Here is a 72,089-nt window from a genome sequence, read left to right as displayed (position 1 = left end):
CCATTTTTCAGACAAAGACTAAGCCGGACTATGAAACATAAAATAATACTCCTGAAGAGCGTGCTTCTTAATTCAAGCAGATACATGAGACCAAATGGGCAGCTCCTGTCCAGAGGCAGGATGAGAAGGCAGGAAGGGACAGGAGCTGGTTGGATGGACACGGGAAACCTGGGGTGGAAAGCAATGCTGTCACATTATAGGGATTGCAACTAGTGTTACAAAGCAACATGTATATAAATTTTTTTTATGAAAAGTTAACTTCAGCTGTAAACTTTCACCTAAAGCACAATAAAAAAAAAAGTTCTAATTTTACCTTCAATAAATAGGTGACCCTGAATAAGATTTTAATCTCTTTGAGCTCCTGTTTACTGACTTGCAAACCATGATTCTATCCCAGTTGCTCCAGAGCAATTAGCTTTACCAATGCTAGAAATTTAGATAAATGGAATCATACACTGTGTAGTTTGTATCTGGCTTGGATTAATTTTGGAATTCATCCATGTTGTTGCATATATTAGTAATTTTTTCCAATTTTATTTCTGGGTAGTTTTACATTATATCAATGTACCACAATATATTTATCCTTTCCCCTGTTGATCAATATTTGGATAGTTTTTGGTTTTAGGGTATTATGAATAAAGCTGCTATGAACATTCCCTAAGTATATTTGTGTATTGATGCTATTGTAAATAATATTATTTATAATTTTATTTTACAAATGTTTGTTGCTAGTATATGCATATATCTGTATATATATTAAAAAAACAACAATATATATATACATAATAGATATTTTTGTATTCTGAAATCCTGCCATATTTACTTATTAGGCTCTTATTAGCTCTTGTAGTCTTTTTGTAGATTCTTCAGAATTTTCTATGTAAACAATTATGTTGTCTGTAAATGAAGGCAGTTTTACTTCTTTCATTCTTACTTGCACTCTTTTTATTTCATTTTCTTGCCTTATTACATTGGTTATGACCTCTAGCACAGTATTGAATAGGAAAGGTGTTATGAATCTCAGGAAAAAATGATTCAGTCTTTCTCCATTAAGTGTGATTATTAGTTGTCTCTTTTTTATAGATAACCTTTATCAGGATTAGGCTATTTTTCTCCCTTTCTGTGCTAATTGCCCTTCTCACTCCTTCCAGAAAACAATCAAACCTTCAAAGTCAGGATACAGAGAGTACGGAGTAGAGAAACAAGTCCAGTTTTTGGTAACAGACAAATCTTGGTTCAAACTTATTTTCTCTGTTCGAACAGACAAATTTTGCTTCAAATCTATCTTCACACTGAACCTCAGTTTTCCCATTTGTAAATGGAGATGATAATACCTACATTAACAGGGTTCTTGTGAGGATGAGATGAAACAATAGAATAAAAAAAGTGTGCTTGGAACATTGAAGGTACTTGGTTTTAGCTTCTTTCTTTTCATTTTTAAACTTTTAGGATTTTAAGGTGGGTAGGACAAAGAAGGAAACCCTGGTGGCGTTTTTAGGACAAAGAAGGAAACCCTGGTGGCGTAGGGGTTAAGTGCTGCAGCTGCTAACCCAAGGGTCGGCAGTTCAAATCTGCCAGGTGCTCCTTGGAAACTCTACGGGGCAGTTCTCCTCTGTCCTATGGGGTCACTATGAGTCGGAATTGACTCGACGGCACTGGGTACTGGGTTTAGGACAAAAAAGGTTGATAAAAAAAATAGGAAATTCTGCTACATGCTACCCATGTTTTATAGAAATTTGCCAAACTGATTTTAACTATTACCAGTAATTAGGAGATACTGAGGGGAATTTCTCTGAGAAATCAGAAATGTGGCAAAGAAAATTATTCTCTATGACGGAAATAGTGAGATCAACAATGGATTAGAGCAAAGATGTACAGTCACCTGAAAGAGATATGGTAACTCTACAGCTAACGGCCCTAACTCTAACCTAGTTAAATGTATTTAAATAGCTAAAGAAAGTGCCCCTCGAGTTTAGGGGATATTGGTCAGGCAACAGGAAGAAGGGGAAAAAGAAATTATGTAGGTGGCCAATGACAGAGCCCATATAAACGTTGTCCTTCTGTTGGTTAATTTTATATGTTAACTTGGCTGGGCTTTGATGCCCAATTGCTTGGTCAAACACTAGTCTAGATGTTGCTGTGCAAGTATTTTGTAGATGTCATTAACATTTATAATAAGTTGACTTTAAAGGTTATTACCCTTGATTATGTGGGTAAACCTCATACAATCAGTTGAAGGCCTTTAGAGCAAAAACTGAAGTTTCCTAGAAAGGAAGGAATTCTGCTTCAAGGCTAACATAGAAATCCTGCCTGAGTTTTCAGCCTGCTGACCTGTCCTATGAATTTTGGACTTGTCAGGCCTTATGGCTAATTCCTTAAAACAAATAAATAAGTCACAGTCTAAAGCTCTCTCTACCTCTCTGTCTCTTTTTCTTTCTCTACACATATATACACACGCACACACACACACATCCTATTCTGTTTCTCTGGAGACTTTGATAAAATCTCTAATAAAAAGTCTTGTCAAGGGGACAGCAAGTATTATGATTGCCCTATTGGCAAGGTCACCCCCCAGGTGGGGAGGGCTATGTTAGTCTTACAGGAGGAAACTTAGTGTAATGATTTATAACATTGCTCTGTTTTAAGACCTAGGTTTAAATCTTGGCTCTGACATTACTAGAAAAGTAATCTTCAGTTTTCTAATCTGCAAAAGGGAATAATATACTAACCAACTCATAGGATGTTGTGAAGAGTAAATGACAGAGTGCATGTAAACTACTTAGTATAGTGCTTAAAACAAACAAAAACCTGTTGCCATCGACCTTGACTCATAGCAACCCTATAGGACAGAGTAGAACTGCCCGTAGGGTTTCCAAGGAGAGACTGATGGATTCAAACTGCCGACATTTTGGTTAGAAGCCTGAGCTCTTAAACACAGTGCTTTGGCACCTAGAAAATATTCAGTAAATATTAGCCTTTTTTAGTGTTGTTACAGCCTGTTTATATTAAATACTAGGATCATTCGGTCAAATATCCTGGGAGTGTTTGCCAGCTTTTCTAGAAGCTTCTGGACTTTCCCATGTTGGTCTGCCTGTATAGAGAAAATACAATGATGATTATCGTAGTGCATGTGACAGTTATACTTCTCATTGTGAATGGAAAAATTGGCATCCTGTTTTACATATAATTTTCTTAAGGCTGAATAATTTCAGTCTATTCCTGAGGTAATATCTGCAGTAATATTGGGATGACGAAAATCAGATTTCTGAATCTATATGATTCAGATTCTGATCCATGTTGAGTTTACCATGATAAACACCTCTTTTCAGGCCTTCTGGAAGTCAGCAAACTAACAGCTCCTGGATACACCTCAAAGATCCACGTGTGCCTTCAATAAGCACTACAGAAGAGGGAAGCTTGGTGGAGTCACTGTGGTCCCATCTGCCAGGTTTAAGAACTGCATTACATCAGTTGATTAGAATAAGTTCTAAGGAAGTGTTTCTCAAAGTTTAGCATGCATCAGAATCATACTAAATGGCTTATTAAACTCAGATTTCTGGACCCTACCCCCAGAATTTCTAATTAAGTAGGTCACTATAGGGTGGGTCCAATAATTTGCATTTCCAACAAATTCTCAGGAGATGCTGCTAGGCTGAAGATTACTTTTTGAGAACTACTGCTTTCAAGTGGTTCAGAATATCCATGTTTAAGAATAACCATTTTTTTTTTTTTTTATTAAGCTTCAAGTGAACATTTACCATTCCAATCAGTCTGTCACATGTAGGTTTACATACATCTTACTCCCTTCTCCCACTTGCTCTCCCCCTATTGAGTCACCCCTTACAGTCTCTCGTTTCGTGCCAATTTTACCATCTTCCCTCTCTCTCTATCTTCCCATCCCCCCTCCAGTCAAGAGTTGCCAACACACTCTCCAGTGTCCACCTGATTTAATTAGCTCACTCTTCATCAGTATCTCTCTCCCCTCCACTGACCAGTCCTTTTCATGCCTGATGATTTGTCTTCGGGGTTGGTTCCTGTCCTGTGCCATCAGAAGTTCTGGGGAGCATCGTCTCTGGGATTCCTCTAGTCGCAATCATACCATTAGGTGTGGTCTTTTAATGAGAATTTGGGGTCTGTATCCCATTGGTCTCCTGCTCCCTCAGGAGTTGTCTGTTGTGTTCCCTGACAGGGCAGACATCGATTGTGGCCGGGCACCAACTAGTTCTTCTGGTCTCAGGATAATGTAGGTCTCTGGTTCAAGTGGCCCTTTCTGTCTCTTGGGTTCTTAGTTGTCGTGTGACCTTGGTGTTCTTCCTTTGCCTTTGCTTCCGGTGGGTTGAGACCAATTAATGTATTTTAGATGGCCGCTTGTTGGCATTTAGGACCCCAGGCGCCACAATTTAAAGTGGGATGCAGAGTGTTTTCATAATAGAATTGTTTTGCCCATTGACTTAGAAGTCCCCTCAAACCATGTTCCCCAGACCCCAGCCCCTGCTTCGCTGACCTTTGAAGCTTTCATTTTATCTCGGAAACCTCTTTACTTTTAATCCAGTCCAATTAGGCTGACCTTCCTTGTTTTGAGTGTTGTCTTTACCTTCACCCAAAGCAGTTCCCATCTACAGATTGATCAATAAAAAGCCCTCTCCCTCCCTCCCTCCCTCCCCACTTTGTAACCACATAAGTATGTGTTCTTCTCCGTTTGTTCTATTTCTCAAGATCTTATAATAGTGGTCTTATACAATATTTGTCCTTTTGCAACTGACTCATTTCGCTAAGCATAATGCCTTCCAGATTCCTCCATGTTATGAAATGTTTCAGAGATTCGTCACTGTTCTTTATCGATGCGCAGTATTCCATTGTGTGAATATACCACAATTTATTTACCCATTCGTCCGTTGATGGACATCTTGGTTGCTTCCAGCTTTTTGCTATTGTAAACAGAGCTGCAATACACATGGGTGTGCATATATCTGTTTGTGTGAAGGCTCTTGTATCTCTAGGGTATATTCCGAGGAGTGGAATTTCTGGGTTGTATGGTAGTTCTATTTCTAACTGTTTAAGATAACGCCAGATGGATTTCCAAAGTGGTTGTACCATTTTACAATCCCACCAGCAGTGTATGAGAGTTCCAATCTCTCCGCAGCCTCTCCAACATTTATTATTTTGTGTTTTTTGAATTAATGCCAGTCTAGTTGGTGTGAGATGGAATCTCATCGTAGTTTTCATTTGCATTTCTCTAATGGCTAATGATCGAGAGCATTTTCTCGTGTATCTGTTGGCTGCCTGAATATCTTCTTTAGTGAAATGTGTGTTCATATCCTTTGCCCACTTCTTGATTGGGTTGTTTGTCTTTTTGTGGTTGAGTTTTGACAGAGTCATGTAGATTTTAGAGATCAGGTGCTGGTCTGAGATGTCACAGCTGAATATTCTTTCCCAGTCTGTAGGTGGTCTTTTTACTCTTTTGGTGAAGTCTTTAGATGAGCATAGGTGTTTGATATTTAGGAGCTCCCAGTTATCTGGTTTCTCTTCATCATTTTTGGTAATGTTTTGTATTCTGTTTATGCCCTGTATTAGGGCTCCTAGGGTAGATCCTATTTTTTCTTCCGTGATTTTTATCGTTTTAGTCTTTATGTTTAGGTCTTTGATCCACTTGGAGTTAGTTTTTGTGCATGGTGTGAGGTATAGGTCCTGTTTCATTCTTTTGCAAATGGATATCCAGGTATGCCAGCACCATTTGTTAAAAAGACTATTATTTCCACAATTGACTGACACTGGTCCTTTGTCAAATATCAGCTGCTCATACATGGATGGATTTATATCTGGATTCTCAATTCTGTTCCATTGGTCTATGTGCCTGTTGTTGTACCAGTACCAGGCTGTTTTGACTACTGTAGCTATATAATAGGTTCTGAAATCAGGTAGGGTGAGGCCTCCCACTTTCTTCTTCTTTTTCAGTAATGTTTTGCTTATCCAGGGGTTCTTTCCTTTCCATATGAAATTAGTGATTTGTTTCTCTATTCCCTTAAAGTATGACATTGGTATTTGGATTGGAAGTGCGTTATATGTATAAATGGCTTTTGGTAGAATAGACATTTTTACTATGTTAAGTCTTCCTATCCATGAGCAGGGTATGTTTTTCCACTTAAGTGTGTCCTTTTGAATTTCTTGTAGCACAGCTTTATAGTTTTCTTTGTATAGGTCTTTTACATGCTTGGTAAGATTTATTCCTAAGTATTTTATCTTCTTGGGGGCTACTGTGAATGGTATTGATTTGGTTATTTCCTCTTCGGTGTTCTTTTTGTTGATGTAGAGGAATCCAAGTGATTTTTGTATGTTTATTTTATATCCTGAGACTCTTCCAAACTCTTCTATTAGTTTCAGTAGTTTTCTGGAGGATTTCTTAGGGTTTTCCATGTATACGATCATGTCACCTGCAAATAGTGATAGCTTTACTTCCTCCTTACCAATTTGTCTAGCCTAATTGCCCTGGCTAGGACTTCAAGTACGATGTTGAATAAGAGCGGTGATAAAGGGCATCCTTGTCTGGTTCCTGTTCTCAAGGGAAATGCTTTCAGGTTCTCCCCATTTAGAGTGATATTGGCTGTTGGCTTTGCATATATGCCCTTTATTACGTTGAGGAATTTTCCTTCAATTCCTATTTTGGTTAGAGTTTTTATCATAAATGGGTGTTGAACTTTGTCAAATGCCTTTTCTGCATCTATTGATAAGATCATGTGGTTTTTATCTTTTGTTTTATTTATGTGATGGATTACATTAATGGTTTTTCTGATATTAAACCAGCCTTGCATACCTGGTATAAATCCCACTTGATCAGGGTGTATTATTTTTTTGATGTGTTGTTGGATTCTATTGGCTAGAATTTTGTTGAGGATTTTTGCATCTATGTTCATGAGGGATATCGGTCTAAGATTTTCTTTTTTTGTAATGTCTTTACCTGGTTTTGGTATCAGGGAGATGGTAGCTTCATAGAATGAGTTGGGTAGTATTCCGTCTTTTTCTATACTTTGAAATACCGTCAATAGTAATGGTGTTAAGTCTTCTCTGAAGGTTTGGTAGAACTCTGCAGTGAAGCCATCTTGTCCAGGACTTTTTTTTTGTTGGGAGTTTTTTGATTACCGTTTCAATCTCTTTTTTTGTTATGGGTCTATTTAGTTGTTCTACTTCTGAATGTGTTAGTTTAGGTAAGTAGTATTGTTCCAAGAATTTATCCATTTCTTCTAGGTTTTCAAATTTGTTAGAGTACAATTTTATGTAGTAATCTGATATGATTCTTTTGATTTCATTTGGTTCTGTTGTGATGTGGTCCTTCTCGTTTCTTATTCGGATTATTTGTTTCCTTTCCTGTTTTTCTTTAGTCAGTCTAGCCAATGGTTTATCAATTTTGTTAATTTTTTCAAAGAACCAGCTTTTGGCTTTGTTAATTCTTTCAATTGTTTTTCTGTTCTCTAATTCATTTAGTTCAGCTCTAATTTTTATTATTTGTTTTCTTCTGGTGCCTGATGGATTCTTTTGTTGCTCACTTTCTATTTGTTCAAGTTGTAGGGACAGTTCTCTGCTTTTGGCTCTTTCTTCTTTTTGTATGTGTGCATTTATCGATATAAATTGGCCTCTGAGCACTGCTTTTGCTGTGTCCCAGAGGTTTTGATAGGAAGTATTTTCATTCTCGTTGCTTTCTAAGAATTTCCTTATTCCCTCCTTGATGTCTTCTATAACCCAGTCTTTTTTCAGGAGGGTATTGTTCATTTTCCAAGTATTTGATTTCTTTTCCCTAGTTTTTCTGTTATTGATTTCTAGCTTCATTGCCTTGTGGTCTGAGAAGATGCTTTGTAAAATTTCGATGTTTTGGATTCTGCAAAGATTTGTTTTATGACCTAATATGTGGTCTATTCTAGAGAATGTTCCATGTGCACTAGAAAAAAAAGTATATTTTGCAGCAGTTGGGTGGAGAGTTCTGTATAAGTCAATGAGGTCAAGTTGGTTGATTGTTGTAAGTAGGTCTTCCGTGTCTCTATTGAGCCTCTTACTGGATGTCCTGTCCTTCTTCGAAAGTGGTGTGTTGAAGTCTCCTACTATATATGTGGAGGTGTCTATCTCACTTTTCAATTCTGTTAAAATTTGATTTATGTATCTTGCAGCCCTGTCATTAGGTGTGTAAATATTTAATATGGTTATGTCTTCCTGATCAATTGTCCCTTTTATCATTATATAGTGTCCTTCTTTATCCTTTGTGGTGGATTTAAGTCTAAAGTCTATTTTGTCAGAAATTAATATTGTTACTCCTCTTCTTTTTTGCTTATTGTTTGCTTGATATATTTTTTTCCATCCTTTGAGTTTTAGTTTGTTTGTGTCTCTAAGTCTAAAGTGTGTCTCTTGTAGGCAGCATATAGATGGATCGTGTTTTTTTATCCAGTCCGTGACTCTCTGTCTCTTTATTGGTGCATTTAGTCCATTTACATTCAGCGTAATTATAGATAAGTAAATTTTTAGTGCTGTCATTTTGATGCCTTTTCATGTGTGTTGTTGGCCATTTCATTTTTCCACATGCTTTTCTGTGCTGAGACGTTTTTCTTAGTAGCTTGTGAGATCCTCATTTTCATAATGTTTAACTTTGTGTTTATTGAGTCGTTACGTTTTTCTTGGCTTTTTTCTTGAGTTATGGGATTGATATTCCTTTTTGTGGTTACCTTTTTATTTACCCCTATTTTTCTAAGTAAAAACCTAACTTGTATCCTTCTATTCGCCTTGTATCACTCTCCATCTGGCAGTTCAATGCCTCCTATATTTAGTCCCTCTTTTTGATTATTTTGATCGTTTATCTATTGATTTCCATGATTTCCTGTTATGTGTATTATTTTGTTTATTTATTTATTTTTTAGAATTAGTCTTAATTTGTTTGTTTTTGTGCTTTTCCTATTTGAGTTGCGTTGATATCAGGACGTTCTGTTTTGTGACCTTGTATTGTGCTGGTACCTGATATTATTGGTCATCCGGCCAAACAATCTCCTTTAGCATTTCTTGCAGTCTTGGTTTAGTTTTTGCAAATTCTCTAAACTTGTGTTTATCTGTAAATATCTTAGTTTCTCCTTCATATTTCAGAGAGAGTTTTGCTGGATATATGATCCTTGGTTGGCAGTTTTTCTCGTTCAGTGCTCTGTATACATCGTCCCATTCCCTTCTTGCCTGCATGGTTTCTGCTGAGTAGTCTGAACTTATTCTTATTGATTCTCCCTTGAAGGAAACCTTTCTTTTCTCCCTGGCTGCTTTTAAAATTTTCTGTTTGTCTTTGGTTTTGGCAAGTTTGATGATAATAGGTCTTGGTGTTTTTCTTTTTGGATCAATCTTAAATGGGGTTCGATGAGCATCTTGAATAGATATCCTTTCGTCTTTCATGATGTCAGGGAAGTTTTCTGTCAGGAGTTCTTCAACTATTTTCTCTGTGTTTTCTGTCCCCCCTCCCTGTTCTGGGACTCCAATCACTCGCAAGTTATCCTTCTTGATAGAGTCCCACATGATTCTTAGGGTTTCTTCATTTTTTTTAATTCTTTTATCTGATTTTTTTTCAGCTATGTTGGTGTTGTTTCCCTGGTCCTCCAGAAGTCCCAGTCTATATTCTAATTGCTCGAGTCTGCTCCTCTGACTTTCTATTGCGTTGTCAAATTCTGTAATGTTATTGTTAATCTTTTGGATTTCTACATGCTGTCGCTCTATGGATTCTTGCAACTTGTTAATTTTTCCACTATGTTCTTGAATAATCTTTTTGAGTTCTTCAACAGTTTTATCAGTGTGTTCCTTGGCTTTTTCTGCAGTTATCCTAATTTCATTTGTGATATCATTAAGCATTCTGTAAATTAGTTTTTTATATTCTGTATCTGATAATTCCAGGATTGTATCTTCATTTGGGAAGGATTTTGATTCTTTTGTTTGGGGGGTTGGAGAAGCTGTCATGCATGGTGTGTTTCTTTATGTGGTTTGATATGGACTGCTGTCTCTGAGCCATCACTGGGAAACTAGATTTTCCAAGTAGTCGGCTAAAAAAAAAATGCAGTCAGATCCCTATCTGAATTCTCCCTCTGGCTCCGGGTATTCGGATGTTAATGGGGTCGCCTGGGGAGGGTGGGGGAGGGATCTGAGAGCTAGGAGTGTAGCACCACAGAATACAGAGCTGAACACCATGTTCACGCTCCGCCCCCGTTCGCCAAAATCCGGGCTGGACGGGTCCCTGGCTAGGACACTGCTTTCCTTCCTTGGAAACCAGTCACTTCCTCCTGGGGGCTTCCCCCGGTGCGCGGCACTGCTCGTGGGCACTGGGTGGGCGTTTCCCGCATGAACGGGTGGGCCCGCCCCCAGGGTCTATTCAGGCGATTATAATTGGGTCCCGAGGTCACGCCCCGCCCGTGCGCGCACCCAAATCCCAGCGGGATGACTTCCGGGTTGAGACGCTGCTTTCCCCGTTCTGGAACCAGTCACTTCCTCCCGGGGACTTCTCCTTCCGGTGTGCCACACCTCTCGCGCGAACTGGGTTGGCGTCACCTGCACGGCCAGGTGGGCCCGCCCCCTGGGTCAATTCAGGGTAATAAAAATGGACCCCGCGCTCACGCCCCGCTCGTGCGCGCGCCCAAGTCCCAGCAGGATGGCACCCCATCTGGGACGCTACTTTCCCCGCTTCAGGACCAATCACTTCCTCCCGGGGGCTTCTCCCTCCGGTGTGCCACACCTCTCCCGCAAACTGGGAGGGCGTCACTCGCACGACCAGATGGGCCCACCCCCTGGGTCAATTCAGGGTAATAAAAATGGACCCCGCGCTCACGCTCCGCTGGCGGGCGCGCGCGCCCAGATCCCAGCGGAATGGCTCCCCGTCTGGGATGCTGCTTTCCCTGCTTTGAGACCAGACACTTCCGGGGATTTCTCCCTCTGGTGTGCCGTGCCACATGCGCGGACTGGGTGTGCGTCCTCCCGCACGAATGTGTGGGCCCCGCCCTGGGGTCACTTTAGGGAAATATAGTTGACCCCCCCCGCTCGCGCCCCGTCAGCTTCTCGCCTAACTCCCGGCGGGACGGCACCCCAGCTGGGACGCTGTTCTCCCCCCTCCCGGATCAGTCACTGCCTCCCGGGTGCTTCCCCCTCCGGCTGTGCCTCTACGCCGCCCGCGCCAACCTGCTAGACTTCCTCCCGGGATGGGTTCGGGGGGGAAGGGGTGGGCCCCCTTTCTGTGCCGTCTGCCCCCCTGGGCTCTGCCCCAGATCGGGCTCCGAAAGTCACCTGCCTGGTGCGCTGGCTCCTGGTTCTGAAAACAGTCGCTGTCTGCCCGTATTTGTTCATTTTCCGTCTCTAAGTCTGTGCTTGTTGTTCAGAGTTCGTAGATTGTTATGTATGTGATCGATTCCCTTGTTTTTCCGAGTCTTTGTTGCAAGAGGGATCCGTGGTAGCGTCCACCTAGTCCGCCATCTTGGCCCCCGTCCAGAATAACCATTTTTAATGTAAAAACATTTGTTGAATGTTTGCCTCATTCAGGCACCATACTGAGTCCTAGATATATAAGAATAAGCACCTACTAGGAGAGAGATAAATAAACCAGAATGCCAATAACTGGAGAAATTAAATTGGCAAGCCAATTAAACTACTTCATTTGACTGATCTGTCCTCTGAAGGAGAATCTATGTGGAAATTCAATCATTTTGAGTAGCTTGTTTGGTAATTCTAGTATTAGAAACAAGATTTGAATAATATTAATGAACAGGGCTTTAGTAGGCAGTGAGTGTTCCTATCTCTCTATCTACCTCTCCAACTTTCAATCTGTCTCCTTCCTTGCTCAACCCCAAAAAGGAGATTTTAATATCATTAGTCAAATTAGGTCCCTTTTGTGGGCACTGTGTGATAAAAGATTGTATGTATGTGGCTTTCTTTCCTGTTCCTAACTTTCCCTTCCTTGCGTCTGGATAAAACAAAACAAGGCATACTTCCTTAAGACATATTCTGCCATCTTGATTTTGGACTAAGAGGAGAGAAAGAACTTTGTTGCTTTTTAGGCTTTAGCAAGTGACTCAACCTAGGATCTCCAGAGCTTTACGTTGGGTGTTATGGAGAACCAGCCTAGTTCATCATACATAATGTAGTACTTCATTTCATTAAGCTTTATTTGTTCAAATGCTTCAAGAGCCCTGTGGGTGATTGTCAGCTAACATTGCAGGCATTTTTGAGTGCTCTAGGCAAATGACAGTTCTACTCTGTCCTATAGGATTACTATGAGTCAGAATCGACTCGATGGCAATGGGTTTGGTTTTTTGGTCTAGACAAATGACATCTCCCAGAAAAACAGATCCATAAAAAGGCAAGATGGGTGATCACTAGGCCATATCACAAACCATGCTGAAGAAAACACTCTATCAGATTCTTACATTCTTGTGAAAATAACTCTAGACTCTGAACATTACCAGACTTCGTTTAGGGCACACTTTTCTCATGTGATCAGAGAAGGGACATTAAAATAATAGTGGGCCTTTCAATAATGGATAAAGGTTTCAGAGGAGATCAACTTAAGAGAAACAAACAAATAAAAACTCACATTGTGTTCCAAGCTTGTAGCTTGCTTTATAAAGGATGTCCTTTTCTTTAGAGTGCAAACTGAGAAATGGAGCCTTTGAGGACACCCATAAGATTCCAAAGCTTAGAATGGTATTTAATAATTTTTGTACAATGGACCCATTACTATTTTTATAACCTTAAGAAACCTCTCCCAAAACAGATACATACTGAAAAGTTTGTATGAAATGTCAGGAGCTTTGCTGAAATTTTTAGACTACTGACCCAATGTAAAACAAAACAAAATTAAAACCCCCAAATGTTAAATACCTCTCCTTGTTTGAAGGTTCTGTCTAACTCATCTGGGATGTGATTGGCTGTAAGTCATTTGTGATGGTTAAGATTGTGTTTCAGCTTGGCCGGGCCATAATTCTCAGTGTTTTGGCAGTTGTATAATGTTGTGATCATTTCCCTGTTGAAATTTGATATGTAATCAACTCCATGTACTGAGTGGTACTGGCGGCGGTGGGGCCTGTGGCGGCTCACTGCCCCCTCAGCCTTCATCTCTCTGCCTTCTGCTGCCTACTTCCTTCCTGCTCACCCTGCTAAGGTTTTTGGCTTTTTCTGGATCCAGCAGCTGCGTCTTGTCTGACCTCCGGTTCTTGGGAGGTTTACCTGAGCTAGTACTTTACCTGTCCATCTTGGGATTCGTGGACCTTCACAGCCTGCGAGCAAGAGTCCTCCTTGCCGACGTGCCTATCTTGGGTTCGCCAGCTCCTGCAGCTATATGAATCAGGAGAAGCCTTGTGATCATGCCTGCTGACCTTGAGATTCCTTGAACTTCACAGCCTGTGAGCAGAAACCCTGCTCTCCAACCTGCTGATCTTGGGTTTACCAGCTTTTGCAGCTCCATGAATTGGGGAAGGCTTCTATACTGATCCACGGACTTGAAACATTTCAACCTCTATAATTGTTTGAACTGTTTCCTTAATATAAATCTCTCTCTCTATATACTTATGTGCTTTACTGGTTTTGCTTCTCTAGAGAACCCAGCCTAAGATATCATCTGACTGACCCCATCAGAATAGATGGCAATAGGAATATTCATTGAAGCACTATTCACAATAGTCAAAAGGTGGAAACAAGTAAAATGTCCATCAACAAATGAATGGATAAACAAAATGTGGTATATACATACAATGCAATACTAATCTCCCATGAAGATAAATGAAGTCCTGATACATGCTACAACATAGATGAACTTTGAAAACATTATACTGAGTGAAGTAAGTCAATCACAAAAAGACAAATATTATATGATCTTCAATAGGTTAATGTAGAGATCAGAGTTTAACAGTAGTTACTAGGGGCAACAGAGAGGGAAAGGGAGAATCATTGTTTAGGAAGTATTGAGTTTCTGTTTATGGTGATGGAAAATTTGGCAAAGGGTATTACTGATGGTTGGACATGATTGATGTAAATGGTGTCGTTGAATTGTACATGTGAAAAATATTGAATGTGCAAACGTTGTGTTATCTATATTTTCACAATAAACACACACACAAATAGATAGTAATAGGGTGTCTTGGTATAATATAAAGGTAAAACAACTTCAAGAGGTGTATAAAACATGGCCACTGGGATTACTGAACTAGTCAGCCTCAAGTATGGATATAGTCAACTTTCAGTATGGGTTATATCTGAATATAAAGAAAACGAAAACCCTGGTTGCGTAGTGGTTAAGTGCTATGGCTGCTAATCAAAGAGTCGGCAGTTCGAATCCGCCAGGCACTCCTTGGAAACTCTATGGGGCAGTTCAACTCTGTCCTACAGGGTCGCTATGAGTCGAAATTGACTTGATGGCACTGGGTTTGGTTTTTTTTTTTCATAAAGAAAACAAAAATTCTTACAACTGAACCAATAAACAACATCGTGATAAATGGAGAAGAAACTGAAGTTGTCAAGGATTTCATTCTTCTTGGATCAACAATCAATGCCATGGAAGCAGCAGTCTAGAAATCAAATGATGTATTGCTGCAAAAGACTTCTTTAAAGTGTTAAAAAGTAAAGAGGTCACTTTGATAACTAAGGTGCCTCTAAACCAAGTCATGGTTATTTTCAATCACCTCATACACCTGTGAAAGCTGGACAGTGACTGAGGAAAACTGAAGAATTGATGCATTTGAATTGTGATGCTGGTGAAGAGTATTGAATATATCATGGACTGTCAGGAGAACAAATAATCTGTCTTGGAAGAAGTACAGCCGGAATGCTCATTAGAAGCAAGGATGGTGAGACTTCATCTCACTTACTTTGGACATGTCATCAAGAGGGACCAATCACTGAAGAAAGACAGAGTGTCTGTTTATCATGTTTGGTAAAGTAGAGGGTTAGTAAAAAAGAGGGAGACCCTTAAGGAGATGGATTGACACAGTGTCTGCAACAATGGGCTCAAACATAGCAATGATTCTGAGGATGGTGCAAGACCAGGCCAAGTTTTTGTTCTGTCATATATAAGGTGGATATGAGTCAGAGCTGACTTGATGGTACCTAACAACAACAGCCTCAAGTCTCCAGTCTGGTGCAAGTTAGGGTGTATTCTTCCTATCCCTGATAGGAACTTTCCAAGTGAACTAATATTGGTTCTTGGATATATATGAACCCTCTTTCTAAAGAGCAACATACTCCATAATACAGTTGGTTAATTTGTTTCCAGCCTGCCTTTTTTCCCCAGACAGAGATACTCTAGCCATGTGGATTAGATTTAGTTATGTCCCAGAACTACTCAGCCATCTCTTATAGTGGATAACACATGTGTTCATTGAACACATATTCATTGAGGGCTCATTCAGTGCCAGACACTGTGCTAGATCCTTGGGGTATTGTGATAGAACAAGCTATGATAGTGAAAAGAGAGTGAAACATAAAAATTCAAATTCTACCTGTGGAACTTATTGTTTTTAATCAGTTAAGTTATTGAGTGTCTATCTTTGAACCTAAATTTTATTACCTGAATAAAGGAGTTATAATGACTACTCAGAAAGTGGTTATGAGGATTGGATTACAGGGACTGTAATTCACATGTTGTATATTGGGTTTTTGGAGTTTCCTGATCTTAAGGTGATATTATTATTATTTATTTTTCTGAACTTGTTCTCACAATTTGAGGTACCTCAGTGTAGCTGTAGTGAGAGTTTACTTTTACACATGTTCTGTTGCCCTCCCTCAGTCATTTTACTCTTCCTCGTTTCCCCTCTGCACTTATTTCAGGGCAGAGTAAGAGCTGTTTCCTATTATTACAAGCAAAAAATCTTTTGCCAAGAATTTAGCTCTGATGTGCTTGGCACAACGAAGTAACAGAGAGAAAAATGAATGGTTGCTGCAATTATAAATGGGTTAACATTCCACTGTATTCCAGAAGAATAGATTTCAGGCAACACTGCAAGGATAGTTGGGGGCAGGAGGGTATATAACTGACTCCATTCAAACATGGAAACAGACCCTTCTAAGAATGACTACAGAATGAAACACCTGCCACCCAATTCTTCCCATAAAAGTTTGGCAGAAATACAGGGGGTAATTTGGAACAACTTTTATATTCCATGTTAAAGTAACTGAACAAGAGAACTGTAGAAATGAATCCCTAATAATGGACTTTTGTAACTCCACCTGCTATTTAAAATCAATGGAGCAGAAGTCAGAGGTCAGAGCTCATCTTTTCCATCTTGCATCTGCAAAATGCGTTTTCCTTATGCATCAAGATTTAGTTTGGACATTTAAAGAATAACAGAAACCTGGCTGGGACCTTGACCCTTCAGAGCTCTCTGCTTCTCTCAGGCGTTGGCAATGTAATCCCAAACTGTTGGCTCAGATCCTCCCCAGTTCCTGGGACAATTATTTTCTCTCCCTCCCTCTTCTCCTTCTATCATTTCCTTTTCTTACTATTTCTTTATTTTCTCTTTGTTTTCTTCTTCTTTTGTCTGTAGTATAATTTTATTCAACAAAATGCACTGATCTCTGGTGAATAGTTTAATCCATTTTAATAAAAGCAATCAACTGTGTATCCCACACCCCATCACAATACAGAACACTTCATAATCCTAGATAGCTCTCTTGTGTCTTCTCCAATTCTATCCCAGTTGATCAAAATAATCAACTTTACCAATGCTAGAAATTTAGATAAATGGAATCATGCACTAGGTAGTTTGTATCTGGCTTGTATTACTTTTGAAAATTCATCCATATTGTTGCATATATTAGTAATTTTTTCCCATTTTATTGCTGAGTAGTTTTACATTGTATCAAGATACCACAATATATCCTTTTCCCTGTTGATCAGTATTTGGATAGTTTTTGGTTTTAGGATATTATGAATAAAGCTGCTATGAACATACCCTAAGTATATTTGTTTATTGATACTATTGTAAATAATATTATTAATAATTTTATTTTGCAAATGTTTGTTACTAGTATATACATATGTTTATGTGTACTAATAGATATTTTTTATTCTGAAATCTTGCCATATTTGTTTATTAGCTGTTGTAGTCATTTTGCAGATTCTTCAGAATTTTCTGTGTAAACAATTATGCTGTCTGTGAATGAAAGCAGTTTTACTTCTTTCCTTCTGATATGTACTCCTTTATTTCATTTTCTTGTCTTATTGCATAGGTTATGACCTCCAGTACAAGATTGAATAGGAAAGAAGAGGGGAGATAACTAGTCGTGTTATGAGTCTCAAGAAAAAATGATTCAGTCTTTCTCCATTAAGTGTGATATTAGTTGTCTCATTTTTATAGATGCCATTTATCAGGTATAGTAAGTTTCCATCTATTCTGAAATTTGCTAAAAGTTTTGTCAGAAATTGGATTAAATTTGATCAAATGCTAGGTTTGCATCTATTGAGGTAGTCATAATTTTTTCTCCTTTATTCTTAACATTGTGATTTATAATAAATGTTTTTTTAATTTTAAATTAACCATACATTCCTGGAATGAACCTCACTTCTTGTTTGTAATGTATTAAACTGTTTCTGTTTTTATGGATTCAATTTGCTAATATTTTATTTTGTTATAGATTTTTGTGCCTGTGTTAATGAGAGATAAGCCACCCCCTCCCCCCCCACAAAAAAAACCTCATTGCTGTCGAGTCAATTCCAACTCATAGTGACCCTATAGGACAGAGTAGAACTGCTCCATAGAGTTTCCAAGGAGCGCCTGGTGGATTCTAACTTGTGACCCTTTGATTAGCAGTTGTAGCACTTAACTACACCATAAAGATTACAGTTTTGGAAGCCCTATTTTTATGGGGTGGTTCTACTCTGTCCCATAGAGTTGCTACGAGTCAGAATCGGCTCAATGGCAACAAGTGTATGTGTATGCGTATTTCTTACTTTGGTTTTAATTTGTTGTTGTTTTACTTATTTGCATTTAATTTTTTGATTTTTAAAAATTTTATCCTAGTTGTTTTAAGTAGATTTTTACATAACTGATTTTAGACCTTTCTTGTTTTTTAATATAAGATTTAAAGATACAGCTTTCCCTCTAAGCAATACTTTGCTGCATCCTAAAAACTTTGATATTTTGTGTTTTCACTATTAATGAGTTCAAAATACTTTCCAAATTCCACGGGATTTTTGTTTGACTTATGGGTTTTTGTTTATGGGTAATTTAGAAGTGATTTCCAAATATTTCAAGAATTTTGAAACTGGTCATAAAACCAACATAAATAAATTTTAAAAGATTGAAATAATATGGAGGATGTTCTCTGTTCAAAATGGAATTAAATTAAGAATAAAAACAGAAATATTTTTTGTCTACTTCTTTTATTAAACACTGAGGAATGAATTTTGAAATCTCAAATTATAATTATGAGTTAATTTCTCCTTTTTGTTTTAAATTTTGCTTCATATATTTGAAGCTCTGTCATGTGGCACATACAAGATGAGAAGGCAGAGGAAGACAGGAGCTGGCTGAATGGACATGGGAAACACAGGGTGGAGAGAAGAAGTGTGCTGTCACATTATAGGGAGAGCAACTAGGGTCAAATAACAATGTGTGTATAAGTTTTTGTTTGAGAAAATGACTTGAATTGTAAACACTCACTTAAAGCACACACACACACAAAATAACACTGCCAAAAAAAATATATGTGAGACAGTCTCTCCATCCTTGCTTCTAAGGAGCATTCTGGTTGTACTTCTTCCAAGACAAATTTGTACGTTCTTTTGGCAGTCCAAGGTATATTCAGTATTATTCGTCAACAGCACTATTCAAAGGCATCAATTCTTCTTTGGTCTTCCTTATTCATTGTCTGGCTTTCACATGCATATGATGCAATTGAAAACACCATGGCTTGGGTCAGGCGTACCCTGGCCTTCAAGATGACATCTTTGCTTTTCAACATTTTAAGAGATGTTTTGCAGCAGATTTGCTCAGTGCAATGTTTCTTTTGATTTCTTGACTGCTGCTGCCATGGGTGTTGATTGTGGATCCAAGTAAAATGAAATCCTTGACAACTTCTATCTTTTCTCTGTTTATCATGATAATGCTTATTGGTCCAGTTGTGAGGATTTTTGTTTTCTTTATGTTGAGGTGTAATCTATACTGAAAGCTGTGGTCTTTGATCTTCATTAGCAAGTGCTTCAAGTCCTCCTCATTTTTAGCAAGCAAGGCTGTGTCATTGGCATAACACAGGTTGTTAATGAGTCTTCCTCCAATCCTGATGCCCCATTCTTCATATAGTCCAGCTTCTCGGATTATTTGCTCAGCATACAGATTGAATAGGTATGGTGAAAGGATACAACCCTGACGCACACCTTTCCTGACTTTAAACCAATCAGTATCCCCTTGTTCTGCTTGAACAACTGCTTCTTGATCTATGTACAGGTTCCTCATGGGCACAATTAAGTGTTCTAGAATTCCCATTCTTCACAATGTTATCCATAATTTGTTATGATCCACATAGTCAAATGCACCGCATAGTCAATAAAACACAGGTAAACATCTTTCTGGTATTCTCTGCTTTCAGCCAGAATTCATTTGACTTCAACAGTGATGTCCCTGGTTGTGGGTCCTCTTCTGAACCTGACCTGAATTTCTGGCAGTTCCCTGTCAGTATACTGCTGTAGCCACTTTTGAATGATCTTCAGCAAATTTTTACTTGTGTGTGATATTAATGATATTGTTCGATAATTTCCAGATTTGGTTGGATCATATTTTCCTTGTGTCTTTGGAGTTCTTCATTCTCCTTTTCTCCAGGTAGGTTGAGACCAATTGATGCTTCTTAGATGGCCGCTTGCTAGCTTTTAAGACCCCAGACGCCACTCACCAAAGTGGGATGCAGAATGTTTTCTTAATAAATTTCATTATGCCAGTTGACCTGGCTGTCCCCTGAAAGCATGTCCCCCAGACCCCTGCCCCCTGCTACTCTGTCCCTCTAAGTGTTTTTGGTTGTATTCAGGAAACTTCTTAGCTTTTTAGTTAGTCCAGTTGTGCTGACTTCCCTTGTATTGTGTGTTGTCCTTCCCTTCACCTAAAATAGTTCTTGACTATTATCCAATTAGCTATACCCCTCTCCCTCCCTTCCCACCCATGTAACCATCAAAGAATGTTTTCTTCTGTGTTTAAACCTTTTATTGAGTTCTTATAATAGTGGTCTCATACAATATTTGTCCCTTTGTGACTGACTAATTTCACTCAGCATAGTGCCTTCCAGATACCTCAATATTATGAGATGTTTCACGCATTCGTCATTGCTCTTTAACATTGCGTAGTATTCCATTGTGGTATGTCTCACATACTTTAGATATGTTGTTAGGAGGAATTAGTCCCTGGAGAAGGACATCATGCTTGGTAAAGTAGAGGGTCAGTGAAAAAGAAGACTCTCAATGAGATGAATTGACACAGTGGCTGCAACAATGGGCTTAAGCATAGCAATGAGTGTGAGGATGGCACAGGACGGGGCAGTGTTTCATTCTGTTGTACATAGGGTCACTATGAGTCAGAACTGACTTGATGGCACCTAACAATAGCAACACAGACTATATAGAAAATGGTCGAACCATGGATACTTCTGACAACAAAGTCGTGTGAAGTGCCTTACACTGAGCATGACACATGGTAGGTGCTCTGAATCATGCTACTTCTTTCCTTCACTCGTAGTTAAGAGCATTTTATACTAAGTTTCCCCTTCTGTTGATTAGAAGCAACAGGATAGTTAAGGAAATTTGAGGCCTATACCCTTCTCTGGTGGGTGGCGTGGATGAAGATTCTTTACTTCCTGGCCACCTAGAAATGCATGGCTCAAACCCCAAGTCCTGGGTTCCAGATGTGACTTCCTAAGGGAAGGTCATGAACCAGAGCTTCTGACCAGCCCCACTCTTCCAGCCTAGCTTTCTCTTCTGATTCAGAGGCATTTGGCTTGTCTTCTACTCTCATTTCCAGTTAGTGATCTCACTCTGCTTCCTGGCAACACTTCATCCCGTTCTCTGCAAGGTTGGCTGGGTGCTCCTTCCTCTCATACACATAGTTAATGTTGCTTCTGCTTCTCTACCTCAGCTCTCCTATGGCTACAGGGATTGCTTAATCTGGCATGAATCTTGGCTCCACTCCTCACTAACAGTGTATCCTGTCCAAGTCACTTTGAGCCCTGAATTCATCCATAGTACCACAGTATTTCACTAATAAATATCATTGCTGTTTTATTCAAAGCCATCTCAAGATAAAATGGAAGGAAAAGTTCATCTCAGCAACTCTCCTTGCCATTTCAGTAAATGCCTAGTTTCAGCACTTTTCTAGGGTACCTGTGCTAAGCTGCCCATGGCCTTCTACCATATTGTCTCCCCATAGCTGGCTTAAGGCTATAAAACCAGTTACTCTGACTCATGGCGACCCCATATGTGTCAGAGTAGAATTGTGCTCCATAGGGTTTTCGATGGCTGATTTTTCAGAAGTAGATCACCAAGCCTTTCTTCCAAGGTGCCTCTGAGCACCTTCAAACCTCCAACCTTTCAGTTAGAAGCCAAGTGAATTAACCTTTTGCACCACCCACCTGGTGAAAATCCTGGGCTTCTACTGCACTATCCTCCACTCGATTTTTCCCTCCCACATTTATATATGGTGCTAGTGTTTTATCATCCCCATGACTTGCTGGCTTTGAAAAGCCTTGCTGGTATCCTACAGTGGTTTTTACTGAAATATCACACAGTGACCATAACAGCTACACCCCATCTGTTAGATCATCTGAGATCCCATATTGAAATTACCCTGGCTCTTTGGCTTCCATACCATCAGCACTCAGCGAATAATGAACTGTATTTGTTAAAATTGCATGTGATTGAACTGAACATATGCCCACCCACTAGTGGATTAACTAAATTGGGTTTTATTTTTCTCAGTAACAAGAAGAAACAAGAAATTTAGTTACAAGAAGTCTAGGTAAGAGCTGTCAGAGGCTAGTGACAGCACTGAAGTGAGTCACCAAGGACCTAACCTCCATTCAGTCTTGACTCCATAGCATGTGCCTTTCCTTGTTACAATCACAAAAAGGAAATAAATGGGGAGCACCGTAGTCAAAAGACATGTATCAGCTAAATCCATCTTTTTTTTTTTTTAATCAGAAAAGCAGTAGCTTTCCCAGAAACCTTCCACTGGTAGACTAGTGCCTTTTGGTTATATCTCATCAACCAGGTTTGTATCACATGGAAGCCTCTAACTCCACAGAAGAATGAAAGAGGGTGTAGTTTTAACTCCTTGCATTATTGTCCTCCCAAAAATTACAGTTCAAAGAGACGGAAGCTCATAATAAGGTAGGAAGCTTGCAGTATTTACCACACCCCATTACACAATTTTTATTTCCTAAATATTTCTTTAATTCACTATCTCTCCTTCTCTCTTATTCTCCTTACCATTTTCTGGATGATTACAATTGCCTTCTAACTGGTAGCTCTCTATTTCATCTTTATCCTTTTAAAGTTCATTTTCCACTGTCTTAGTTATCTTGTGCTGCCAAAGCAGAAATACCGCAAGTGGATGACTTTAACAAATAGAAATTTATTCTCTCATAGTTCAGGAGGCTAGAAGTCTAAATTCAGGGTGCCAGTTCTGGGGAAGGCTTTCTGTCTCTGTCTGCTCTGGGGGAAGGTCCTTGTCATCAACCTTCCCCTGGTCTAGGAGCTTCTCAGCTTCCATGGGCACTGATTGTAGATCCAATTAAAAAAAAATCCTTGACAAATTCAGTATTGTTTCCATTTATCAAGATGTTGATTGTCAGTTCAGTTGTGAGGATTTTTCTTTATGTTGAGGTATAATTCATACTGAAGGCCTTCATTAGTAAGTGCTTCAAGTCCTCTTCACCTTCAGCAAGCAAAGTTGTGTCATCTCTATGTTGCTAATTAGTCTTCCTCCAGTCCTGATGCCGCGTTCTTTTATTTCGTCGGCATACAGACTGAATAAGTATGGTGAAAGTACACAACCTTGATGCACGCCTTTTCAGATTTTCAACCATGCAATATCTATCTCCTTGTTCTGTTTGAATGGCTGCCCCTGGGTGTATGTACAGGTTCCTCATGAGCACAATCAAGTGTTCTAGAGTTCCATTCTTTGCAATGTTACCCATAATTTGTTATGATCAAAAGATTACAGCCTAGAAAACCCTATGGTGTAGCTCTGCTCTGTTCTGTAGAGTCTCTATGTCAGAATCAACTCCATAGCATACAGCAACAAAAACAACTTTTTCATGCTCGCCTCCTACACATCTCTCCCCTGACCTGTGCTTCACATTCATTTACTCAGAAGTAGTGGGAGTTCCTGCCTCACTGCTCCTAGAGAGGAGCATATCTTTTATTCAGGATGGGCTACATTATTTGGGGGCCTAGTGCTGAATGAAAGTATGGGGCCCTTTGTTCACAAATTGGAGCCCTGGTGGCAAAGTGTTTAAGAGCTCAACTGCTAACCAAAATGTTGACAGTTCAAATCCACCAGCTGCTCCTTGGAAATTCTATGGGACAGCTCTACTCTGCCCTATAGGGTCACTATGAGTTGGAATTGCCTTGACAGGAATGTTCTTTTTTCCTTGTTCGAAAATTGACAAGTCCAAGACAGTAACAGCAGAAAAGAAAACCAAACACAGGCCCTCCTAAGCACTAGGCCCTGTGTAACCGTGCAGGCTACATGCCACTGAAGCTAGCCCTATTCCTGTGTTCCAGGGACCTCACGCTTCCTGGGCTGGAACTGTTGGTTTACCTGCCTGTCCCTCCCACTAGCAGGAGCTTCCTAAGGATAGCGACTGGTTCATAGTCCTCCCTGTGTTCCTAATGCCTAGTAAGTACCTGCCATGCATCCAGGAGATAATCAATAAAAACATTAACCAGGACAATGACACACACATATAGAAAATAGAATACCATATTTTTATGTATTCAATTTTTTTTCTCCCCTCCCTCCGGGGTATTTTCCTCAGTGAGCTATGCTCATTTTTTTTTTTTAAACAGCAACATGTAAAGAAAAATAAGCATAATGAGCTTAGAAAAATACCTGGGGGATGGGTTGCGGGGGGAGTCCAAGGTTGGCAAAAATCACAGAAAGCCCCTTGTGCAAAAACGCCATAACCTGGTTTTTGTTTTACTTCCCTCTTATAAGCAAGGGAACATTTTCAAAGGATTGCTCCTTCCTACCACCGTCTGACTTTGGTGGCTTTGGTGGAGCCAATTAAAGGTCAAGAATATGAATCAGTTTTTTGCATGGAGATTTCTGCCTGTGGGCGTTGTTCAAGTAGTTTTGCACTAGTTGGGCTCAATGAACTTAGTTTTAGCAGAATGTAGGAAACCTCTGCACATTCTTTAGGCCTGGTTTCATGGCAAAGAGTGTTGATATTGAACAAGTGCTTCCAGAAAATGAGAATGGATTTTGAAAAACAGTGCAAATTGCAGGAGTTGAGTAAGCTGGTAACAGCAGAACTGTAACAGGCAAGAAAGGAAGAAAACTGTAGGAATGTTAGTCCTGCAGAGATGTGTACATGGCTCCATGCAGCTACACACTGGTCACTTGTTGGAGTTTTTCTTTGTGTGTCTTTGTGGGAAGAGCATTGACTTGGCATGTGAAGGCCTCTGTTGGTGTCCTGGTGCCACAGCTCACTAGCTAGCTGATCCTGGGACAATTGCTAAACTTTCTTAATTCCCTAGATCCCTAAAATGGAGAGAATGACATTGTTATTAGTTGCCACTGAGTTAGTTCTGACTCATGGCAACCTCATGAGTAACAGAATGAAACATTGCCTAGTCCTGTGCTATCTTCATGATTGTTGATGTCTTTGAGTCCATTGTTGTAGCTATTGAGTAGTGCCTTCCAAATTAGGTGGCACACCTTTCAGCACTATAGCATAGAATGATCTGTGATTATCCATAAGGTTTTCATTAACTGATTTTTGGAAGTAGATCGCCAGGCCTTTTTCCTAGTCTGTCTTAGTCTGGAAGCTCCACTGAAACCTGTCCATCATGGATACTCTTGCAAGTTTTTGAAGCACTGGTGGGATAGTTTCCAGCATCATAGCATCATGCAAGCCACCACAGTACAACAAACTGACAGACAGGCGGTAGACACAAAATATTATAAGTAATATGATTGGATTAGTAAAGCAAGCCAAACTGCATAGCATTATCCAGAATATAGAAGGTTCTTAGTTAAGCGTTCTCTTTTCTATGTATTTTAGTTACACACTTGTCTTAGTTATCTAGTGCTGCTGTAATAGAAATGCCAAAAGGGGATGGGTTTAACAAAGAGAAATTTATTCTCTCATAGTTTAGGAGGGTGGAAGTCCAAATTGAGGATGCCAGCTCCAGAGGAAGGCTTTCTCTCTCTGTTGGCTCTGGGGGAAGGTCCTTAGCATCAGTCTTCCTGCAGCATAGGAGCTTCTCAGCACAGGGAACCTGAGTTCAAAGGATGCACTCTGTTCCTGGCTCTTCTTGCTTGGTGGTAATGAGATCCCTCTCCTTTCTGCTTGCTTCTCTCTTTTATACCTTAAAAGGGATTGACTCAAGAGACAACCTAATCCTGTAGGTTGAGTCCTGCCTCGTCAACATAACTACTTCTTATCCTGTTTCATTCATATCATAGAGGTTAGGACTTATGGCACATAGGATAATCACATCAGACCACAAAATGGTGGACAACCACACAGTACTGGGATTCATGGCCTAGCCAAGTGGATACACATTTTGGTGGGACACAATTCAGTCCATAGCAGCACCCAAACTACAAGTTTCCTGAGGGCAAGTGTCATGGATTGAATTATGTTCCCCCAAAATATCTATCAACTTGGGTAGGTCATAATTCCCAGTACTGTATAATTGTCTACCATTTTGTCATCTGATGTGATTTCCCTAAGTGTTGTAAATCCTATCACTCTGATCTAATGAGATGGATTAGTGGCAGTTATATTGATGAGATCTACAAGATTAGATAGAGCCTTAAGCCAATCTCTTTTGAGATGAAAGAGAGAAGCGAGCAGAGAGACAAAGAGACCTCGTACCAGCAAGAAAGAAGCACCGGGAGCAGAGTGCATCCTTTCGACCCGGGGTTCCTGCACAGAGAAGCTAGTCCAGGAGAAGACTGATCACAAGGACCTTCCTCCAGAGCTGACAGAGAAAACCTTCCCCTGGAGCTGACACCCTGAATTCGGACTTCTAGCTACTAGAGTGTGAGAAAATAAATTTCTCTTTGTTAAAGGCATCCACTTGTGGTATTTCTGTTATAGCAACACTAGATGGCCAAGACAGCAAGTGATAGTCTTTAATTTATTTTTCAACTCCCATCTCCTAGGAATTCTAATTATGGATCCTCTTTCAACATGGCTTCTGTCTCTCTGTTTGTACATGTCCTGAGCTGCATCCTACATGCTCACCTGAGTGAGTGAGGGTCAGTAAGAGTGGATAGAGATTTAAAGACAGACAAGGAGAATGTGTATCTTCCAACATAACTATGCTGCCTCCATTACAGGATTTATCACAAGGCATCCTAACAATGTGTGTGTGTCTATTTGTGTGTTATTTTCCTACGGCCTCTGTTACAAATTACCAAAAATTTAGTGGCTTAAAACAAAAAGTAAGTTTATTTTTTTACTGTTCTGTAGATCAGAAGTCTAAAGTGAGTTTCACTGGGAAAAAATCAAGCTGTTAACAGGGCTGTGTTCCTTTCTACAGGCTCACAGGGAGAATACATTTTTTTGCCTTTCCATCTTCTAGAGACTACCCACATTCTTTGGCTTGTGGCCCCTTTCTTCTTCAAAGCCAGCAACGTTGCATATCTGTATGCCTTCCTTTTGTAGTCACATCTTCATCTCCGACTCTGTGTTGCCTCCCTCTTTCATTTAAAGGTCCTTGTGATGACACTGGGATCACCTGGATAATCTGGGATAATCTCTCAATTTTAAAAATCACATAATTAGCAACCTAAATCCCATCTGAAACCTTCACTCCCCTTTGTCCTGTAATCTAGTATATTCATAGGTTCTAAGCGTTAGGATGTGGACATTTTGGGGAGCCATTATTCTGCTTATCATAATCTCTTCTATACATTTGGGAACTCCTTAATGAGAAAGATTGTGTTTTAATTAATCTTTGCATTCTCAGCATCTAGCACAGTTCCTGGGACATAGCAGAAGACCTTCCATAATGCATCTGAGCAGATGAATAACTGAATGCATGCATGACATTTAAAAGAAGTGCTGTGGCATGAGAGCAGAGTGTTAAAAAATTAACCAGATTAAGATGGGTTGATGAACAGATATTGATTTTGAGATATCTATAGTGCAAGTACAGCAAAATGTTAATTGTCGAATTTAAGTGGAGGGCAAATGAGTGTTCACAGTAAAATTTTTTGACCTTTTCTGTATGCTTGAAACTTTTAATAATAAAATGCTGTGGAAAAATGTTGATCCAGGCCTCAGTGTACTAAGCTTCCTCCATAAATATTTGTTAAAAGGTGGATAAATTTAATGGAAATCTTTTTGCCAATTAGTTCTGAGGTTAAGATGGAGATCAGGACAATCTGGCCTTTTTATGTTTTGAATACATGGATCCTTTTCTGGAAAGCATTATTCAATATGATCAACACTTCATTCAGAGGTGCTTCTGTGCAGAAGGAGTGGTTGCTGCAACAAGCTTGTTGATTAGAAGCCTGTGCAGCTAGTCCCAGCAATCTAGGCTATTGCTAAACGCGGGCTGCAAAGCAGCAGGTGTCTTGTTGTCTGAGGAAGTCTCCTGGGAGCCTGATGGTTACTGTGTATTACAGAGGATGGGTTTTATCCAGTTACGTATATGATGCTTAGATGGAAAGAGAATGAGTGGGTGGTTGGTTCAGTGATTTTCAAGTCCAATTACAAACACTAAATTATACGGTTTGTTTATGACCATGTCTAAATAAAAGTAAATAAATTCTTTCTCAGGGGATAGCCAGTGATTACTTTATTTAGCCATTTAACTGGCATTGTCTGACCACCTACCATGGGCCAGGCCCTGGGCTAGGTATTGTGATGTGTATAGAGATAAACCAGTGACAGGCCTTAGTAGGGGTCACTCACTCTAATCTCCAGGAGATCTCACAACGTACAGTTCTCCTCCATCCCTCATCCCTCAAGGAGGAGGAACTCTGCTCTAGGTCAAGGACGAAATAGAATTTTTAAGGACGCACAATGGAGCCACCATAGGGAGTAGTGCACTTTCAGGCAGATGCACAGTTAAATTTGTATCCACCTCATGACTAACCCTCCACTATCTCAGACTAAGGTCATAGTAAGTTGAGGTCTGGAAGTGGCATCTTGGGAACTGCCTTTAACCTTGGAAGGCCAAGTGTGACAAGGGGAGTCCCAGCAGGAGGAATACGTACAGTGGATGGTTTAGACCAGTTCTTCTCTGGATAATAGGAGGGGGGTATAAAAAAGGAATAAAAGGGCTTCAGTTATTTTACCCAGCATTCCAAGGTAGAAAATCACATAGAGATTTTGGATTGAGGATGAGCCTAGTAATACAAAGTGAACATTTTTCTGGAATGTCCCTTATACGGTTACATTCCTCAGAGATTAAACTAGAGTCTTTGTAGAGGTAAACATCTTGCCATGACTCAGGGCCTCAAATTTCTAGCCATCTTTTCTTAGGAGACGTATCTTATACTTAGCTCAGAGAGCTTGAGTTTTAAAAGGGAGATAAGATATGAACCCCCATAGCGACTGATCATGCCAAATACCTTATATGGTAATAATAGTAAACATTATTTTACATTCCTGTCTGCACTCCCAATTTTTGAGCCATTCAGATCAGGAACTATCATTTACTCATTTTTTTATTCCTGGTGCCTAGAACAATGAAATGGGACATTGGTGTTTAATAAATATTTTTGAATGAAGTAAAGAAATAGGCAAAGAAGTAGGCAGTTCTACCAAAGTGTAGAAGATGCTAGAGCCTTTAAAAGGGTAAAGACATTACATACAGCTGAGGGAATGGGGATTATGTCAACAGGAGAAAGCGGGCTTGGATTGTCTTACAAGATAAAAGATGCTGCTTGCAGTAAGAGGAAACACGAGGCACCAAGGCAGGAGAGGGGGAAGCATACAAATTCAGATCACAAAAAGGAGATGATTTGTCTGAAAATAGGATTTGAGGATTTGGATACTGGAAGATAATCTAATGTCCAGCTAAGGGCTTTGAGTTTATTTTCATAGGTTATCAGAGAGCTATTAAAACTTTGAGGGGAGATACTAATGCGGCCAGAGCGAGACTTTTAGAGGAATGGTTTCTATATTCAGGTTTCCTGTCTGAGGGTGACTGACATCAGAAATGACCTCACTATTGACAGTCCCAAAAGGATAACACTATCTTATATATAACACATCAGCCCCCAAATTCATATGTGATACTCACAGAGTTACAGGGAGTAGTCATTCCTTACATCACTGCTCATACAAAGGTTACTTTGGGGCCAGCTCTTATCCAAGTAATTTATCAACCCAGGGTCACAAGGAATCCATTGCAGGAGGAAACAGTAGCTCAGAAACCTCCTTAAATTTACCACTGGATTTATTTCCAACTCCTTTGTAATCTCTTCCTTAGAGCCGTAAATTCCGAGCTCACAGGGCTTTGCATTTAATTCCAGTATTTGGATTGTGAGAGCTTTTAATATGTGTGGACTTGGCTGTTGCAGAGTAAAATGCATCCCCATTAATCAGAACTAGACTGAGTCATGTTACACAAACCACAGATTTCTACAAGAAAATTAAAAGGCGATATCGTTTCACTTCTGCTGAATGTTTTCTTATGATTCAGAGGCAGAATTGGGACACTCTATATTGTGTCCAGTGACTCTGCCAAAAATATATCACGGAGAGACGACAAATGAATGTATAAATAGAAATTGCTCAGAAGAGGTTAGTCATAAATCACTGAATGAGCCGGAACCCAGGCTTCTTTTTTTTTGTGTTGCCTAAAATGTGAACCATTATTGGTGACTTCTAGAAAAACAATTTGATTCTTGTACAGTTGCATTAGAAGGTTGAGGAAAATAGAAAAGTATAATTTCCCTAGGTGAAACCAAAGGCAAGATATAAAATTTTCTGGTGATTCTAAGACCATATAAACTACTTTGAAAAATGGATTGGGGTTTATTATAGAACAGAAATGGGGTGGTTTCTGGAATTGTGAGTTTTCATCTTTAACATTTAGAAATGTGGGGTGTGGTAACAGACTGGCTTTGGGTCAAAAATGTACTATAATAAATTGGATTGAGGCAGCAGCAACACTTACGGGACTTTTCTGTTGGGGTCCTGTAATTCCTCCACAGTACTTACTCTTAGAAAACCTTTCTCCATGTTTTTAAGAAAACTTCTTTCTGATGTCCTGAGTTATGGTCTGAATAATTATTTATGAATTTCTAAGAGTTTCTCCTTGCTTTAAAGATAGTAAAGTGAAAACTGGGAAACTATAGCAAAAAGACACTAAGACCTCCTTCACCGATAGTAGTGCTAAGCATTTTAATAAAGCTGCAGATGTTATTAATGCTAAATAGATGATTAGAAATTATCTTAAATTTAAAATTTCCTGTTATACCAGGTATCTTTTTGGATAAAAGTAAACCATTTCCTTTTGCCTAAGTGCCTAGTGGTTGGGACTGTCCTTATATTTTCAGAAAAGCTGGAAAGAGGTTTGGAGGGTAGTGGATTAGTTCAATTATCAGCCCCAACAAATAATTCTTTAGCAGCCAGGCAGGAGTTAGTTGAGGAGGCCTGAGCCACTGAATATGATTACCAAGGTGCTATAAGTTCTCAATGGCCCATTTTTTAGTATTTGCTGTGTAAAAAACAACCCTGAAACTTAGGGATTCAAAACAGTAATTATTTATTTATGATTCCATGGGGTTGAAAATTTGGTCTGGGCTCGGCTGAGCAGTTCTTCTGCAGGTCGTATCTTGCCTCATCCATGTGGTTGTGGTCCCAGATGGCCTTACTCACATTCCGGATTTGGCTGGGGCAACAGGGGCAACTGGACCACATGCTTCTAGCATTTGGTAGGCCATCACTGGCTTTTTCCCATGGTGGCTGGATTCTAAAAAAAGCAAGAGAGGTCAAACTCCAGTGAGCAAATACTTTTCAAACTTCTGCTTTCATCATGCTTCTAATGTCCAATTGGCTAAAGCAAGTCACATAGTCAAGTCTGTATTTGAAGGGTGGAGAAGTAGACTCCAAACCATGTAGTGTTGCTTTTCCTCTTTACAAGCGTACTGAAAATAACATTAGCAATCTAGACTCACATGCTCTTGAAGGAAGAAGCTGAAAAATATCGTGTGTATGTTTTGGTCAATCTATTATATCCAATTTGTCTTTAATGATATAATCTCAGGGGTGGATATATATCCTAGATTTACTACTTGTTAGCTGTGTGATTTTGGGCAAGTTCCTTAGCCTCTCTGTGTCCCAGTTTCCTTATTGCATCATGGAACTGAGAACAGTTCCATGATAAAATAAGCATTTTAATAAAGCTGCAGATGTTATTAATGCTAAATAGATGATTAGAAATTATCTTAAATTTAAAATTTCCTGTTATACCAGGTATCTTTTTGGCTTATTTTGAGAATTAAATGAGTTAAGGCTTGAAACAGTGCCTGGAACACACTGTGTTCTCAATAAATATTAGCTATTATTATTATTATTTATTATTATTTTTAGTTCTGTACCTCTTTATTAATTTTATATTGTTCCTATGACAAATTACCGTAAAATAAGTGGTTTAAAACAATACAGATTTATTATTGTGCAGTTCTGGAAGTCAGAAGTCTAAAATGGGTTTCACTGGGTTAAAGTCAAGGTTTTAGAAGTACTTTATTCCATCTGCAGGCTTTAGGAGAGACTAATTTCTATGCTTTTTCCAGCTTCTAGAGGCTGTCCACATTCCTTGGCTTGTTACCTCTTCCTTCATCTCCAAAGCCAGCAATGAACAATGGAGTCTTTCTCACATTGTGTTACTCTGATCTCTGCTTCCACAGTCATATCTCCCTCTCTGACTCTCTCTTTCTTCCTTCTTTCATGTATAAGGAAATTGGGGATTACAGTGGGCCCACCTGGGTATTCCATGATAATTTTTCCATCTCAAGATCATTAACTTAATTACATCTGTCTAGAGATTATAATGTGGACATTTGGCGGGGGAGCATTATTCTGTCTATCCAGAATATTCCACATCCCAGAACTTGGGTCATTAGTCCATGAAGAGAAATATATTCAGAAGGCTTTGTTTAAATATATTCAGAAATATATTCAGAAGGCTCTTGTCATGGATTGAATTGTGTCTCCCAAAATATGTGTCAACTTGGTTAGGCCACGATTTCTAGTACTGTGTGATTGTCCACCATTTTTGCTATCTAATGTGATTTTCCTATGTGTTGTAAACCCTATCATTATAATGGTAATGAGATGGATTAGTGGCAGTTAAGCCAATCTCTTTAAGATATAAAAGAGAGAAGTGAGACAAGGGGACCTTATACTACCAAGAAAGCAATGTGCAAAATGTGTCCTTTGGACCTGGGTTTCCTGTGTGGAAAAGCTCTTAGTCCAAGGAAAGTTTGATGACAAGGACCTTTCTTCAGAGCTGACAGAGAGAGAAAGCCTTCCTCTGGAGCTGGCACTCTGAATTTGAACTTCTAGGGTACTAGGCTGTGAGAGAATAAACTTCTGTGCTTGTAGTGTTTCTGTTATAGCAGCACTGGATGACTAAGATGGCTCAGTAGCAAGAAGTTCTAGTACCAGTTTAAAAAAAAAAAAGCCTTTGAGATTGTGTCTTTGCACTCTAAACTGACAGGAGAGAGAATAGACATTTTGAGTGATAAGCCACAAATCATCATCAACCACCTATCAGTTAGAGCAGTGTAATAGAGAAAATGCCATGTATTCACCAAATCCGATTTACTTTTCCTCTGGCATTCAGCTATATTTTACTTTCATCCTTTTTGCCTCTGAGTGTAGCCACAGGACAAATTATCACCAATGGAATGAATGGCAGTTATCTGTGTCACATCTTGGCTGAGGAAGTTAAGGGCAGGTATGCCTTCTTTGTGGTAACTTCCCTTGTTGGGTGGTTGCACAGAAGGATTCTCTAGGGGATGTCTGGGACAAAAAAAAAAAAGGGGGAGATCTTGGGTCCCTGAGTGATTGTGTGGTACAGAACCCCCATCTCTACCTTTGTTTCATTAAGCCGCTGAGAGCTGAGGATGTTTTCTTCAGCAGTTGGCCTTTCACGAATAATACAAGCAGTTTTACAAACTTTGGTGTGAAGAAAGACCCATTGCCCTCTGCACCCATTTTCTGTTACAGGGGGTGTGGTTTGAGCACCATCTTGACTTCATTCATTTCCTTCTCACTCATGGAACTGCAAATACAGACTTTAGATACTTTCCTAGATTATAATACAACTTTGATTAGGGTGGTGGTTATTAAAGTTATCCTGTTTTTGGCTAGAATAATCTTCACAGCCTCACAGAATTTAAAGAGTCACATGATCTGCTAATGATCTTCTCACCTTGCCTTCTCCTGGAACAGATGAGGAAACTTAGGCTCAGAGGGTTTTGATGATTTTTCTAAAATTTTCCAGAGAAACTCAACAGTGGAACTGAGACTAGAATCAAATGCAGCACTGAGCTCAGCACTCAACATAGTGTTTGGTTTACCAGGGGTTGTATTAGTTGCTGTCAAATAAATAAATAGGTGAATGATACACTCATCCTTCAATATCCAGCTCAATGCCACTTTCTCCATAAAGCCTTTCTGAAAATCCTGCATTTCAAATTAATCTCCCTTATCCTCTCTCCTCCTGAAAGATAGTATTGATCTTCAATATAGCATTTAATGAAATCTGCCTGATATGTTAATTTGCATGCATCTGTCTAGCTCTGGGCATGACAAATAGATTTTATTTCCCATGCCAAATTGGATTGATTGGTGGTGGTTGTGTAGATCACAACATTAAAATGGTGTATGAGACCTAATCCAGCTCCATGGAAAAGAATGCCATAAATGATTCGTAAGGTCTGCCATGGGAAAAGAAGTAGAAAATAATGAAATGAATACTATGATTTGCCAATCCTTGTCTATCGTCTATTCTAATAAAAACTTCTATAGGACAGAGGCACAATGGCTTTTTCTTCTTTATGTACTGCTTGGTACTAAGAAAAGTGTCATGTATATAATAAATAGATGCTCAATAAATACCCATTGAATTAGACTGAAATGAAATTCACATGATACTGAATCTAAAACCTCTTAAAACCTGGACCTCCCACTTACTATTCCCCCACTAATTTTTTTCTGCCCATATATTCAAATAACATTTTTGAGGGGTGCTCTGAGTCTCTGTGATTAATTTACATTTAACAGTAAATCTCTCAGAAATATTTAATCCAAAATATTCATTAAGTCTTTTCCAGTCTTTACATCACATAAGTATATTCAAATTAGTATATTTCTTCTACAAAAGTATAATAGAATTAGTAATATGGAGGATTACCATATGGTTTCAAAATCCTGCCAAGCAATAACAAATCCACTGACTGATTTTCTCAGTTAAAGCTGCACATATCTTCAAAGAAAAGAAAGGTGTGGTGGATATAGTCAGAGAAGGTGAAAATACCAATTAATGATGATTTAATCTCAAATGAAGAAAAACCTTCCAAAGAGAAGTGTAACAAAATGTGGGGAACTAACAATATGTACTATCTGATGTATTTTTAAAAAACCAGACCAGATAGGCTTATACCCTACTGTCCAATTTGTATGCATTCCTGGGGAAAATCGAAATAATTGGCCAGGGTTTTCTCTCTAAATAATTATTTTATAAAGAAAGGAACTAACTTGGAGGCCCAGGGCTGTGGGAAAAATATGCTATAACGATGTAAAGTATATACTGACTCACTATTTAAAAGCAAGGGTAGAGGAAGCTGGAATGTATTATCTGGGGCGTTCAGGAATTTTAAATGGTGCTTAAGCATTGAGAGTTAACTGTTATGTCTTCCTTTGAAGATTAGATCCATATGCCCATTTTTATAATACAAATCTGGTTCTCAAGGCATTTGAGAAAATGGCACTGAGCTTTGGTACTTCATTTGCAATCACCTATTGAACACCTTCTCCTAGAATTGCCCCATACGGTTTCCAAGGAGTGGCTGGTGGATTTGAACTGCCAACATTTTGGTTAGCAGCCATAGCTCTTAACCACTGTGCCGCCACTGCTCCCAACGTCCCATAAACCAAAAAACAAAACAAAACAAAAAAAACCCATTGAGCCAAGTCCATTCTGACTCATAGTGACCCTATTGGACAGAGTAGAACTGCCCCATAGGGTGTCCAATGACTGCCTGGTGGATTTAAACTGCTGATCTTTCGGTTAGCAGCAGTAGCTTTTAACCAGTATGCCTCCAGGGTTTCTGATGTCCCATAGGCATCTCAAACTCCCTGGACAGCACTGAACTCACCCTCTCAGGAAATCTGTCCCTTTCTATTTCTCAGCCTACTACCCCTAAGACAGACCTCAAATATTTGGAGAAATAAAAATCAGAGTTATGGTCAATGCTCACCTGTTTGAAAAGGAACTGAGCATTCTAGCAGAGGTGGAGTTGTGTGTGTGTGTGTGTGTACGTGCACGCGTTGGGGAGTAGTAATAACAAAAAATAACAAACTACCCATTAATCAGTCTCTTGCTTTCGAGTGCATTTTTTATCCATTGTCCCCATGTGATCCCAGGGGTTAATTCTTAGGTAAAAGACAAAAAAAGAAAAAGAAAAAAAGTCCTCAAATCTTGCACATATTCAACCTAAATTACAAGGGCAGGTTCTATAGGTTTATCTGGAGCCATATGGTAATAAATATTTTGCGTTTCATTGAGGTGTTCTGGATAGTAGTACATCTGTTTTCAGGTACCTGCAGTGCTGGTGGCAACCAGTTAGAGATTTGTAGTATTTGAGTCCTAGTCAGGTAGCTTTCTGATGCATCCTAAGCAACAAAGACATTTTTAAAAATTCGATTCAGATAATATTCTTGGAGCCCTTCCTCTCTTGCAGGCTTAGCACATGCCTAGGATATAATCTCTGTCCTTATGAATTAAAATTTATTTGAGAGATAGACACATAAATAATAAAGATATGATATGAAAAATACTGTAAGAAAAACATATAAATTGCTATGGAAACATAGATAAGAAAGCAATTAATTCTGCCTAGAAGAAAAGTTATAATTTCCAGGAAAAATGAATCAGAATCCATGAAGGCACAGAGGAGGGAAAATGCAGAGTGCCTAGGAACACCAAGGAGGCTTACATGTAGGGGTGGGGTACTTGGGGCCAGGCAGCGACGGTAGGGAGATTGGCTGAAGATTAAGAAAGGGAATGATAAATTAACTGAGCTAGATTGGTATCCTTTGTGTGCGAGCTTTTGCTTCATTCTGTAGTGTTGGCTGAGCTATCTGCTCCTGAGAACGTTGTCATTAGGTATAGGAGTCTTGGACAATTTTTATGCAGAAAGTGATGGGGCTAAATCTACGTTTTAGAAAGATAATATTAATGGCATACTGAGCATACACTGAGACTACAGAGACCAAAAACCAAACCTGTTGCCATCCAGTTGATTCTGCCTCATAGCGACTCTACAGGACAGAGTAGAACTGCCCCATAGAGTTTCTAAGGAGCGACTGGTGGGTTTGAACTGCTGACATTTTTGACTAGCAGTTGTAGCACTTAGCCACTATGCAACCGAGATTCTTTTATTAAACTGTGAAATAATGAAGGCCCAGATAAAGGCAGTGATGGTTGGTGGCAAGAAGGGGAATAATGTGAAAGAAGTTTCAATGGTATCATTGCAAAGACTTGATAATTGATTGGCTGTGGGGAAGTTGTCAAGAATGTCTGAGATTTTTAATGTGAACAGTTGGGTGGTTGGAGATAATATAAATTATATAGAAAAACAGACAAATAAGCAAAGTTTGGGGTGGAAGATGATGGTTTTGTAAGTATTAAATTTGAGGAGCTTTTGTATATATGTTTACCAGAAATATTGAATCCCACTGCCTTAAAAAACAGTAGGAAATAGGAATCTGGAAATATGGAAACAGGTTAGAACTGAGGATATAGATTTAGCATATAGGTGATCAGTATAGTACTGGTACCGGTTGCCCTCCAGTTGATTATGACTCATGGTGACTCCATGTGCATCAGAGTAGAACTGTGCTCTGTAGGGTTTTCAGTGGCTGGTTTTTTGGAAGTAGATGATAGGCCTTTCTTCTGAGGTGCCTCTGTGTGGACTCCAACTGCCAACCTTTCAGTTAGCAGCTATGCATTAACCTTCGCACCACCTAGGGATAGCCTTTCAGTATAGAGGAGAACTTTAGAAGTACGTGGAGATTTAGTTCAGCCAGAACCCTGAGAAACACAGCTTTTCAAAGGTGAGCGTGCTGTCTCTGTACCTTTTATAATCTTTTCCCAAGCCTTGAATTCCACTCCTGGCTTCTTTCATCTCTCTCTAGCAGCTTGAATTTCATTTAATATTTTATTTCAAGAAAGGTTACAGCCACTTTTAAAAATTCTACCGAAAGGCTATTTCCCGTCCTCCTATGAAAAGGCTGATGAACTCTTATGTGGTGGGTTTGGAACAGGACTTAAGCTGAACCATGATTTTCACCCAGGCACAGTTTAAATGGGCCATATCCACAGGCAACACAGTTAAAACTATGCAAAAGGTGCCAGGTACAAAGAAGTGCATAGTGTGAATACATAAATGGAGATTCACTGGTTTGCTGAACATGAAGCACAGTCATCAGGCTGCACTGCCATCTGCTCAGAGATAACTTGTCCTCAAACCCATCCCAGCACTGGAGAACAAAGAAGGGGAGCCTTTTGCTGATTTTTCCTAGACAAAAGCCTAATTCTTAGGACAGCCAAGGGGAGAGGAGGCCCTCCGGCAAATGGCTGGGGCTTGAACTGCCCTCTCACACAGTTCTCAGGAAACACCATTAGACTGCAGGGAACTTGAAGAGAAGGGAGTCTTCACAAATGAGAAGTGGAGGCCTATTCAGGAGGAGAAGTGTCTTCTGAGATTTCAAGTCAATAAAGGAAAAGCACAGATAATACCAACAATAATCCAAGGTCTCTTACAAACCCCTCTCAAGAGGTCAGAATACCCCATGACACTGTATCAACTAGTCCTTCACCTGCACTCCAAAATGTCTTATGATTTGGGGGTCAGAAAGAAGCTGATACTCTGTGCCAATGGATGGGACATTTTGAAGACAAGCCAGATCCCAAATCCAAAGCAAGCAAACATTCACCCCTTCCTAATGGAGGTGGTTGGGGGCACAGAGGCAGGAGGGCTGAGGAGTGGCATTTCATGTGCCTCTTGCCAAAAGCTACAGGCTTTTCTTTCTCATTTATTTTTTTAATCATCTTCTCCAAACTCACCTCATAGTTCAGATTGCCAAAGCCCTTAAGTTCTAATGGTCTGCTTTCCTTTTCTCACACTCTTCTAAAACATATTGCGGTGTCTGATCTAATGCCAAAGATTAACCACGGGGGAAATTTGGAAATGGAGCCACTCAGTATTTTGTAACCAGAAGGGAAGGAGGAGAATATATAACTCCAACAGTGTGGCCTAACCAGACTATTTCATCTGGTTGTCATGGAATTTCTGTACTTCCTGAGATATACATAAAAAGTATAAAGGAAAACGAATACAGCAGCATCCAAAAGTCCCACACATAATTCTATTATTATTATTTTTTTATCCACTGTTGCTATTTTGTTATATTTTCTCGTAGTCAATTTTAATTGTATTTTTAATGTAATTCAGATATACTGGTTATTGTCTTTTTCTTTTTTTTCATATTTAAAACCACTAAACTAATTATTTGCATTTTTATCTCACAGCGGCCTGCGAGTTTGGTATCCCACTTTATAGATGATTAATGAAACTGAGATCCAGAGAGGTTAGGAGAGCTACATGATGTCACACAGCTAATAATCAAATCCAAATATGAGCCCATACCCAGAACTCCATGTCCAAAACTCTTCTCGCTATAAACATAGCTGGATAACCTTGTGTAGTCGAGGTTGTTATTGTTGTTAGCTGCTGTCGAGTTGGGAACTCATGGTGACCCCATGAAGAAAAGAACGTGGACAGTTGTGATCCCTCACACATGAAAGGCGAGATTTCTACCACTGGACCACCATTGTCCTCTCTTAAGGTTAAACAGCCTAAATTTCAAGCAGCATGCTAGTGGATAATGAGACCTGAACAGATTAGTACCACAGATGCTGAGCTTTGATAATAAAGCTTTGGCTTCCTTGATCCATGGCAACTTTGCTCCAGAGTAGTATTCCAGCTTTCTTAAAAAGGTAACCCAGCTCGCTCAAACTCTGAATTTCCTGCTGAAATGTTTTCTCTGAAGGGTTCTGATGCAAATTAAATGCAAGTTTCACAATTGTGGGCATTAAGAATAGAAGTATAAAGTCATTGCTTTATGAGTGTAGTTTGTACAACCTTAATTTTAGATCTTGCTGATTATTTATTTAATCAGCTAGTATTACTTGGTCTGTTTTGATAATTTGATCTTTGTGCTTGTTGGTTTGCTGAGCATGTGTTTTTTTTTTAAATTAATTCAAAATTAAAAATGGATTTTAAAACCATAAATGGAATTTACTTATTTATTTTTCTAAAGTAAAAGACCAAGGCAGGATGTCCTGTTACAAGTTCCAGTCAAGCCCACAGTCAAGTAGCTGAGTTATGACTCTACAGTAGCTGAATGTTATGATGGGAAATTCAGAAACCACCCTCCCATGTCATATATCATGCATATATTTTTCAGAAAAAAAGTTAATTACCTATTTCCTCCCTGGAATGTCATAGGGATACTCATCATCACTCATTAGAATTGTTGAAAACCACCAATGAGGCCATAAGCATCTTCAAACCCTTTTCCTGTTCTGGCTCAAAGCTTCTGCATTGAAGTTCTCAGTTGTAGCTGAAATGTGCCTTTCGTCATTCATCACCTAATTTGTGTCTACTTGAAAAGGTCATACCTCTTGACAACAAACTCTCTTGTGGACAGCATACATTGAAAAAGGAATATTGGGGTACTTTACCTTCTTGCTTTGCTGCCATTGTGCGTCCATAAACGAGATGAGGTATTGCTGCAGAATCATTAGTTGATTCTCGTCCTGCTCCAGGTAAAATAAATCAGACTTGTAGCTATGGCTTATGATCATTTTGCCTCACCTTTTAAACTTGATTCAACTTACCTCTATGACCCAAATATTAGCACATAAATTTATATGTAAAAATTATATATGTAAGTTAAAAGCAAAGCTTAATGAATTTTTCTGATTATATAAATAAGAAATTTTATTGTAGGACATTTGACAAATATAAAACAATAAAATAGTGATTCTAGCATTCATAAAAATGTTGTAATATTTTGGTGCATTTATTTTTAGTTTTGCATGTGTATGTATGTGTGGGTGTTTAAAACATACCGTGTATAAAATTTTTGATATCTTGCTTTTTTTCACATAATGATATCACATAAGCATTCTTTTACCTCTTTAAAATGTGAACATCATCGTTGATGACTTCACCAAGTACATAATTAATTTTTTTCTCTTATTATTGGGAGTCCTGGTGGTCAAATGGTTAAGAGCTTGGCTGCTAACCAGAAGATTGGCAGTTCGAATCCACCAGCCCCTTTCTGCTTGGAAACCCTATGGGGCAGTTCTACTCTGTCATATAGGGCCACTCTGAGTTGAAATAGACTGGATGGCAATAGGTTTGTTTGTTTGTTTGTTTTTGGTTAATTTTTTTTGGATATATTACTGTAAATGAGATTTTGTTAATTTAGAACTAAATCCAGGGCCTACTGGTTGTTCATGATCAGATTTGTTTGTATCAATGGAAAGTCAGAATATTCACCAGGTTAGCAAAATATAAGAAAACAGCCACTAAATTGACAGAATCCTATTGTATGGAAACCCTGGTGGAGTAGTGGTTAAGTGCTATGGCTGCTAACCAAGAGGTTGGCAGTTCGAATTCTCCAGGCACTCTTTGGAACTCTACCAGGCAGTTCTACTCTGTCCTGTAGGGTCACTATGAGTTGGAATCGACTCGAGGGCAGTGGGTTTTTGGTTTATTGCTTCATATTGCTTTGGTTATCGTCCCTATCAGAAGAAAATGATTAAAAATGGATTTGTTGTCAAAACTATTCTGGTTTCTGACCCTGGTTCCTTGATATATTAGTTATGTGGCTTTGGATAAATTATTAAAGTTTTCTAAACTTCAGATTCCTCTTCTACAAAATGGAGATAATAATAAAAATACCTATTTGATAGAGGAGTTGTGTTGATTAGTGAGGTAATACATACAACAGGGCTTATTGTTACCAGAGGTGGACAAGACAAACACATAAGCAATATAGAACAGAGTCACAAGTGCGAAGGTGGGAAAAGTACAGTCTTACGGGATCAGACAGGAGAGGCACCTAACCCAGACAGGAAGGGGAGAAGGCAGGGATCAGTTTAGGAAAGTCTACTTGATGAGTGAGTGCTGTTAGCCAGGAGGACTATAATGGAGTTAAATGTTTTCTAGAGGGCCAAAGTCAAGAGAGAAACAATGCAATAAAGGTAGATGCCCTAATCACTCTAAGGGGAGAAGAGGTACTTGGGATATAGGGTGGGGTTGGAGGCACCACAGGAATTAATAATTTGTGAAGTTCAAAGCTTTAGAAGATAGGCTTAATAGCTGTGTATAACCTACTTAAAGGAGCCACTTTGGGCTCTTCCTGCTGGCTTCTATAGAAAAGTAGAACATATTCACTTATAGTCCCAAGACCCATATATAACTATTTTTATATTTTGGTGTTTTGGAGATACTTTTCTCTACATGATTATTTATATGACTGTGATCATTCTGTGTATATAATCCAGCATCCTTTTTTTCCAACTTCATGTTATGTTAGAAATATTCTCTCATATTCTTATAAACCTTTAAGAAATATTTTTAATAATTGCATAGTAACCAATTATAGAGATTCACCATAATGTACTTAATTCTTCTATTTAACTTCTAATTCTGTTACATTTTTTTCTAGTGTAAATAATATCATAGGGACATCTTTTTCATCTTTATTCACATTTTACATAAAATCCTTAGGTTAGATACTAAGGACTCAAATAACTGTGTCAATGGCAATGAAGATCGCACCCTTGTAACCAATGCCTTTAGGGCTCTCCCTCACATTCCTTCTGGCCTAACTCTCATTCCTTCTGTGGCTGAGGTGGTCCATTCTTTGGACACTTCAACTCATTTTGCACTGAAGTATCGCACCTTAAGTGTGCTGCACACCTTTGCTTTTCTGCCCCAGGATTCTTTCAACATCCTGAAAAAGGCAGATGCTTTTCTTAGCCTGTGCACTCAAGAAGCTCAGAAGTGTGAAGAATTTTTACTTCCAAGGAGCAATCCTTGACTAAAGGAGGAAGTACCGTCTGATATTATAACAAATGCTTCCACAACTTTTGGATAGAAAATTTAGGGTGGCATTTTGTATGCTTCTCGGGAAGTTCTGGCAGAATTGATCTCCGATATCCCACAGCAGTACCCTTGATATTGCACCTGTAGTTTGACTTTTCTTCTTTCCTTCTCTCATTCTCCCTAGTCTCTCACTTCTGCTCCCTGGAATCACTTTCCTGCACATAAGTCCTTGTCAAGCTCTGCTTTCAAGGAACCCCAAACTAAGGCAAAGATTTTTAAGTATCATAGCAAATGTGGCAAAATTGCTTTCCAAAATGTTAATCATTCCTCATAACTTGACTCTACTGAAATCTAATTTGTTAGCTTCTTATCTTCTCCTGAGGAAGAATAGATAGAGAAAGAGAGAGAGAGATAGCTGCCATTTAGTCACCTTCAACTCATGGCAATGTTATGTACAACAGAACAAAACTTTTCCCAACATCTTCATGATTGCCATTGTCCTCGCCATCGCTGGTATGTTGAAATCCATTGCTGTGGCTATTGTGCCAGCCCATATCTCTGAGAGCCTCCCTTGCCCTTGCTGGCCTACGACTTCATCAAACATGATGTCCACCTCCCACAATTGATCCCACCTGGTGATATGTCCAAAGCAAGTGAGTCAGACAGTGTTCTATCGTGATCCATGAGGCTTTTATTAGATAATTTTTGGAAGGCCTTTCTTCTTAACCTGTCTTACTCTGGAAGCTCCACTTAGACCTGTCCACCATGGGTAACTCTGATGGTATTTGAAATACCAGTGGCAAAGCTTTCAGCATCACAGCAGCATGCATGCCACCACTGTACGACAACCTGACAGACGGGCGATGGTCTTCTTAGGGTAGAGCTCCTACATGAAGACACTATTTTGAGTAATTTCTGGCATCGAACACCATCTTGCTCCACCCAAGTACCAACAATAACAATTTGTTCAATGCAAGTTGAGTTGCATCAAGGTTCTAAAGACAATGAGAGCCAGGACAGGAAATACATTAGGGACTTCTTCTCCACCAGTGAATGATGCCTAGAGTGTCTGTTGCTATATGCCCAGTGTCCAATGCCTGGAGGGAACAAAGAACGGCACCTTTACAAGAATGGGATCCCAGCAACCTGACTTGTCATCTGCTTTGAATTCTTGATCTTACCTTTTATTTCTAGCTCAGCATAATCTTAGAAGCCAGAACCCCACAGAAGGCCCAGCACCGTTGCTTGGACCTTTCTCCTCTTCCATATGTTCCAGATGATTCCAAGTACTACCTCTAGTCAATATTCTGATTCTGGGATCCCTGGCATTATTTCATCTACACTTTGCTAATTCAGGATTTCCGCTCGATCCTAATCCAAGATCCCCTCTGTTATTGATACCAGTTTGGTTGGAATTGTATGAGCTATGTTTACCTATTTGGTTCACCTATATGAACTATGTTAACTAAGCCCAAAGCCGGGATTACATATTAAAAAAGAGCTTAGAGGATGCACAGCAGATAAAAATAGAAGAGAGGTACGGATTTGGTTGAAAAATTAAATTGGGGAGAGTCCAGGTGTGAAGATTCTTAAATTCCAGACATGGAGTCCTTAGGTTTACAATTTATCACATAAGTATCAGGCCTTATTCACCAATGCTCCTTTGGTTTAAGAGTAAAAAGGGTAAGCCCCATCTTGCTAGGGGTGTCCAAATGTTGTGGGTTAAGACAATTTTTGAAGGACAGCTATAAATTATATATCACATTCTTTATGTTTCACAGAATAAAAGGCCATGAATAACTCAAATCTCATTGTTCTCCATGAAATGAATAACCTCAATTCCTTTACTTGTCCATCATTTATTAATTTAAGACTTGCTCAGGAGAGTATAAAGCAACAACATTCTTTACAGAGAAGTCTCTCATGTGATTGTACTTTCTTTAACTGCAGGCATATGTCCTTGCTGAGATCTGACTGCGTTGAATTATTCATCATCAGAACTTAAAACTGTCCCCTTATCTAGGAATCCAACTCTTGCTTTGCACACACTGTACAATCCATTTATGTACTTTAGAGACAATGGTGATATTTATTCTTTAAAAGTTACTTGGAATCTATACCATTCATCACAGCTTGCAAATGTATTTACTTTTTACCTTGATTGCTTTCATCCATTTTTTGTTTTTTTCCGGCTTCCTTTCCTCCAGTGAGTAATGAACTGGGGCGGGAGGACAGTTTCAGTTGTCATTCTGTACTGGGTGATCCCAAACCTGTTATACTCTCTGATGCCAGTGAAATTCTCACTATCACTAGTTCATTTATTCAGCATGTATTTATTGAATGTTCTGCCATGCAGAATGTAGCAGTGAAGAAAATAAATGCGGCCCCTGTTCTCATGGAACTTATTAATTCTAGACGTCTTTAAAAAAAAAAAATTTTTTTTTTTTTTATAACTTTGGGCTTAGAAGAAACAAGAGTCAAATCATGGCACTAGCTAGAAGATGGGAGTGGATTTGGAACCACAGTTAAACTTGGGAACCTAAGTGAAGTAGCTCATCCTCCTACACACATGGTCAAGTGTTTAACAAGTGCCAGGGAGTTTCAGGCAGAACATGAGGGTTTCCAGTCATGCCAAAGAGGAAGAATATAGTTTCTTTCTATCTTTGTGACCTTAGGTAATCACTTCATCACCCTGTGTTTCATTTTGTATTAAGTGTAAAATGAGGAAAATAATCTTTCCTATTTTACAGAGTTGTGAATATTAAATGATTAAATACACACAACACACTCATAACAGTAGATAGCACATAACAAGCACTCAGAGGTGTTAGTTATTGTTGCTGTTGTTGCTGATGCAACAAAGAACCTTTGGAAGTCAATATTTTGGATTTGTGATTCTGGTGTGCAATGATCATGCATGAGTACTGTGGGGAGGGGGCATTATATAGGCTCTGTATCTCAGGTAAAGGACACAGCTAAAGGAGAAGTAAAGTACTTATGAGGGAGGATGAGACCTTGAATTGAGACCATTTGGGAGAGTGGAGAAAATAAGTGCTAGGAAGTTGCTGTGAGAGAAAGAATACCTATGCCAGAGTTGTTAATCAAGACTTTGCAGGAGAGCTGGCGTATTCATTGAGTCACAAAAAATGAGGTGGATTTAGCCATGAAGAGAAGAAGGGAGATTGTAACTGGTAGAGAAAAGAGTAAGGTGTTTGAGAAACAGCAAACAGCAAAAAATTAATCTAGCTGGGGTGTAGGGTACATTTTCAATAATGGTGAAAGAAGATACCAGGAAGGAAAACAGAGGCCATGTGTATGTAGAATAGAACTGCTCCAATAGGCTTTCCAAGGGTACGACCTTTTGGAAGCAGATAGCCAGGCCTGTTTTCCAAGTCAACTCTGGGTGGGTTCAAACCACCACCTTTCATCTAGTAATTGAGTGCTTAACCATTTGTGCTACCTGGGGACTCCTTGAATCAGCATCAACTCAACAGCAACAGCAATGATTAAAAGATATACCTATGGTATGTAAGCCTACTGTCTGAGGTTGGGTTCTCTAGAGAAGCAAAACCAGTAAAGCATATAATATATATATATAGAGAGAGAGATTTATAACAAGGAAATGGCTCATGCGGTTGTAGAGACTGTAACGTCTCAAGTCCGTGCGTCTGTAAAGTCTCAAGTCCGTGCGTCAGGTTAGAGGCTTCTCCTGATTCATGCAGTCAAAGGGGCTGGCGAACTCAAGATTGGCATGTTAGACACCGGGCCTGTTGCTCACAGGCTGTGAAGATCAACAAATCCTAAGATTGGCAGCCAAGACTGCAGGTAAGCTGCCAACTCAAGTCCCAAGAACCAGAGGCCAGAGGAACAGGAGCAAGCTACAGGGTACAGAATGAGCAAAAGTCCCCCAAGTCCTGCCAGAACGCTCACCCACATTCGATGCAGTCCCCATGCCCAAGGAAACTCCCCCTCAATCGATTGGCCACTCACAGCAGATTCCATCGTGGGGGTGATCACATATCAAATTTCAACAGGGAAGTGACCACAATATCACACCACCTCCAAAACACTGAGAATCATGGCCCAGCCAAGTTGACACACAATTTTAACCATCACACCTACTGATGAAACAACTGTGGTAGACATATTAAGGAGGAAGAATCCCAACTCTACATGAGACAACAAAGCGGGGAAAGATGATGTGTTCAGACTGACTTGACTATTTGACATACCCCCTATAGGATAAGTATCTGAAGGTGAAGATGCATAGGATTAAAGCCATGGTCTTAGATGGGTCCCTACCAACACATCCATCAGTAACTACACAGATTAGGACCACTCAGATTAGTAGAGTATGCAGCTTTGGAAAATGAGGGTGAGAGATTCGTGCCAGTAGGTTCCTTGTTCACTGAACTAAATAAATATGCTGTTTTGAAGATGACAGTAAGAGATTGGTGCCGGTAGGTTCCTTGTTGTCCACTGAACTAAATAAATAGGCCTGTTTTGTTATCCTAAGGGGAAAATAAACAATGTGCACTCAATTGTCCCTTGAGACTTAATTCAGACTTAGATAAACCTTTCCACCATTGAGAAAAATTGAAAACTAATCAGGGATTCTGATTCCATTCAGAATAATACAATGGAAATATCTAAGGCTTGGGGAATCAAATCATGCCTCTACTACTTAGTCTACTAACTTTGAGACCTTGAATGCCACTCTTAATGTAAACACAATACAAACCAAAAAGTGTAGTTGTGAGAAAAAAAAATGAGATTATGCAAGGGACAAATTAGAACAAACCTGTCTTGGAAGAATTACAACCAGAGTGCTCCTTGGAGCATATTTTGGACATGTTCTCAAGAGTGATTGGACCCTGGAGAAGGACATCATGCTTGGCAAAGTCAGGGTCAGTGAAAAAGAGGAAGACCCTCTACTAGATAGATTGGCACAGTGGCTGCAACAATGGCCTCAAGCACAATGATTGTGAGGATGGTGCAGGACCAGGCAGTACATAGGGGTGCTATGAGTTGGAACTGACTCGACCTAACAACAAGAAGAAGAAGTTAGCATGTAGCACATACTAATGACGGCTAATATTTATTGAGTGCTTACTATGTGCAAGGCACTGTTTTAAATACCTGACATAAGATAGTTATGCTTATTAAATGAGGCACAGATTGGTTAAATAACTGAGATTCTAACCTTTGTAGGTGATCAGGATACATTGTGCTCTACTGTCTCCCAGAGGGCAAGACATTCCATACCTGGTTATTTTTGTTTTTAATAATAATAGCAACATTATTATTACTGCTGTTATTATTATTATTACTATTATTGTTACTGCAGCATCAGTCCAAACCCAACACATCTATTCTGCTTTAATCCCATAGACTTTGGTCTTTGTGGGGCTGTAGTTGCTCCACCAATCATCCCAACCCTTCAGCTATCACAGTGGACTCCATTATAGAGATTGTGACACTTGGAACAAGACATTGTGCTATAAGCATTTAACACATGTGAACTCTTTTAAACATCATTGTAATCATATAAAGTAGAATGTTTCCATTTCTTAGATAGGGAAACAGCTCGGAATGTTCAATCGCATAGTCAATAATTACATCTCTGTCTAACCCCCATGAAGTTTTCCACTGAGCTGTAGACTTCTGTATTTGAAATACTATTTAGGATTAAATAGCCTAAGTCCACACATTCCAGACTGTATGATAAGTCATACCAGGGTACTGCAGCTAACTCACAAAGGTACTGTTCTTAAAATTTTGAGAGAAACACAGTGATGATCAGCATCTTTCAGATTCCACATGAACTAATTGCTCAAGATAGTTCGGAGATTCAAAATTAGATTGTACCACATTTCTTTTTGATGATGCCACATCTTTGCAAAGGTAGGATTTTATTTTATTTTTAATGTGTTTTAGATGAAGCTTTACAGAGCCAACAAGTTTCTCATTAAGCAATTAATACATGTATTGTTTTGTGACATTGGTTGCCAACCACACGACATGTCAACACTCTCCTATCCTTGACCTTGGGTACCCCATTACCGGCTTTCCTGTCCCCTTCTGCTTTCTCATCCTTGCCCCTGGGCTGCTGTACCGCTTTAGTCTCATTTTATTTTATGGGCCTGTCTAATCTTTGGCTGAAGCGTGAACCTCAGGAGCGACTTCGTTACTGAGCTATAAGGGTATTCAGGGGCCATACTTTCGGGGTTTCTCTAGCCTCTGTCAGACCAGTAACTCTGGTGTTTTTTTGTGAGTTAGAATTTTGTTCCACATTTTTCTCCAGCTCTGTCCGGAACCCTCTATTGTGATCCCTGTCAGAGCAGTAGGTAGTGGTAGCTGGGCACCATCTAGTTGTGCTGAACTCAGTCTGATGGAGGATGTGGTAGTTGTGGTCCATTAGTCCTTTGGGTTAATCTTTCCACTATGTCTTTGGTTTTCTTCTTCCTCCCTTGCTCCAGATGGGCTGGGATCAGCGGAGTGTCTTAGATGGCCGCCCACAAGCTTTTAGGACCCCAGATACTACTCACAAAACTAGAATGTAGAACATTTTCTTTATAAACTATGTTGGGCCTATTTAGCTATGTGGTCCCTGAGCAAAGCTAGAATTTTTATTAAAAACCAAGCACCACATGAAAATCAATGTGAAGCAGGAAATGAGGATGGCAGAACCCAGCTAGTCTTGTTCCAAAGTTTGAGAAGTTATTCAGTGCACAAGGGCACACGCGTCCCATTAGTAAGTAGTTGTGGTTGTATAAAAATAACATTAAAAAAGTGTTATTTTTTAATACATATGTATTAATTTTCAAACAGCTACTAAGTAGTTAGGATTTAAATACTTATGAAGTTGTATGTACCTAACTACTTAATGAATAGAACTGTTAGGTATTGCTTTTGGCTGTGTAAAAAATGACCAAGGCACTAAGGGTGCCATAAGCCAAAACCATCTTGGAGACTCTACTAAATTCTCTGAGAATTATAACTCTGTTACATGCTCCTTTATTTCTGTCTGTCGTATTTGAATTTTGTACTTTGAATATTTACTATTGCCATTTTGAAAGCCAAAGTCACCAGTATCATGCACTCTGAGAATGTTATAAGGTTTTAATATTTTATTCCTTTTTGCTTGTACCACACAATTCCGTACTTAGCTTTATACTTTATGTTATTGATAATAATTTCTGTGTTTTTCTATTTTCTATTCCTTTCTGGACTGGACAGCCCTTGAAGGTATGGATGATGTCTTATATTACTCTAATGTATGTGTGCACATGTAAAATATAACATGTATAAATTTATTGTAAGAAGCATAGGAAAAACTAGATGGCTATATATTATGCTATTAATAATGGTTATATGTTTTTTTTTTAATCTCTAGGGGAGTTATACAGTTTTTAAGTGGTCAGATTATGAATAAGATTTGTTTTTCTGTGTTTTTCAAGATTTTTCAAATAGGCAGTTATTTAATATGTTTTGATTTATAAATATAGTTTGTGTAAAGCATCCTATTGCTCTTTTCACAGAATGACATGGAAACTATGTCTAGCATAAAGATATAAGATGGATTTTTATAATTGTTTTCAGAAATAACGTCAATTTTTATTCAGCAATTTCTGTATGCCAGGTACTGTGCTACTTACTTTCACATATTATTAATTTATTTACTTCTCACAACTGCCCCAGGAGGTAATATCTTCTTTATTTTACAAATGAAGAAACGGAGGTACAGTTCAGAAGTCTTGGATTTTTGCCTGGTGACTTGAAAGTTTTAAAACTCAAAGTGAAGCTACTCACAAAAGATCATATGTTACATGTGTGGTGCAATGGGTTTCTTTGTATGGCCTTTCTGACCCTGGGTTTGTAATTCTTCCAATATGATTGGTCAGTCCCCAATCTTGCAAGTGATTGGCCAGTTTACTATCTGCATAAGAGGCTTGCAAATCCACCAAATAGGATTGGTTAGTTTATGATCCACCTAAGTACCTCAACAGGGAACTTCCAGAAATTCAAGCTGGATCCACAAGAGGACGTGGAACCAGGGATATCATTGCCGATGTCTAATGAATCCTGGCTGAAAGCAGAGAATACCAGAAAGATGTTTACCTGCATTTTATTAACAGTGCAAAGGCATATGACTGCGTGGATCATAACAAATTATTGATGACATTGCAAAGAATGGAAATTCCAGAACACTTAACTGTGCTCATGAGGAACCCGTACATAGATCAAGAGGCAGTTGTTCGGACAGAACAAGGGGATATCGTGTGGTTTAAAGTCAGAAAAGGTGTGCATTGGTGTTGTATCCTTTCACCATACCTATTCAACCTGTATGCTGAGCAAATAATCTGAGAACCTGGACTATATGAAGAAGAACAGGGCATCAGGATTAAAGGAAGACTCGTTAACAACATGCGTTATGCAGATGACACAACCTTGCTTGCTGAAAGTGAAGAGGGCTAGAAGCACTGACTGATGAAAATTAAAGACCACAGCCTTCAGTATGGATTGCACCTCAACATAAAGAAAACAAAAATCTTCACAACTGGACTAATGAGCAACATCATGATAATGGAGAGAATATTGAAGTTGTCAAGGATTTCATTTTACTTGGATCCACAATCAACACCCATGGAAGCAGCAGTCAAGAAATCAAAAGACGTATTGTGTTGGGCAAATCTGCTGCAAAGGACCTCTTTAAAATGTTGGAAAGCAAAGATGTCAACTTGAAGACTAAGGTGCGTCTGACCCAAGCAATGGTATTTTTGATAGCATAATATGCATGCGAAAGCTGGATAATGAGTAAAGAAGACTGAAGTAAAATTGATGCCTTTGAATTGTGGTGTTGGCAAAGAATATTAAATATACCATGGACTGCCAAAAGAATGAACAAACCTGTCTTGGAAGAAGTACAACCAGAATGCTCCTTAGAAGCAAGGAGGGTGAGACTATGTCTTACATATTTTGGACATGTTGTCAGAAGAGATTAGTCCCTGGAGAAGAGCATCATGCTTGGTAAAGTACAGGGTCAATGAAAAACAGGAAGACCCTCAATGAGATTGACTGACACGGTGGCTGCAACAATGGGCTTAAGCATTGTAGGCATGCTGCAGGACTGGGCAGTGTTTCGTTCTGTTGTACATAGGGTCGCTGTGAATCAGAATGGACTCAATGGCACCTAACAACAGCAACAACACATTCCACCTTCCAATTATTAATGGGTGTTTGCAGCTGTTTCTTCTCATTTTGAGTCGTGCCACCTCAGCAAATGAAGGTCCTGAAAGCTTGACTCAATCTACGTCATTAAGGTCAACTCTACTTTGAAGAGGCAGCTAGCTCTTCCCCAGGCATATTTTGAGTGCCTTCCAACCTGAGGGGCTCATCTTCTGTCACTATATCACTGTTCTGCTGCTATTCATAAGGTTTTCACTCCAGTTTTTCCAGAAGTAGACTGCCAGGTCCTTCTTCCTAGTGTGTCTTAGTCTGGAAGCTCTGCTGAAACCGGTCTACTAAGGATGACCCTGCTAGTATTTGAAATACCAATGGCAAAGCTTCCAGTATCACAGCAACACAAACCATCGTAGTATGACAAACTGACAGACACATGGTGGAAAATGTCTTAGTACCTCCTAAAAAATATACTTAGAATTTGGAATAGTAAGAGTGCAGCACAGCCAGGAGAGGAATGTTATTCAAGTCAATGGTCCCACACTAGGAAGAGGCCTTACACAGAAGGCCTAGTCAACAAATGTTTTTTTTTTTTTTATAATAACTTTTATTAAGCTTCAAGTGAACGTTTACAAATCCAATCAGTCTGTCACATATAAGTTTACATACATCTCACTCCCTACTCCCACTTACTCTCCCCGTCTTGAGTCAGCCCTTTCAGTCTCTCCTTTCTTGACAATTTTGCCGGCTTCCCTCTCTCTCTATCCTCCCATCCCCCCTCCAGACAAGAGTTGCCAACACAATCTCAAGTGTCCACCTGATATAATTAGCTCACTCTTCATCAGCATCTCTCTCCCACCCGCTGACCAGTCCCTTTCATTTCTGATGAGTTGTCTTCGGGGATGGTTCCTGTCCTGTGTCAACTGAAGGTCTGGGGAGCATGGCCGCCAGGATTCCTCCAGTCTCAGTCAGACCATTAAGTTTGGTCTTCTTATGAGAATTTGGGGTCTGCATCCCACTGATCTCCTGCTCCCTCAGGGGTCCTCTGCTGAGCTCCCTGTCAGGGCAGTCATCGATTGTGGCCGGGCACCAACTAGTTCTTCTGGTCTCAGGATGATGTAGGTCTCTGGTTCATGTGGCCCTTTCTGTCTCTTGGGCTCTTAGTTGTCATGTGGGCTTGGTGTTCTTCATTTTCCTTTGCTCCAGGTGGGTTGAGACCAATTGCTGCCTCTTAGATGGCTGCTTGTTAGCATTTAAGACCCCAGACGCCACATTTCAAAGTGGGATGCAGAATGATTTCATAATAGAATTATTTTGCCAATTGACTTAGAAGTCCCCGCAAACCATGCTCCCCAGACCCCCGCGCTTGCTCCGCTGACCTTTGAAGCATTCATTTTATCCCGGAAACTTCTTTGCTTTTGGTCCAGTCCAATTGAGCTGACCTTCCATGTATTGAGTGTTGTCTTTCCCTTCACCTAAAGCAGTTCTTATCTACTGATTAATCAATAAAAAAACCCTCTCCCACCCTCCCTCCCTCCCCTCCTCGTAACCACAAAAGTATGTGTTCTTCTCAGGTTTACTATTTCTCAAGATCTTATAATAGTGGTCTTATACAATATTTGTCCTTTTGCCTCTGACTAATTTCGCTCAGCATAATGCCTTCCAGGTTCCTCCATGTTATGAAATGTTTCAGAGATTCGTCACTGTTCTTTATCGATGCGTAGTATTCCATTGTGTGAATATACCACAATTTATTTAACCATTCATCCGTTGATGGACACCTTGGTTGCTTCCAACTTTTTGCTATTGTAAACAGAGCTGCAATAAACATGGGTGTGCATATATCTGTTTGTATGAAGGCTCTTGTATCTCTAGGGTATATTCCTAGGAGTGGGATTTCTGGCTTGTATGGTAGTTCTATTTCTAACTGTTTAAGATAACGCCAGATAGATTTCCAAAGTGGTTGTACCATTTTACATTCCCACCAGCAGTGTATGAGAGTTCCAATCTCTCCGCAGCCTCTCCAACATTTATTATTTTGTGTTTTTTGGATTAATGCCAGCCTTGTTGGTGTGAGATGGAATCTCATCGTAGTTTTAATTTGCATTTCTCTAATGGCTAATGATCGAGAGCATTTTCTCATGTATCTGTTGGCTGCCTGAATATCTTCTTTAGAGAAATGTGTGTTCATATCCTTTGCCCACTTCTTGATTGGGTTGTTTGTCTTTTTGTGGTTGAGTTTTGACAGAATCATGTAGATTTTAGAGATCAGGCGCTGGTCTGAGATGTCATAGCTGAAAATTCTTTCCCAATCTGTAGGTGGTCTTTTTACTCTTTTGGTGAAGTCTTTAGATGAGCATAGGTGTTTGATTTTTAGGAGCTCCCAGTTATCGGGTTTCTCTTCGTCATTTTTGGTAATGTTTTGTATTCTGTTTATACCTTGTATTAGGGCTCCTAGGGTTGTCCCAATTTTTTCTTCCATGATCTTTATCGTTTTAGTCTTTATGTTTAGGTCTTTGATCCACTTGGAGTTAGTTTTTGTGCATGGTGTGAGGTATGGGTCCTGTTTCATTTTTTTGCAAATGGATATCCAGTTATGCCAGCACCATTTGTTAAAAAGGCTGTCTTTTCCCCAGTTAATTGACACTGGTCCTTTGTCAAATATCAGCTGCTCATACGTGGATGGATCTATGTCTGGGTTCTCAATTCTGTTCCATTGGTCTATGTGTCTGTTGTTGTACCAATACCAGGCTGTTTTGACTACTGTGGCTGTATAATAGGTTCTGAAGTCAGGTAAGGTGAGGCCTCCCACTTTCTTCTTCTTTTTCAGTAGTGCTTTGCTTATCCGGGGCTTCTTTCCCTTCCATATGAAATTGGTGATTTGTTTCTCTATCCCCTTAAAATATGACATTGGAATTTGGATCGGAAGTGCGTTAAATGTATAGATGGCTTTTGGTAGAATAGACATTTTTACTATGTTAAGTCTTCCTATCCATGAGCAAGGTATGTTTTTCCACTTAAGTATGTCCTTTTGAATTTCTTGTAGTAGAGCTTTGTAGTTTTCTTTGTATAGGTCTTTTACATCCTTGGTAAGATTTATTCCTAAGTATCTTATCTTCTTGGGGGCTACTGTGAATGGTATTGATTTGGTTATTTCCTCTTCGGTGTTCTTTTTGTTGATGTAGAGGAATCCAAGTGATTTTTGTATGTTTATTTTATAACCTGAGACTCTGCCAAACTCTTCTATTAGTTTCAGTAGTTTTCTGGAGGATTCCTTAGGGTTTTCTGTGTATATAATCATGTCATCTGCAAATAGTGATAACTTTACTTCTTCCTTGCCAATCCGGATACCTTTTATTTCTTTGTCTAGCCTGATTGCCCTGGCTAAGACTTCCAACACGATGTTGAATAAGAGTGGTGATAAAGGGCATCCTTGTCTGGTTCCCGTTCTCAAGGGAAATGCTTTCAGGTTCTCTCCATTTAGAGTGATATTGGCTGTTGGCTTTGCATAGATGCCCTTTATTATGTTGAGGAATTTTCCTTCAATTCCTATTTTGGTAAGAGTTTTTATCATGAATGGGTGTTGGACTTTGTCAAATGCCTTTTCTGCATCAATTGATAAGATCATGTGGTTTTTGTCTTTTGTTTTATTTATGTGATGGATTACATTAATGGTTTTTCTGATATTAAACCAGCCTTGCATACCTGGTATAAATCCCACTTGATCAGGGTGAATTATTCTTTTGATGTGTCGTTGGATTCTATTGGCTAGAATTTTGTTGAGGATTTTTGCATCAATGTTCATGAGGGATATAGGTCTATAATTTTCTTTTTTTGTAATGTCTTTACCTGGTTTTGGTATCAGGGAGATGGTGGCTTCATAGAATGAGTTGGGTAGTATTCCGTCATTTTCTATGCTTTGGAATACCTTTAGTAGTAGTGGTGTTAACTCTTCTCTGAAAATTTGGTAGAACTCTGCAGTGAAGCCGTCCGGGCCAGGACTTTTTTTTGTTGGGAGTTTTTTGATTACCGTTTCAATCTCTTTTTTTGTTATGGGTCTATTTAGTTGTTCTACTTCTGAATGTGTTAGTTTAGGTAGGTAGTGTTTTTCCAGGAATTCATCCATTTCTTCTAGGTTTTCAAATTTGTTAGAGTACAATTTTTCATAATAATCTGAAATGATTCTTTTAATTTCATTTGGTTCTGTTGTGATGTGGTCCTTCTCATTTCTTATTCGGGTTATTTGTTTCCTTTCCTGTATTTCTTTAGTCAGTCTAGCCAATGGTTTATCAATTTTGTTAATTTTTTCAAAGAACCAGCTTTTGGCTTTGTTAATTCTTTCAATTGTTTTTCTGTTCTCTAATTCATTTAGTTCAGCTCTAATTTTTATTATTTCTTTTCTTCTGGTGCCTGATGGATTCTTTTGTTGCTCACTTTCTATTTGTTCAAGTTGTAGGGACAGTTCTCTGATTTTGGCTCTTTCTTCTTTTTGTATGTGTGCATTTATCAATATAAATTGGCCTCTGAGCACTGCTTTTGCTGTGTCCCAGAGGTTTTGATAGGAAGTATTTTCATTCTCGTTGCTTTCTATGAATTTCCTTATTCCCTCCTTGATGTCTTCTATAACCCAGTCTTTTTTCAGGAGGGTATTGTTCATTTTCCAAGTATTTGATTTCTTTTCCCTAGTTTTTCTGTTATTGATCTCTAGTTTTATTGCCTTGTGGTCTGAGAAGATGCTTTGTAATATTTCGATGTTTTGGACTCTGCAAAGGTTTGTTTTATGACCTAATATGTGGTCTATTCTAGAGAATGTTCCATGTGCGCTGGAAAAAAAAGTATATTTTGCAGCAGTTGGGTGGAGAGTTCTGTATAAGTCAATGAGGTCAAGTTGGTTGATTGTTGTAATTAGATCTTCCGTGTCTCTGTTGAGCTTCTTACTGGATGTCCTGTCCTTCTCCGAAAGTGGTGTGTTGAAGTCTCCTACTATAATTGTGGAGGTATCTATCTCGCTTTTCAGTTCTGTTAAAATTTGATTTATGTATCTTGCAGCCCTGTCATTGGGTGCGTAGATATTTAATATGGTTATGTCTTCCTGATCAATTGTCCCTTTTATCATTATATAGTGTCCTTCTTTATCCTTTGTGGTGGATTTAAGTCTAAAGTCTATTTTGTCAGAAATTAATATTGCTACTCCTCTTCTTTTTTGCTTATTGTTTGCTTGATATACTTTTTTCCATCCTTTGAGTTTTAGTTTGTTTGTGTCTCTAAGTCTAAGGTGTGTCTCTTGTAGGCAGCATATAGATGGATCGTGTTTCTTTATCCAGTCTGTGACTCTCTGTCTCTTTATTGGTGCATTTAGTCCATTTACATTCAGGGTAATTATAGATAAATAAGTTTTTAGTGCTGTCATTTTGATGCCTTTTTATGTGTGTTGTTGACAATTTCATTTTTCCACACACTTTTTTGTGCTGAGGCGTTTTTCTTAGTAAATTGTGAGATCCTCATTTTCATAGTGTTTGACTTTATGTTAGTTGAGTCGTTACGTTTTTCTTGGTTTTTGTCTTGAGTTATAGAGTTGTTATGCCTTTTTGTGGTTACCTCATTATATACCCCTATTTTTCTAAGTAAAAACCTAACTTGTATTGTTCTATATCGCCTTGTATCACTCTCCATATGGCAGTTCAATGCCTCCTATATTTAGTCCCTCTTTTTGATTATTGTGATCTTTTACCTATTGACTTCCATGATTCCGTTATGTGTATTTTTTCTTTTAATTAATCTTAATTTGTTTGTTTTTGTGATTTCCCTATTTGAGTTGATATCAGGACGTTCTGTTTTGTGACCTTGTGTTGTGCTGATATGTGATATTATTGGTTCTCTGACCAAACAATATCCTTTAGTATTTCTTGTAGCTTTGGTTTGGTTTTTGCAAATTCTCTAAACTTGTGTTTGTCTGTAAATATCTTAATTTCGCCTTCATATTTCGGAGAGAGTTTTGCTGGATATATGATCCTTGGTTGGCAGTTTTTCTCCTTCAGTGTTCTGTATATGTCGTCCCATTCCCTTCTTGCCTGCATGGTTTCTGCTGAGTAGTCAGAACATATTCTTATTGATTCTCCCTTGAAGGAAACCTTTCTTTTCTCCCTGGCTGCTTTTAAAATTTTCTGTTTATCTTTGGTTTTGGTGAGTTTGATGATAATATGTCTTGGTGTTTTTCTTTTTGGATCAATCTTAAATGGGGTTCGATGAGCATCTTGGATAGATATCCTTTCGTCTTTCATGATGTCAGGGAAGTTTTCTGTCAGAAGTTCTTCAACTATTTTCTCTGTGTTTTCTGTCCCTCCTCCCTGTTCTGGGACTCCAATCATCCGCAGGTTATCCTTCTTGATAGAGTCCCACATAATTCTTAGGGTTTCTTCATTTTTTTTAATTCTTTTATCTGATTTTTTTTCAGCTATGTTGGTGTTGATTCCCTGGTCCTCCAGATGTCCCAGTCTGCATTCTAATTGCTCGAGTCTGCTCCTCTGACTTCCTAGTGTGTTGTCTAATTCTGTTATTTTATTGTTAATCTTTTGGATTTCTACATGTTGTCTCTCTATGGATTCTTGCAACTTATTAATTTTTCCAGTATGTTCTTGAATAATCTTTTTGAGTTCTTCAACAGTTTTATCAGTGTGTTCCTTGGCTTTTTCTGCAGTTATCCTAATTTCATTTGTGATATCATTAAGCATTCTGTAAATTAGTTTTTTATATTCTGTATCTGATAATTCCAAAATTGTATCTTCATTTGGGAAAGATTTTGATTCTTTTGTTTGGGGGCTTGGAGAAGCTGTCACGGTCTGCTTCTTTAAGTGGTTTGATATGGATTGTTGTCTCCGAGCCATCACTGGGAAACTAGTTTTTCCAGAAAATCCGCTAAAAAAAAAACTGCAGTCAGATCCCTATCAGAGTTCTCCCTCTGGCTCAGGCTATTCAGATGTTAATGAAGCCGCCTGGGGAGGGTGGGGGAGGGAACAGAGAGATAGGAGAGTAGCACCTCAGAATATAGCCAGAGTTGCTTGTCTTGCTTGGAATGACTGTTATATCTGAGATTCCCGCGGGCGCGTCGCCTATGTGTGCTGGCTGTGTGGAGATTGCCCCCAGGGGGTCTGGCCCGCTGGAGTCACGGTCAGATCCTCCGCTTCCAGCCCCACGCCCAGCGTCAAGGCTCCCCTACTGGGACGGTGCACTCTCAACTCCAAAATCAGTCGCTGCCTCCCGGGGACTTCTCGTCCCTCCAGCCGCGTGGCCGTGCCGCCCCCGTGAACCAGTTGCGCCCCCTCCCGGGGTTAGTTCAGATGGGTGGAGTAGCTCCCCGTGCTTGTGCCGCGACCAAGTGTCCCGGCTGGAACGCTGTTCTCCCCACTCCAATACCAGTCGCTGCCTCCCGGGGACTTCTCCTACCGGCTGCGTCCCACGCCGCCCGCGCGACCCGGCTGGTCCCCTTCCCGGGGTTAGTTCAGGGGGTGGAGCAACTCTCCGTGTTTATGGCGTACCTGCGAGCAGTCCAAATCCCTGCGGGACGGTTCCCCAGCTCGGATACTGCTCTTTCTGCTCCAAGATCAGTCACTGCCTCCCGGGGACTTCTCCTACCGGCTGCGTCCCACACCGCCCGTGGAACCGGCTGGTCCCCCTCCCGGGGTTAGTTCAGGGGGGTGGAGCAGGTCTCTGTGCTTGTGCCGTACCTGACTGGTACACTGGCTCCAGGCTCTGGAAACTATCGCTGCTTCCCTGTATTAGTTCGTTCTCCGTCTCTAAATCTGTGTTTGTTGTTCAGGGTTCGTAGATTGTTATGTATGTGATCGATTCACTTGTTTTTCCGTGTCTTTGTTGTAAGAGGGATCCGAGGTAACGTCTGCCTAGTCCGCCATCTTGGCTCCGCCTGCCTTCAACAAATGTTTGAACAATCGAAAGGGTATCAGTGACATTCAATAATGATGGTCTGTTCCTGGGAAGAAGAAACCTTTCATTGAATGACAGGTATATTTTCTTATGATGATTTGAAAGAGGCACATTATCCATTTGTGTTTTTAACCTACTATCTGGGTTTCAAATAAGTTATTGGGAATCTTCTTTGCCATTACTGTTTAATTACCATGAACCTCTAATCCAGGCCAGAAATTCCTCACTGCCTACATTTCTTTCCACATCAGAATGTGTATCTAATAGCAACCAATTACTTTTCCTATTTTCTCATTTGGAGTCAGTTTTGGGAGCTGGGAATTGCTATCTTACAAAATTGGTAACATCTGGGACACACGACAGCAGAATGGGGCGAGTTAGAGGGCTGGACAGATGTATTGAATGCTTAGGTCCTTTTCCTTTTCAGTTGCTAGGGGAAGTTTACATGTAATGCCTCTTCTGAGTTTTCAAATCTTTCTACCTTCTACCCACCTGCCCTTTTTCTCTGAAGGAGGGAAAAACAGTTCTGTGTTTAAGAGGTTCAGTGACTTTAAGGAACCATTCCAGCCTTCTGAAAGTTTCCATTTCAAACACATGAAAAATAATTCTGAAGGCACAACCCCAACTCTGCTTTGCTTCCAGGGATGGCTTTGATTTTCATGTTGGCATGCATCTGCCCCTCACTGTTTTAACAGCCTTCCAAGAAGTCGGGATCAATGCCTGACCGCTGGTGCTTTTTAACCTTCGCCCATAATGGAGCTAATGCTGGACTTCGTGCATCAAAAGCTTAGAAACCACACTCATTCTTATATGCATCCTTCAGCTACATGGAAATAAGTCTTTTATAATATTCAGAAACACAATTCTGTACTTGGAAAATATAACCACAATGGAAAGCTTTTGGATGATTTTAAGAAAACAAGGGGGAAAAAAAGATTCTCTTAAATGTATTAATTTGTTTTGGATTATTTTCTCTTTTTTTTTTTTGTTTGTTTTTGGCTGTGTTCTTTGGCTCAACTGGTGTCTTGATACATCTGCAGTTGCTCGACAAGGAAGTTCAAGGGTGAAAAGGATGGTTTTGTTTTGGGGGAACTAATTTTATTATTGTCGAACAGCTTCTCTGCTCTTTCAGCAGGAAACAAAAGTGTCATTCTCTGGTTTAAGGAGCTTCTGATAAATTATTCATAGCACTAATGATGATTTTGAATCTTCTAGGGGAATGCAGTGACTTATTTTTCTTTTCTGAAAAGAGGAAACCACTGTTGTAGACATTTTTGAAACACCTGTATGCTTGAGGCTATCAGGTGTGGTGTATTCCTGGCATGCATCCCTTTCCCCCAGTTCTCTGGGCTACACTTTTAAAATAGAATCTTCTAGATATTTGGCCTTCCTTTGTATGGTAGACATAAATTTTTTAATGAATTCACTAGGTTGAGAGAGAGGAAACTCACCTATAAGTTACTTGTCACACCCTAGATCACATTAATATCTAAGTTGCTGGCTACAGGTGAACAAGCCTTTGAAAATGCAGAAATCTTAGATGCTTAGACAATATTAACAAGGAGACTGAGCTACTGAGGTGAAATTCAACTAACAGTCTTTATTCAGGGCTTTAAAAAAAAGTTGCAATTGATTCTGACTCATCATGACGTCATGCCTGTCAGAATGAAACTGTGTTCCGTAGGGCTTTCAATGGCTAATTTTTCACAAGTAGATTGCCAGTCCTTTCTTCTGAGGCACTTCTGGGTGGACTCAAACCTCCAACCTTTTGGTTAGCAGCCAAGCACGCATGTTGACTGTTTGCATCATTTAGGGAGGGCATACTCTATGCTCAACACTTGGTGCAATCATCTCATTTAATTTTCATAAAGGAACCATTTTGCTAATGAGGAAACTGAGGCTTAAAAGATTAAGTAACTTTTTTCAGAGTCACACAGCTAGTAAGTAGGTGGTGAAGCAGACTCCAAATACCATGCGCTTAACCATACAACGGTTTCCTAAGCGCTTAGTACATGGCAAGCAGGGGGCTAAATGTTGAGAGTTTACAGGCAAGCGAGTCATTGCTCCTGCCCTCAGAGAATTTACATTTTGAACTCATGCCCTTTGACTGTATCATTCATTCATTGGGTGTTAATTGAGTGTCCACTGGTATATTGACTCTATCTTCAGGAACAATATTTGGGACATGACATCTGACAGAGTCTGAATAACAGAATGGGATATTTGAAATTTTTATGTTGTGGCACTGCTTATAGAAGGAAGAGGGGGAAAAAAAACGGGGAGCCAGCTCTCAAAAAACAAGAGGCTACTGAAACTAAAGAAATTACTGATTTGAGATTTTCCTCTGGAGGAAAATTAGGCCATGTCCAGATGACATAGATGTTCTCAGACTTTGGCAGCCTCATGTCTAAAAAAAAAAAAAACTTGGACACAAAATTGGCAAGTAGAGAAGCTGGAGGACACTAGAAGCCGTAGCTCTGCCAGCGACTTTTGTTGCTGAACACCTTGCAGTTAATCAGCAAGGAACCAAGGGGCAGGAGCAAGCACAGGAATCCCCTCCCTTCTCTCTGCTTGGGACATCTGTGATGGGCTAATCCAGGAGCAAGACAAGGAGAGGTGTGAAGGTAGGGTGTATTGCTTATTACCATCTCCTCACTCCTTCCCATGCCAAGTGGCTAGAGATGGCAATACTTAGTCCATTCAGACATGGTATGATTTTTCTAACAGGTAATTTTTTTTTTTTTTGTAAAAAACTATTGTGGAATTCATGTTGCATGATTGTGAATTGTTTCTGACTTCCAGTAGTAGTGAATGGTGACTTTTCCTCATCATTAACGAGTTTTAGGTTGCAGTTTGCAACTCTGACTTTTCCATGGCTTTTCTTAGAAGAGAGGGTCAAAGCTGTTGATCTGTTCTTCGTAGTCTCTACTGCACTGCTGTGTCATTAGTCAAACTACACTTTTAAACAGGCTATAGAAAATCGTTGTTGTTGTTAGATGCTGTTGAGTCGGTTCTGACGCATAGCGACCCTATGCACAACAGAACAAAACACTGCCCGGTCCTGCACCATCCTCACAATTGTTGCTATGCTTGAGCCCATTGTCGCAGCCACTGTGTCAATCCATCTCATTGAGGGTCTTCTTCTCTTTTGCTGACCCTCTACTTTACCAAGAATAATGTCCTTTTCCAAGAACTGATCCCTCCTGATAACACGTCCAAAGTATGTAAGACATAGTCTCTGTCCTTGCTTCTAAGGAGCATTCTGGTTGTACTTCTTCCAAGGCAGATTTGTTTGCTTCTTTGTTAGTTCATGGTATATTCAGTATTCTTTACCAACACCACAGTTCAAAGGCATCAATTCTTCTTTGGTCTTCCTTATGCAGTGTCCAGTATTTGCATGCACATGAGTTGACTGAAAACACCATGGCTTGGGTCAGGTGCACCTTAGTCTTCAAGGTGACATCTTTGCTGTTTAACACTTTAAAGAGGTCTTTTGCAGCAGATTTGCCCAACGCAATACGTCTTTTGATTTCTTGGCTGCTGCTTCCATGGCTGTTGATTGTGGATCCAAGTAAAATGAAATCCTTGGCAACCTCAATCTTTTCTCCATTTATCATGATGTAGTTCATTGATCCAGTTGTGAGAATTTTTGTTTTATTTATATTGAGGTCTAATCCATACCGAAGTCTGGTCTTTGATCTTTATCAGTAAGTGCTTTAAGTCCTCTTCATTTTCAGCAAGCAAAATTGTGTCATCTGCATAATGCAGGTTGTTAATCAGTCTTTGTTCAGTCCCTATGCCCCATTCTTCTTCGTATAGTCCAGCTTCTCAGATTACATTCTCAGCATACAGATTGAATAGGTATAGTGAAAGGATACAACACTGACACACACTCTTCCTGACTTTAAACCATGCGGTATCCCCTTGTTCTGTTTGAAAGACTGCCTCTTGATCATGAGCACAATTAAGTGTCCTGGATTTCCCATTCTCCACAGTGTTATCCATAATTTGTTATGATACACACAGTCGAATGCCTTAGCATAGTCAATAAAACACAGGTAAATATCTTTTTTTGAGATAGAATCCATCTGACATCAGCAAATGATATTCCTGTTTCCATGTCATCTTCTAAATCTATCTTGAATTTCTGGTAATTCCCTGCCTAAATTAAAAACTTAACATTAGTCTCAGGATACATGCTTGGGAGTGATTTAAATTCCAAGACTATACACAAATAAGTATACACCACTTGTCATAGGTTGAATCATGTCCCCCCAAAATATATGTCAATTTGGTTAGGCCGTGATTCCCAGTATTGTGTGGTTGTCCTCCATTTTGTGATTGTAATTTTGCTTTGTGTTGTAAATCCTAATCTCTGCCCGTGGTTAATGAGGCAAGAATAGATTATGTTAAAGAAGAGTAGAGTGGGATTGTAACACCCTTACTAAGGTCTTATACCTGATCCAATGTAAAGGGAATTTGTCTGAGGTGTGGCCTGCACCTCCTTTTATCTTATAAGAGATAAAAGGAAAGGGAAGTGAGCAGATAGTTCGGAGACCTCATACCACCGAGAAAGTAGAACTGGAAGCAGAGCACGTCCTTGGACCTAGGGTTCCTGCACAGAGAAGCTTCTAGTCCAGGGGAAGATTGATGTTATGGTAGGGTTGTTGTGAAGAAGAGAGTAAATATACGTGAAGATATCAGCATACATTCATGCTCAATAAGAAGTTCTCATATAAAGTTCATTTGTACTTTTAGAAACTGTAGTGCAAACAGTACATTTCCAAAAAAGCAAGCATTTTGGGCAAGTCTTTCCAGTTTCATGGAATTTGCGTGAAATACATTACAGAGTGACTTTATGCCTCAAAAGACGATTGCTTTAAAGAACTGGCTTATGATCCTATAACTTAGTAAACACCACACCACTGGGCAGAACATAAGCAGGGCATGAATACTTTCCATTTCATTGGGCAAAAGGCTCATCTCCCCACCTTCTCCAGTTTTATAGACTGGACGAAGGGTTTAACAGTTCTTCATTTCTTCCAGCCAAGGCTGACACACACTTCTCCTGCCTTCACTGCTTTCAGAAATAATTAGGTGTTGAAAGCTCTGACTAGAAGGATTAGAGATATGAATAACAACTTGACAGATCAAATCAAATACATTCTGATTTGATTACATTACTAAGTCAATTATTGTTTCTTGTCACATTAATTATGGCAAGAGTTATAAAATGTGTCTTCCAATAATTCCCTAACTAAATCATAATGGCCATATCCTCGTGGTGGGTCTGTATAACATCAAGGTACATATTTATGCTGACAGTGGAGGAAGGACTGGAAGGAGGGGATGATTTTTATTCACTTATTTATTCAATATTTAGTAACTCTCATTGCCATGCTAGGCACTGGACTTAGTTATAGACATTAGGGATGAGAAACTAGAAAAATTCAGCCCCTGTTACCCTCAAGGAGCTCACAGTTCAGAGGCTGAAGCAGATAAATCCATTTTAGGAGGTAGGAGGAAAGTGAAAGGCACAATAAGAGAGTGGATAGAGGCATAATTCTGATGGTGTATTCAGAGAAGTCTTCACAGAGCATTTTCTGTTCGAATCTCTTGTAATCTGGCATCAATTCTACCTAGAACTTAAGAACTTAAAAACTGACAAGCGTTTTGAAAAGCAGTCTTTATCTGTCTGGTGGGTACCTAACAGCAAAATTTACGGTTTCCTAGTTATAGTTGAAAGAGGCTACAAGAGATTTTGCTGACCAAGATAATTCATAGTAAAATAAATGACCTAGGAGTATACTAAAAGGATATATCATGGCCTAGAGAACAATCATGTTGTCACCCCTCTCCCAACAACACACAAAGCTTTTAAATGAGAATAAGGGGCATTTAATTTACTTTGGTGTGTGTGTGTATTCTTATATGTATATTTGAGTTTAGGTATAGTGACTTGGAGAGAGCAGGAGCATCAGAATAAGAAGGCATGAAGGGCTCTGGCTATGAGCCAAGTACCTTGCCAAGTTCAATCTACTACCTCAACTCCCCTAACCCTTACATACACCTCTGGAAGCAGATAATATTCTCAGTGTTTTGCAGAGGAAAAAAATTGAGAATTAGAGGGTTTGATTAACTTTCCTAAGGTCACACTCTAGCACATGGCAGCATTAACATTCAAACTTGGTTATTTCTGATTTCACAGAAAATTCCATGGTGATTATGGAGCCACTTAACATGTGGGCACCATTTTCCCCCAAGGTAGGTCAGAGAAGTAAATGACTTGCTTCAGGTAATAAACCACCTTAGCTGCAGGGTTGGATCTTGGATTCTCAACATGCAAGCTACCTCCAAGTGACTTTATTCCCTTTTCAAACTATGTATGAAGCTACAACATGTGGTTCTGGGCACATTTAAGCTAGATATATATGGTATAAAGTGAGTGAGGCAGAGCGGACCCAATGGTCTTGAGAAAAACAAACTATCTAGAAGTTTTACAAGAATTCAGCATGATGTCAAATTCCAGACACTAACTTCACTTTATTTAATTGCAGAAAGTGGGAGAAACAGAAAGGGAAACAACTAAACATTCTGGTAACAACAACAAAAACAGTAATAGCTACAACCATAGCTAGCATGTGTGTAATAGGCATTTAAAGCATTATAAGCATTTTCTAAGGATTAACACATTTAATCTCTGTAACAAATCTATAAAGTAGGTACCATTATGATTTTCATTCTACAGAAAGGGAAACTGAGGAGCAGAGGGGGTAAGTCTCTAACCCTAGTTTACAAAACTAAAAAGTGGCAGAGATACTTCACTGAGTACTGTACTGATTCTTATTGTATCTACCCAAATAAGAGTCCTAACCTGGGTCAATACCACCACAGGTCTGCTCTAACATGGATTTCTCCCCTTTCTTAGCACCTTCCCAAGATACAAGTGTTCCTTGCCATTAAATGCACAAGTTGTTATTGTTGTTAGGTGCTGTCGAGTCGGTTCTTACTCATAGCCATCCTATGTACACTAGAAGGAAATACAGGCCAGTCCTGTACCATCCTCACAGCCATAGTCATGCTTGGGCCCACTGTTGCAGCCACTGTGTCAATCCATCTCATTGAGGATCTACCTCTTTTTTGCTGACCTTCTCCTTTACCAAGCATGATGTCCTTCTCCAGGGACTGATCCCTCCTGATAACATGTCCAAAGTATGCAAGATGTAGTTTCACCATCCTTGCTTCTAAGGAGCATTCTGGCTATATTTCTTCCAAGACAGATTTGTTTGTTCTTTTGGCAGTCCATGGTATATTCAATATTCTTTGCCAACACCATAATTCAAAGACGCCAATTCTTTGAACTTCCTTATTCATTGTCCAGCTTTTGCTTGTATATGAGGCAACTGAAAACACTATGGCTTGGGTCGGGGCACCTTAGTCTTCAAGGTGACATCTTTGCTTTTTAACACTTTAAAGGGGTCTTTTGCAGCAGATTTGCCAATACAATGTGTCTTTTGATTTCTTGACTGCAGCTTCCATTGGTGTTGATTGTGGATCTAAGTAAAATGGAATCATTGACAACCTTCAATCTTTTCTGTTTTTCATGATGTTGCTTGTTGGTCCAGTTGTGAGGATTTTTGTTTTCTTTGTGTTGAGGTGCAATCCATACTGAAGTCTGTGGTCTTTGATATTCATCAGTAAGTGCTTCAAATCCTCTTCACTTTCAGCAAGAAGGTTGTGCCATCTGCATAATGCAGGTTGCTAATGAGTCTTCTTACAATCCTGATACCCCATTCCTCTTCATAAAGTTCAGTTTCTCAGATTATTTCCTCAGCATAGAGACTGAATAAGTATGGTGAAAGGATGCAACACAGACATACGCCTTTCCTGACTTTAAGCCACATATCCGCTTGTTCTGTTCCAATGACAACCTCTTGGTCTATGGAGAGGTTTCTCATGATCACAGTTAAGTGTTCTGGACTTCTCATTCTTTGCAAGGTTATCCATAATTTGTTATGATCCACACAGTTGAATGCTTTTGTACAGTCAATAAAACACAGTAAACATCCTTCCGGTATTCTCTGCTTTCAGCCAGGACCCATCAGACATCAGCAACGATACCCCTGGTTCCACGCCATCTTATGAATCTGGCTTGAATTTCTGGAAGTTCCCTGTTGATGTATTGCTGCAGCTGCTTTTGAATTACCTTCAGCAAAATTTTACTTGCTTGTGATATTAATGATATTTTTCAATAATTTCCACATTTGGTTGAATCACCTTCCTTGGGAATAGGCATAAATACAGATTTCTTCCAGTCGGTTGGCCAGGTAGTTGTCTTCCAAATTTCTTGGAATAGATGAGTAATCACTTCCAGCACTACATCCATTTGTTGAAAATCTCAGTTGGTATTCTGTCAGTTCCTGGAGTCTTGTTTTTTGCCAATGTCTTCAGTGCAGCTTGGACCTCTACCTTGGGTATCATTGATTCCTGATCATACGCGACCTCCTGAAATGTTTGAGCATCGACCAATTCTTTTTGGTATAGTGACTCTGTTTATTCCTTCCATCTTTTTTTTTTTTTTAATTAACTTTTATTGAGCTTCAAGTGAACGTTTACAAATCAAGTCAAACTGTCACATATAAGTTTGTATACACCTTACTCCGTACTCCCACTTGCTCTCCCCCTAATGAGTCAGCCCTTCCAGTCTCTCCTTTCATGACAATTTTGCCAGCTTCCAACTCTCTCTATCCTCTCATCCCCCCTCCAGACAGGAGATGCCAACACAGTCTCAAGTGTCCACCTGATACAAGTAGCTCACTCTTCATCAGCATCTCTCTCCTACCCACTGTCCAGTCCCTTCCACGTCTGATGAGTTGTCTTTGGGAATGGTTCCTGTCCTGGGCCAATAGAAGGTTTGGGGACCGTGACCGCCGGGATTCCTCTAGTCTCAGTCAGACCATTAAGTCTGGTCTTTTTATGAGAATTTGGGGTCTGCATCCCACTGATCTCCTGCTCCCTCAGGGGTTCTCTGCTGTGCTCCCTGTCAGGGCAGTCATCGGTAGTGGCCGGGCACCAACTAGTTCTTCTGGTCTCAGGATGATGTAGGTCTCTGGTTCATGTGGCCCTTTCTGTCTCTTGGGCTCTTAGTTGTCGTGTGACCTTGGTGTTCTTCATTCTCCTTTGCTCCAGGTGGATTGAGACCAATTGATGCATCTTAGATGGCCGCTTGTTAGCATTTAAGACCCCAGATGCCACATTTCAAAGTGGGATGCAGAATATTTTCATAATCGAATTATTTTGCCAATTGACTTAGAAGTCCCCTTAAACCATGGTCCCCAAACCCCCGCCCTTGCTCCGCTGACCTTTAAAGCATTCAGTTTATCCCGGAGGCTTCTTTGCTTTTGGTCCAGTCCAGTTGAGCTGACCTTCCATATATTGAGTATTATCCTTCCCTTCACCTAAAGCAGTTCTTGTCTACTAACTAATCAGTAAACAACCCTCTCCCCTCTTCCCTCCCCCCCATAACCACAAAAGTATGTGTTTTTCTCAGTTTATACTATTTCTCAGGATCTTATAATAGTGGTCTTATGCAATATTTGTCCTTTTGCCTCTGACTCATTTCGCTCAGCATAATGCCTTCCAGTTTCCTCCATGTTATGAAATGTTTCAGAGATTCGTCACTGTTCTTTATCGATGCGTAGTATTCCATTGTGTGAATATACCACAATTTATTTAACCATTCATCCGTTGATGGACACCTTGGTTGTTTCCAGCTTTTTGCTATTGTAAACAGGGCTGCAATAAACATGGGTGTGCATATATCTGTTCGTGTGAAGGCTCTTATTTCTCTAGGGTATATTCCTAGGAGTGGGATTTCTGGGTTGTATGGTAGTTCTATTTCGAAATTTTTAAGATAATGCCAGATAGATTTCCATAGTGGTTGTACCATTTTACATTCCCAGCAGCAGTATATGAGAGTTCCAATCTCTCCGCAGCCTCTCCAACATTTATTATTTTGTGTTTTTTGGATTAATGCCAGCCTTCTTGGAGTGAGATGGTATCGCATCATAGTTTTAATTTGCATTTCTCTAATGGCTAATGATGGAAAGCATTTTCTCATGTATCTGTTAGCTGTCTGAATATCTTCTTTAGTGAAGTGCATGTTCATATCCTTTGCCCACTTCTTGACTGGGTTGTTTGTCTTTTTGTGGTTGAGTTTTGACAGAATCATATAGATTTTAGAGATCAGGCGCTGGTCAGAGATGTCATAGCTGAAAATTCTTTCCCAGTCTGTAGGTGGTCTTTTTACTCTTTTGGTGAAGTCTTTAGATGAGCATAGGTGTTTGATTTTTAGGAGCTCCCAGTTATCTGGTTTCTCTTTGTCATTTTTGCTAATGCTTTGTATTCTGTTTATGCCTTGTATTAGGGCTCCTAGGGTTGTCCCAATTTTTTCTTCCATGATCTTTATCGTTTTAGTCTTTATGTTTAGGTCTTTGATCCACTTGGAGTTAGTTTTTGTGCATGGTGTGAGGTATGGGTCCTGTTTCATTTTTTTGCAAATGGATATCCAGTTATGCCAGCACCATTTGTTAAAAAGACTATCTTTTCCCCAATTAACTGACACTGGGCCTTTGTCAAATATCAGCTGCTCATACGTGGATGGATTTCTATCTGGGTTCTCAATTCTGTTCCATTGGTCTATGTGCCTGTTGTTGTACCAGTACCAGGCTGTTTTGACTACTGTGGCTGTATAATAGCTTCTGAAATCAGGTAGAGGGAGGCCTCCCACTTTCTTCTTCTTTTTCAGTAATGCTTTATTTATCCGAGGCTTCTTTCCCTTCCATATGAAGTTGGTGATTTGTTTCTCCATCACATTAAAAAATGTCATTGGAATTTGGATCGGAAGTGCATTGTATGTATAGATGGCTTTTGGTAGAATAGACATTTTTACTATGTTAAGTCTTCCTATCCATGAGCAAGGTATGTTTTTCCACTTAAGTAGGTCCTTTTTAGTTTCTTGTAGTAGTACTTTGTAGTTTTCTTTGTATAGGTCTTTTACATCTTTGGTAAGATTTATTCCTAAGTATTTTATCTTCTTGGGGGCTACTGTGAATGGTATTGATTTGGTGATTTCCTCTTCGATGTTCTTTTTGTTGATGTAGAGGAATCCAAGTAATTTTTGTATGTTTATCTTATAACCTGAGACTCTGCCAAACTCTTCTATTAGTTTCAGTAGTTTTCTGGAGGATTCCTTAGGGTTTTCTGTGTATAAGATCATGTCATCTGCAAATAGAGATAATTTTACTTCCTCCTTGCCAATCCGGATGCCCTTTATTTCTTTGACTAGCCTAATTGCTCTGGCTAGGACCTCTAGCACAATGTTGAATAAGAACAGTGATAAAGGGCATGCTTGTCTGGTTCCTGTTCTCAAGAGAAATGCTTTCAGGCTCTCTCCATTTGGAGTGATGTTGGCTGTTGGCTTTGTATAGATGCCCTTTATTACGTTGAGGAATTTTCCTTCAATTCCTATTTTGCTGAGAGTTTTTATCATAAATGGGTGTTGGACTTTGTCAAATGCCTTTTCTGCATCAATTGATACGATCATGTGTTTTTTGTCTTTTGTTTTATTTATATGGTGGATTACATTAATGGTCTTTCTAATATTAGACCAGCCTTGCATACCTAGTATAAATCCCACTTGGTCATCGTGGATTAATTTTTTGATATGTTGCTGAATTCTATTGGCTAGAATTTTGTTGAGGATTTTTGCAACTATGTTCATGAGGGATATAGGTGTGTAATTTTCTTTTTTTGTGTTCCATCTTCTTTTGATGCTTCCTGTGTTGTTTAATATTTTCCTTGTAGAATCCTTCACTATTGTAACTAGAGGCTTGAATTTTTTCTTTAATTCTTTCGCCTTGAGAAATGCCGACTGTGTTCTTCTCTTTTGATTTTCTAACTCCAGGTCTTTGCACATGTCATTCTAATACTTTGTCTCCTCCAGCCACACTTTGAAATCTTCTGTTCAGCTGTTTCACTTCACATTTCTTCCATTTGCTTAGCTACTTGATGTTCAAGGACAAGTTTCAGAGTGTCTTCTGACATCCATCCTTCTTTCCTGTCTTTTTAATGACCTTTTGCTTTCTTCATGTATGATGTCCTTGATGTCTTTGTACAACTTTTCTGGTCTTCTATCATTAGCGTTCAATGTGTTCTATCTATTCTTGAGATGGTCTCTAAACTCAGATGGGATATACTCAAGGTTGTACTTTGGCTCCATGGGCTTGTTCTAATTTTCTTCAGCTTCAACTTGAACTCAAATATGAGCAATTGATGGTCTATTCTCCAGTGGGCCCCTGGCCTAATTCTGACTGATGATATTGAGCTTTTCCA

The sequence above is a fragment of the Loxodonta africana genome, chromosome 3, assembly GCF_030014295.1.
Source record: "Loxodonta africana isolate mLoxAfr1 chromosome 3, mLoxAfr1.hap2, whole genome shotgun sequence".
In the NCBI taxonomy this organism is placed as follows: domain Eukaryota; kingdom Metazoa; phylum Chordata; class Mammalia; order Proboscidea; family Elephantidae; genus Loxodonta; species Loxodonta africana.
Note: the sequence above shows the minus strand (reverse complement) of the source record.